This window comes from Saccopteryx leptura, chromosome 10 (genome assembly GCF_036850995.1).
Source record: "Saccopteryx leptura isolate mSacLep1 chromosome 10, mSacLep1_pri_phased_curated, whole genome shotgun sequence".
Classification (NCBI taxonomy): Eukaryota; Metazoa; Chordata; class Mammalia; order Chiroptera; family Emballonuridae; genus Saccopteryx; species Saccopteryx leptura.
Genome location: NC_089512.1, coordinates 56,317,575 through 56,388,036, shown reverse-complemented (window position 1 = coordinate 56,388,036; position 70,462 = coordinate 56,317,575). Strand labels below are relative to the sequence as shown.

Sequence of the window (70,462 nt, the reverse complement as noted above, 5' to 3'; positions counted from 1 at the left end):
ATCACCTGGGCAATGGCCTCACGTGTTATCTTTAACAAAGTGAGCATAATACATTTTATCTGCCCAACAACCCCACATCAAAAAGAGTGCAAAAGGCTTAGTCCTAAAACCAAGACCCAGGCCATAAGGATCCTGCCTGCCCACAGCCCGCCCCCAACACACATTAATATCACCTGGGCGATGGACTTCCATGTGGGCAGCGCCATCTTTAACAAAGTGAGCATAATATATTTTATCTGCCCAACAGTACTGTATCCCCAAATGTTGTAAAGTACCATACCTCACTTCCATGGGTTTACGTAGAGACATCAAGTCCAGATGGATTTTGAAGGGTTTTTTTATCAAAAGGAGATTTATTAATATCCCGGCTGCATATGATTGACATGGGGCATATCTGACCCAAATCATGCAGCCCCAAATATATCTCAGAGGCTGGTTATATACCCTTTGACCACATACAGGTGGAGGTGGCATTAACAAGATTATAACATTTGTCTAGGGGATTTAAAAAACGTTAAAACTTTCAAGGTAGCACAATGGTGATGTCATTCTACATATCCAAATACATTCATAAACCTTTTAGTGTCTACTCTCCTTCTTTGCCTAGAGGTACACGTTAATCTCAGGATTCCAGGAAAAGAAGGAGAGCCAAAATCAGTGTAGGGTGCTATGTAAATTTTGTCTCTTATTGAAAGGGAAAGGAAGTTCTTCAGATAACCTTAATCCTTTCAGAGAACTAAAACTAAATGACCCAGTTGTCCTTGTAAGTCAGGAGACTTCTATTTTCTTTTCCCTCCATTTTCCAAAGAAAGGATGGGACAGAAAGCCTGACTTTTCCTCTTTAAAATGGTGCTGCCAATACTAAGCTTTACAGTTTTCTGGCACCTTACCACATTCCTCACTGGTTTTATATCCTGGGTAAAATCCTTGACTCAATTTAATGAGGTGCATGAGGCAATTCTTAATTAAAAAAAAAAAAATTTTTTTTTTGGTATTTTTCTGAAACTGAAAATGGGGAGGCAGTCAGACAGACTCCCACATGCACCCAACCGGGATCCACCCAGCATGCCCACCAGGGGGCGATGCTCTGCCCATCTGGGGCATCGCTCTGTTGCAACCAGAGCCATTCTAGTGCCTGAGGCAGAGGCCACAGAGCCATCCTCAGCGCCTGGGCCAACTTTGCTCCAATGGAGCCTTGGCTGCAGGAGGGGAAGAGAGAGACAGAGAGGAAGGACAGGAAGGAGAGAGGGGAGAGGGGGAGGGGTGGAGAAGCAGATGGGTGCTTCTCCTGTGTGCCCTGGCCAGGAACCGAACCCGGGACTCCTGCACGCCAGGCCGAAGCTCTACCACTGAGCCAAGCAGCCAGGGCCTCTTAATTTTTATAAATTTTCTTAATTATTCAGAAATAACTGGCTTTTATTACAATTTATTTTCTTCCTTTCTCTTTCAAAAAGTATTGTTGTACCCTATACCTTTTATTACTATACAATTCCTTTTAGTCAGAACTCTTAAAAAAACTTATCCTTTACTGACAACCCAGCTGGCTTTTCTTTTACCCCAGTTTCCCTTTTTTCTCAAAGTCTAATTAAAAAGGAGTCCTTATTGAGTTTCTTCAGCTTAGCCCTGCGTATACCAACCAGCTTCCAGTTTGTGGCTGGAGCAGGGCATGCCGTCCTTTTTAGGGTTAACTTACAAGGGTTGGTGGGGTCAGTCTCCTCTGTCTATGAGGGTGTTTCTGCTGGGACTGCAGGTTTCAACTGGTTATGGTGGACCCAGGCAGGCATGCCTTCTAATTTGGCAGCTGTGGGAGTGGTCAGGATCATGGTGTGTGGGCCCGTCCACGTGGGAGTCAGTCCTTGGGTAATAAATATACTTCTTTACCCAGACTGAGTACCCAGGCTGAAAAGGATGTACTGGTGTAAAGCCAGGAGCCGCCATCGTGGCCATTCACATGCAGGTTCGCATTGGATTCGGACAGTCGGTAAAGAAACAAAGGAGCCAAAAGCAGATGGGCTGTCATCTTTAATTCTAGCTTGCACCCGGCGGGCAAGTAAAAATACACACTGGGCTTCCAAAACCCAATCACATTCAGTGCTCACAAAGCCACTGACTTATCTGAGTTTCCTAGAATCAAAGGTTTCTAGCTCACCAGACTTATTCAACTCTGTTCCCCATCTCCTTCCTTATCCCAGATACAAACTCTACACAAACTAGCATCTCACTCAGCACTCTGCCATCTTGGCTGCTTCTCCTGGCCTCCTCTCCACTTGGCCTTTCTCTGCTCTCCTCTGCTCTCTCTTCTAATGATAATCTCAGGAACCAAGAGCTGAGTCCCGTTCTGCCTCCCTTTTATAGTGTAGAAATCCAAACCCTTAATCCAATATACATAATAGGGAAGTCTCTTAATACAAAGTCACTTCTCTGAGGCATGATAGGATTGTACCACCTTACACCAAAAAGGGTGGGAAAGGCTTAATCCCAAAACCAAGCCCCAGGTTACAACGATCTCCAACACACATTAATATCACCTGGGCGATGGCCTCTTTAACAAAGTGAGCATAATACATTTTATCTGCCCAACAATCCACCCCTATGCTCACTTTACTACCCACAATTTACATCACCAGCATTCCTGTGCAAGGAAATTAGAACATTACACAGATTACAATAGCAAAAATCATACAGTTTCAACAATTACAAAGGTACACTTCACCAGTCTCTGAGCACTTTGCCCAAAGCGCAAAATGTCCTCGGCCTTCTTCCTAGCCATGGGAAAAGCTTCCCGGGGTAGAGGAGTGCTTCCAGCGAAGCCACCCCCCACCCCCATCAGGGTATTACACATTGTCCAAAATCCGTAATCCGTAAATCCATCCAACAAAGGAGCCAATGCCCACTCCGGTCGTAGTCCAGGAAACCAGTCCACGCACATGGGGCATCAGCCACCCCCTTCATCCCTGCCGTCCTGGCAGGTCTTACACTGTCCCAAAGAGGGGCACATGGCAATGGCAGTCAGCATTTCCATCTCTGCTCCGGAAAGCATGTCCAGCCCTATGTCCCCAAATCGCAGACCTACCAGGGCCGTAGTAGGTGCTCCTTCCAGCTGCGTTTTCACCTTCTGGAGACTGCGGGTTGCAACTCCAGTCCAATTCTCCTCATCTTCCAAAGAGGAACTGGAAACATCAGCTCCCACTGCCGGGCTCGAACCCTGGGCTGCCGCAGCCTTCTGCTCCACAGACCTTGCAGCTCCGGACCTGGCCTCAGCCTCAGCTTCAGCCCCAGCCCTGGCCTCCTGCTGCTGCTGGCTCTCCACAACATCCAGGGCAAGCTGCAACTCATGAACCTCTGAATCCTCCTCCAGCGTTTGCTCCATTTCCAGGCGAATCTCGAACACCTGGTTGGCCTCCTCCTCCAGCATTTCCTCCAGCTCCAGGGTCAGCATCGGTTTCTCCCACGTTTGCTCCATCTCCCTCTACTGCTTGGTTTGCAGGTCCCAGGCAGCCTCTTCCACAGAGCTCTCAGTTTCCTCACACATGGCTGTAAAAGTCAGCCAGCCTACAATCCCCAAAAGGACAGCCATGGGGAACCCTAACACTAGCCAGTCCTCTACTCCACCGCTCAAAGGCTCCTTGCCGATCTGTATCGAATCCTGCCGACTATGCCAAATGTAAAGGCAGTAATCAGGGCCAGGGCCACTATCAGAGCCGCCTGGCCCATGCAGGTTCACATTGGATTCGGACAGTCGGTAAAGAAACAAAGGAGCCAAAAGCAGATGGGCTGTCATCTTTAATTCTAGCTTGCACCCGGCGGGCAAGTAAAAATACACACTGGGCTTCCAAAACCCAATCACATTCAGTGCTCACAAAGCCACTGACTTATCCGAGTTTCCTAGAATCAAAGGTTTCTAGCTCACCAGACTTATTCAACTCTGTTCCCCATCTCCTTCCTTATCCCAGATACAAACTCTACACAAACTAGCATCTCACTCAGCACTCTGCCATCTTGGCTGCTTCTCCTGGCCTCCTCTCCACTTGGCCTTTCTCTGCTCTCCTCTGCTCTCTCTTCTAATGATAATCTCAGGAACCAAGAGCTGAGTCCCGTTCTGCCTCCCTTTTATAGTGTAGAAATCCAAACCCTTAATCCAATATACATAATAGGGAAGTCTCTTAATACAAAGTCACTTCTCTGAGGCATGATAGGATTGTACCACCTTACACCAAAAAGGGTGGGAAAGGCTTAATCCCAAAACCAAGCCCCAGGTTACAACGATCTCCAACACACATTAATATCACCTGGGCAATGGCCTCTTTAACAAAGTGAGCATAATACATTTTATCTGCCCAACAACTGGATCTCCTGGCAGTGCTGGAAGTGCCTCTGTAAAGCCAGAAGCCATGGCCAGGGCCACTATCAAAGCAGCCCAGCCCATGCAGGTTCGCACTGGATTCGGACAGTCGGGAAAGAAACAATGGAGCCAAAAACTGATAGGCCATTTTCTTTAATTCTAGCTTGCACCCGGCGGGCAAGTAAAAATACACACTGGGCTCCAAAAGCCACTCACATTCAGTGCTCACAAAGCTACTGACTTACCGAGTTTCCTAGAATCAAAGGTTTCTAGCTCACCAGCCTTATTCTCCTCAGTTCCCCATCTCCTTCCTTATCCAAGGTACAAACTCTGCACAAACTGGCCTCTCACTCAGCACTCCACCATCTTGGCTGCTTCTCCTGGCCTCCTCCACGTGGCCTCCTCCCGCTGCTGGCTCTATTCTCTCTGCTGTCTCATGCTAACTTCAGGAACCAAGAGTGACAAACTCCCGCTCCGTTCCCATTTTATAGTGTAGAAATCCAAACCCTTAATCCAATATACATAATAGGGAAGTCTCTAATACAAAGTCACTTCTCTGAGGCATGATAGGATTGTACCACCTCACACCAAAAAGGGTGGGACAGGCTTAATCCCAAAAGCAAGCCTCAGGCTACAACAATTCTTAACACACATTAATATCACCTGGGCAACGGCCTCTTTAACAAAGTGAGCATAATACATTTTATCTGCCCAACAGCCTCTCAGACAGTTTTTTGAACAGTCTGCTGAGTAACTTGCAGACCCTGCAAGTACTTAAGGAGGGAGTGGTTACTTAACTCAGCTTTTATCTCTTCTCTGAGTTTTGGTAGTAAGGGAGATCTTCCAAACATTATTTCAAAAGGCGTAAATCCTTCTCTATAGGGGGTACACCTTGCCCTAAGGAGGGCTAGTGGAAGTAAGATTGGACAGTTTTCACTGGTTTCAAAAACAAATTTAGTTAGAGTTTCTTTTAAGGTCTGATTCATACACTCTACCTGCCCTGAACTTTGGGACCTGTAGGCACAATGTAATTTCCACTTAATATTTTAAAATTTTGGCTAAGTTGTGGGATATCTGGGCAGTGAATTCCAGCCCATTGTCAGAACCCATGGCTATGGGGAGGTCGTATCATGAAATTATTTCATGAAGTAATTTCCTAAATACTGTGGTAGCAGTCTTGACCTAGTGGGGAAGGCTTCCACCCACTGGAGAAAGTGTCTATGCATACTAGGAGAAACCTGTACCCTGCATTGGGTGGTTTTATTTCACTGAAATCAATTTCCCAATGTTCCCCTGGCATGGTTCCCTTTTCTCTAACCCCTAAGAGTGTTCTCCTACCTTGTTTTGCATTTATTCGTACGCAGGCCTGGCAACGTTCTACAACACTACTTAGTATCTGGTCCAGGTGCAGTATGAAATACCTGGATCGGAGCAATTTAGTCATTTTGAATGTATTTGGAGGGCTATTGTCTGCCCTAATGTGTCTGGAATCAAGAATTTTTCATCTGGTAGGACCCACCAGCCATCGACATTTTCGGTAGCTTTTTTTCTCTTTAGCTAAGGTAGTTTCCTCCTGAGCGTAGTGAGGGGTGTTAGGCAACTCAGGCAAAGGCAAAGTCACTAAAACTTGGGGAGGCCCCACTGCTTTTATGGCTACTGCTCATGCCTGTAGGTCGGCTGCTCAGTTTCCTCGGGCTTCTTCTTTTTTTTTTTTTTTTTTAAACTTTATTCAGTTTTCATAGAGGAGAGAGAGAGAGACAAAGAGAGAAGGGGGAGGAGCAGGAAGCATCAACTCCCATATGTGCCTTGACTGGGCAAGCCCAGGGTTTCAAACCAGCGACCTCAGTGTTCCAGGTCGACACTTTATTCCACTGCGCCACCACAGGTCAGGCTCCTCAGGCTTCTCTCGAATCTCCTTTTTGGTGCCCTTTGCAGTGAATGATGGCTACAGCTGAGGGGAGTTGGATAGCTTCTAGTAATGCTAAGATTTCTTCTTTATTTTTGATATTCTTTCCAGCTGGGGTAAGTAGCCCTCTTTCTTTATAAATGGCACTATGTATGTGTGCTGTGGCAAAAAGCATACCTACTGTCCGTATAAATGGAAACTGCTTTTCCTTTTCCCCATCTGAGGGCCTGGATAAGGGCTATTAGTTCTGCCTTTTGTGCTGAAGTTCATTGGCTCAACGCCTGCGACCAGATAACCTGGTCCAGGGTCACTATTGCAGCCCCCGCGTACCTGATGCCGTCTTGTATGTAGCTGCTCCTGTCTGTGTACAGTACCTCATCGGCGTCAGGCAGCTCAGAGTCTTTCAAGTCTGGTCGGGCAGTCTGTATGATGTTGATTACCTCCGTGCAGTCATGTAATGGGATGTTCAGGTTGTCATCTGGGAGTAGGCTCGCGGAGTTAATGGCAGTTGCTTTCTGAAACCTTATCCTGGCCTGGGCTAGAAGTAAAGCTTGGAATTGGGTTACTCGAGTGTTAGACATGTATCTCTCTGGAGTTCCCCTTAGGAGCGCTTCTACTGTGTGTGGTGCTGTCAGAGTTAACTCTTGACCTATTGTGAGCTTGTCAGCTTCTTTAACTAGGATTACGGTTGCTGCTATGGCCCTTAGGCAGGCAGGTCATCCAGCTGCTACAGGGTCCAGTCATTTGGACAGATATGCAACCGGTCACTTCCATGGTCTTAAGGCCTGAGTTAAAACCCCTTTTGCGATTCCCCGAGCCTCATGAATGAATAGCCGGAAGGGCTTTGAGACGTCAGGTAGGGCAAGAGCGGGGCCGATCTAAGATCTAAGACTGTATAGACCTGATGCTCAGGGTGCAGGAGGCTGAGCAATGTGTAGGGGTTAGGGACTGTAGGGTGTATGGTTTCTATCAATGTGTAGGGGTCAGGGACTGTAGGGTGTATGGTCTCTATCAATGTGTAGGGGTCAGGGACTGTAGGGTGTATGGTCTCTATCAATGTGTAGGGGTCAGGGACTGTAGGGTGTATGGTCTCTATCAATGTGTAGGGGTCAGGGACTGTAGGGTGTATGGTCTCTATCAATGTGTAGGGGTTAGGGACTGTAGGGTGTATGGTTTCTATCAATGTGTAGGGGTCAGGGACTGTAGGGTGTATGGTTTCTATCAATGTGTAGGGGTTAGGGACTGTAGGGTGTATGGTCTCTATCAATGTGTACGGGTCAGGGACTGTAGGGTGTATGGTCTCTATCAATGTGTAGGGGTTAGGGACTGTAGGGTGTATGGTCTCTATCAATGTGTACGGGTCAGGGACTGTAGGGTGTATGGTCTCTACCCATTTGTTAACTTCCCAAAGGTCCTGGACCAATTGGTAATCTTTTGTTGCGGGCTTTGGGACTGGTAATAAGGGAGTGTTCCATGGGAATTGGAAAGGCACCAAGATTCCCATTTTCCAGAGATGCTGTATATGAACAGTTATTCCCTCCTTAGCTTCCGGACTCATTGGGTATTGTCTTACTGCTATTGGAGTCACAGTGGATAGCAACTGTATGACCACAGGCGGCTGGTGGGCTGCTAGGCCAGGAGGGTTGGTTTCAGCTCATATTTCTGGAAAACTCTCCTGAAGCTGCTGGAGTAGAGACGGGCTGCGGGCATCTTCTGGTTCAGTTGATTTCCTGAAAAAGGTATTCTTCAGAGAGGGAGCAGGTTAGGAGTAGCTGTAACCCAGTGTCTGAAATTCCCTTATCGTTTCCTATAGTTAAGGCGGTATTTTCCCCTTTAAAGGAGATTGTGGCCTGGAGTTTTTGTAACAAGTCCCACCCTATCAAAGAATAGGGGCACTCTGGAATGACCAAGAACGAATGGGTGACCATTCCTTGCCCTAGATTGTCCGCTGGGTGTTCTATGGGTAGTGTGCAGTTTTCCCAGTGGCCCCTTGTATTGGAGTCTTGTGAGTGGTGATGGGCCCCAGAGGCTTGGTTAAAACCGAATGTGTTGCTCCAATGTCTATTGGAAAGTCTACAGTTTCCCCCCCTATTTCTGCTGTTACCATAGGCTACCGGGAGTTCAATGAAAAGAGCCTTGGCTCCGTCAGTCCTCAAGGCCCAGGACCTTAGAACTTGCCTTGGCTGTTTGTAATATGGGACATCTAATTTTCCGATGCCCTTCTTCCTTACAATATGTGCATTGATTCTTTCCTAGCAGAGTCCTATTCCTCCTCGAATCGCTTCCTTCCCCCTCTTTCTTTATTTCACTCTTAAAAGAGCTTACTTTTCCTTAAAAGAGTTCATCTCTTGGAGCACTGCTAGTACTACTTTAGCTATCCTTTTATCCTGTTTTACCTCAATTGTCTACCTATTATAAAAACTTTCTGAGAGATTGAAATTAACTGGGATTTACTCATGCCCTCAAACCCTTCTAGCTTTTGAAGTTTCTTTTTTTTTTTTCTTCAGAGACAGAGAGAGTCAGAGAGAGGGATAAATAGGGACAGACAGACAGAAACGCAGATAGATGAGAAGCATCAATCATCAGTTTTTTGTTGGGGCACTTTAGTTGTTCATTGATTGCTTTCTCATACATGCCTTGACCGCGGGCCTTCAGCAGACTGAGTAACCCCTTGCTCGAGCCAGTGACCTTGGGTCCAAGCTGGTGAGCTTTTGCTCAAACCAGATGAGCCCGCGCTCAAGTTGGTGACCTCGGGGTCTTGAACCTGGGTCCTCAGAATCCCAGTCTGACGCTCTATCCACTGTGCCACTGCCTGGTCAGACAACCATCATGGTTCTTTTTTTTTTTTAAATTTTTAAATTTTTAAATTTTTTTTATTTTTTACAGAGACGGAGAGTGAGTCAGAGAGAGGGATAGACAGGGACAGACAGACAGGAATGGAGAGAGATGAGAAGCATCAATCATTAGTTTTTCATTGCGCGTTGCAACACCTTAGTTGTTCATTGATTGCTTTCTCATATGTGCCTTGACCGCGGGCCTTCAGCAGACTGAGTAACCCCTTGCTGGAGCCAGCGACCTTGGGTTCAGGCTTGTGGGCTTTTCCTCAAACCAGATGAGCCCGCACTGAAGCTGGCAACCTCGGGGTCTCGAACCTGGGTCCGACGCTCTATCCACTGCGCCACCGCCTGGTCAGGCAACCATCATGGTTCTTTATTTATTTATTTTTTTCTTTTTCTTTTTCTTTTTGCATTTTTCTGAAGCTGGAAACAGGGAGAGACAGTCAGACAGACTCCCGCATGCGCCCGACCGGGATCCACCCGGCACGCCCACCAGGGGCGACGCTCTGCCCACCAGGGGGTGATGCTCTGCCCATCCTGGGTGTCGCCATGTTGCGACCAGAGCCACTCTAGCGCCTGAGGCAGAGGTCAAAGAGCCATCCCCAGCGCCCGGGCCATCTTTGCTCCAATGGAGCCTTGGCTTCAGGAGGGGAAGAGAGAGACAGAGAGGAAGGCGCGGCGGAGGGGTGGAGAAGCAAATGGGCGCTTCTCCTGTGTGCCCTGGCCGGGAATCGAACCCGGGTCCTCCGCACACTAGGCCGATGCTCTACCGCTGAGCCAACCGGCCAGGGCCATCATGGTTCTTTAAAGGCAAACATCTTCTGTAGTTTCATGAGGTTTCTTATATGAAGTTTCATAGACCTTAGTGATTATTGCAAAAGATTGAGCAACTATTTTAAAAATGGTGTTTTTATAACATCAAACTATATAAAGCAAACAAAGATTTGTAATGCAAACATTTCTATAGTAACAAAGAAAATATTCATTCAAATTTGAAGAACAGGTCTGAACCAGGAGACAATATTCAAGGGCAACCTGACCAGGCAGTGGTGCAGTGGATAAGAGCATCACCCTGGAATGCTGAAGACCCAGGTTCAAAACCCCAGTTACCAGCTTGAGCGTGTGCTCATCTGGCTTGAGCATGAGATCACAGACACAACTTTCACAGTCCAGCTACGACGAGTCCATTACGGGGTCTTTGAATGGGAAAAGATATGGATTTGAAATAAATGATAGACAGGGACTTAAAGATACACACACACACACACACACACACACACACACACACACGGGTTCAGGAGGACGCCATGGCAAACAGTATCTACTGTTCCTTAGCTGTAATGTGCCTACTCCCAGAAACACATCCACTTTTATTCATAGAAAAAATGTGGTCCATCAGCAATTCAATTATGTTGCCAAGGCAACTCAAAGACAACCCCCACCATGCCATCCAAATCTACCTTACACTAATAAGAAACTAGCTTCCAGGCCCTGGCAGGTTGGCTCAGCGGTAGAGCGTCGGCCTTGTGTGCAGGGGACCTGGGTTCGATTCCTGGCCAGGGCACACAGGAGAAGTGCCCATCTACTTCTCCATCCCTCCCCCTCTCCTTCCTCTCTGTCTCTCTCTTCCCCTCCCGCAGCCAAGGCTCCATTGGAGCAAAGATGGCCTGGGCGCTGGGGATGGATCCTTGGCCTCTGCCCCAGGCGCTAGAGTGGCTCTGGTCACGGCAGAGCGACGCCCCGGAGGGGCAGAGCATCGCCCCCTGGTGGGCAGAGCGTCGCCCCTGGTGAGCGTGCCGGGTGGATCCCGGTCGGGCGCATGCGGGAGTCTGTCTGACTGTCTCTCCCCGTTTCCAGCTTCAGAAAAAAAAAAAAAAAAAGAAAAAAAGAAAAAAAAAGAAACTAGCTTCCAGCCTCCTCCGGAGAACACGGGTGAGACAAATGAGAATCAGCTGTAGCTCTTTGTTAACTAGGCAAATGAGGTGCGTTTGGGCCCAGCACCTCTGTCCAGATTGCAAAAATACCCTGTTTATTTATTCAGTCCCCAACACACAACACCATGGTTGCTGGCTTGAACCCAAAGGACATTGGCTTGAAGGTCAAGGTCACTTGTTTAAACAAGTGGTCACTGGCTCTACTGGAGCCCCCTGGTTAAGGCACATATGAGAAAGCAATCAATGAACAACTAAGGTGCAGCAACTATGAGTTGAGGCTTCTCATCTCTCTCCCTTCCTGTCTGTCTGTCTCTCTCTCTCTAAAAAAAGGGGGACAAACAAACAAAAAAAGAAATAAGTCTAACTATGTTAATATTTTTCTTTTATATAGAAAAAGCACCCTGGCCAGTGGTTCAGTGGATAGAGCATTGGCCTAGCATGTGGGTTCAAATTCTGGTCAGGGCACACAAGAGAAGTGACCATCTGCTTCTCTCTCCCTCCCTCTCCATTTCTCTCCCTCTTCTCCTCCTGCAGCCAGTGGCTTGATTGGTTTGAGCGTGGCCAGGACACTGAGGATAGATTGGTTGGTCCAAGCACTCAGCCTCAGGCACTAAATATAGCTCAGTACTTGAACATCGACTCCAGATGGTGTTGCCAGGAGGATCCTAGTCAGGGCACATGTGAGAGTCTGCCTCACTGTCTCCCCTCCTCTCACCTAAAAAGAAAAAGAACAAATCTTCTGTGGTATTTCAGGGGCCCTCTGAATACCCCAAAGTTATTCTTAGATCAGTAAGACTTTATTTAAAATCTGATTTGGGGAAGTTTGTTAAACATATTAAAAGTTTAAAGACATAACCTGAGGTGGTGCATTGCATAAAGCTTTGACCTAGAATGCTGAGGTTGCCAGTTCAAAATCCTGGGCTTGCCTGGTCAAGGCACATATGAGAATTGATGTTTCCTGCTCCCCTCCCTTCTTCTCTCTAAATAAAATTTAAAAAAAAGTTTAAAAATATTTGATCAAAAAGATCACAGATTATTAAGAAATATTTATTCTTTTTTTTTTTTTTTTTTTTTTTTTTTTTTAATTTTTATTTTATTTATTCATTTTAGAGAGGAGAGAGACAGAGAGAGAGAGAGGAGAGAGAGACAGGGGGGAGGAGCTGGAAGCATCAACTCCCATATGTGCCTTGACCAGGCAAGCCCAGGGTTTTGAACCGGCGACCTCAGCATTTCCAGGTGGACACTTTATCCACTGCGCCACCACAGGTCAGGCAAGAAATATTTAAATATCCATTTAAATGACAATGAAAAATTTAAAAACAAGTACAATTTACATAATTATAAACAAAATTTTAGTTCTTATTATTGAAAAAATTCCGTTTTCTGGAGGACCTGATTAAGACAACATAAAATACAGAACTTTGTTGTTGTTGTTTTTAGCTGAAAGAAACAGAGAGGGACAGATGGGGACAAACAGGAAAGGAGAGAGATAAGAAGCACCAATTCTTCATTGTATCACCTTAGTTGTTCATTGATTGCTTTCTCATTTGTGCCTTGATCTGGGGAGGGGGTGCTCCAGCCAAGCCAGCAACCTTGGGCTCAAGCCAGCAACCTTAGGCTTGTAGCCAGTGACCTTTGGGCTCAAGCCAGTGACCATGGGGTGATGTTCAGTGGCGGGATTCAAATAATTTAACAACTAGTTCTCTGACCTAATGACCATTTTAAGTACAAAAAAAGATATACTGAAAGGTAGTTTATTATTCATGCATTTAATACTTAAATAATAACAATTAAATAGGTACACAAAACTAGATTATGTTATAAGAAACAGTTTTAAAATAGTAATGAAGCCTGACCTGTGGTGGCACAGTGGATGAGGCATTGACCTGGAACACTGAGGTGTCTGGTTCGAAACCCTGGGTTTGCCAGGTCAAGGCACATATGGGAATTGATTCCTCCTGCTCCTTCCCCACTTCTCTCTCTCTGTCCTCTCTAAAAAAAAAAAGAAGAATAAAAAATGTTTAAAAAATAAATAAAATAGTAATGAAAAAATATTAAAGAAAACCTGACTAAAAACAATTCAATTTGTTATCCTCTTGTTTGGCACTTTTTCTTTTTACATTATATGTTTGTTTACTGAAGTAACAAACATGATGGAATTAAAATGTAGTATTTCATCAAAGGTATAATGAGTTTTATGAAATGAATAAGTAAATATTACAAACAGTTCCATCAAATTTTTTTTCGCCCTCGCCAGTTGGCTCAGTGGTATAGTGTCAGCCCAGAGTGTGAACAGCCTGGGTTTGATTCCCGGTCAGGGCACACAGGAGAAGCACCCATCTGCTTCTTCACTCGTCTCCCCCTTGCTTCTCTCTCTCTCTCCCTCTCTCTCTCTTCCTGCAGCCTTGGCTCAATTGGAGCGAGTTGGCCCCAGGCACTGAGGATGGCTCCTTGGCCTCCACCTCAGGGGCTAAGAAGAGCCCGGTTGCTGAGCAACAAAGCAACGCCCCAGATGAGAAGAGCATCAGCCCCTAGTGGGCTTGCCAGGTGGATCCCAGTTGGGGCGCATGTGGGAGTCTGTCACTCTGCTTCCCTTCCTCTCACTAAAAAACAAACAAACAAACATTTTTTTTCACCTATGGACAGATGAACATTACTATGGTTACTTAGAATACACTGTTGTGAAGATGAACATTAAAAAAGAGTGAGAAATGTAAATTTGTGATTTCCACATTGGGGAGCTGCCCAGGTGCCCACCTTAGAGAGAACCCTGATTGCAAGAGCTATTTTAACAAGTGGTTCGCCAAACTCAACAAAAAATTAGGTATCAGTTCTGCTGAACCGAATGAATCTCACCACTGATCATGTCTATGATCCCACGCTCAAGCCAGTGACAGTGCTCAAGCTGGCAAATTCAGGTTTTCAAACCTGGTTTTCATCCCAGGAATATGCTCTATCCACTGTGCCACTTCCTGGTCGGGCCAGAACTTTTTTTTTTTATGCAACAAACTTTATAAAGTCTTACCAGGAACAGACCAATGACACAGGAAAACTCTGTCTTTTTAGTAGAAGAAAGAACTCAAGTTATACCTTTATATAAATACGCCATTAGTAAAGATTAATTAATTTTTAAAAATCCTTATAACTTAATGTTAGCCAGCTTATTTATAAGGAATAACATTTCTCTTTCCTCTTCCCATTCTGAAATAACCAAGACAAAATTATTTTTATTTCCTTGAATGAAAACATATGTTCATACCTATACCAGTGGTTTTCAACCTTTTTACCCTTGAGACCAGTGAAAATAGGAGTATTTCAAAGACCACTAAAGCAGGAATCACCCTGAGTATAAGCAAATTCAACTAAGATCATTGGGTTTATAATCTTCATACAACGTCAGGGTCATACAACATGCCAGTCAACTCTTTTGCAGACTGGCATGAAATTTCTAGAGGACTGTTCCATGGATTGACATCTGAAAAACATTGCCTTATACCACCTTTTATTAAAAACATACATTAATTCTTCTATATTAACCATACTTTTTAACCCTTAGAAATCTTTAGTGATAAATAAAAAAAACAATTAACATTCTTTAGGTTGGCTAATTTATGAATACAATTCATTCAAAATAATTGTGTAAACCCCCCCCCCCAAAAAAAAACAAAAAAACCAAAATGATTGTGTAGCTCTGTATTATTGACTTGGTTGATGTTCACAGTATTATATGAAAAGGGTAGATTATAAATAATATTATATTATAAGCCCATTAAAATATAATTCAGGGGAGGCCCTGGCCAGTTGGCTCAGTGGTAGAGCATTGGCCTGGCATGCCAGAGTCCCGGGGTTTGATTCCCAGCAAGGGCACACAGGAGAGGTGCCCATCTGCTTCTCCACCTCTCCCCCTCTCCTTCCTCTCTGTCTCTCTCTTCCCCTCCCGCAGCCGAGGCTCCATTGGAGCAAAGATGACCCGGGCACTGAGGATGGCTCTGTGGCCTCTGCCTCGGGTGCTAGAGTGGCTCTGGATGCAACAGAGCGACGCCCCAGAAGGGCAGAGCATCGCCCCCTGGTGGGCATGCCAGGTGGATCCCGGTCGGGCACACGCAGGAGTCTATCTGACTGCCTCCCCGTTTCCAGCTTCGGGGGGGGGGGGGAGGGGAATATATATATATATATAATTCAGGGGAAAAATATCTGAAAAGTCTCACATCAAAATGGCAAAATTTATGTTATATATGTTTTACCATAATAAAAACAAATGTAACAGTAGTTACTTCTGGATGCTGTTTTTTCTTTTTTATTATTATTATTTTTTTCTTTTTTAAGTGAGAGGAGAGGAGATAGTAAGACAGACTTCCACATGCGCCCTGCCAGGATTTACCCAGCAACCCCTTCCTGGGGCCAATGCATGAATCAACAGAGCTATCCTTAGTGTCTAGGGGCAATGCCACTAGTCATGCCACTGGTTTCGAGAAGCATATGGTTGCTTCTCATGTGTGCTCTGACTGAGAATTGAACCTGGGAAGAGAATATGCTGGGCAGATGCTCTATTCACTGAGCTGCCAACCAGGGCCGGTATTTTTTTTTTTTTTTTTTAGTGACAGAGAGACAGACAGGCGGGACAGACAGACAAGAAAGAAAAGAGTGCCACATCAACTCGTTGTGGCACTTTAGTTGTTGGTTGATTGCTTTTTCATATGTGCCTTGATTAAGGAGCTCCAGCAGAGCCAGTGACCCCTTGCTTAAGCCAGTGACCTTGGGCTCAAGCCAGCAACCATGGGGTCATGTCTATGCTGGATGAACCTGCAGTCAAGCCAGTGACCTCAGGGTTTTGAACCTGGGTCCTCAGCATACCAAGTTGACGACCTATCCACTGTGCCACCACCTGGTCAGGCCAGCACCTGTTATTTATTTATTTATTTATTTATTGACAGAGACAGAGAGAGTCAGAGAGAGGGACAGATAGGGACAGACGGACAGAAAGGGAAAGAGATGAGAAGCATCAATTCTTTGTTGTGGCACCTTAGTTGTTCATTGATTGCTTTCTCATATGTGTCTTGATGGGGGGGTGGGGACTACAGCAGAGCTAGTGACCCCTTGCTCAAGCCAGTGACCTTGGGCTCAAGCCAGTGACCTTTGGGCTGAAGTCAGTGACTGTGGGGTCATGTCTATGATCCCATGCTCAAGCCAGCATCCCCTGCGCTCAAGCTGGTGAGTCTGTGCTCATGCTGGATGAGCCTATGCTCAAGCTGGTGACCTTGGGGTTTCAAACCTGAGTCCTCTGTGTCCTAGTCTGATACTCTATCCACTGCACCACTGCCTGGTCAGGTCCAGCACCTATATATATATTTTAATTTATTGATTGATTTTAGGGAGAGAGGAAGGGGAGAGAGAGGGAGGGAGAGAGAGAGGAACAGCGATCTGTTCCTGTATGTGCCCTGACCAGGAATAAAACTTATTTGTATTTTTTGTTTTCTGCAATGGATGGATGTGTATTTAGTTGTGTGAAAACTAAGTAAATAAATGAAGAAAAAAAAAATAAGTCTGATGCTCTGTAAGGCAATCTGATCCACTTCTTTTTATATACAGTGTGTCCGTAAAGTCATGGTGCACTTTTGACCGGTCACAGGAAAGCAACAAAAGAAGATAGAAATGTGAAATCACCAAATAAAAGGAAAATCCTCCCAGTGTCTGTAGGATGATGTGGCAGTATGTGTGCATGTGCAGATGATGCCGAAACACCGTGTATATACAGCGGAGCAGTCCCTGGCCATGCCAGTTGAGATGTGGATGGTACAGAGGAAAGTTCAGTGTGTTCTGTGGCTCGCTAAATTCGAATCCGTGACCAAAGTGCAACGTGAATATCGGTATGTTTATAACAAAGCGCCACCACATAGGAATAACATTACTCAGTGGAATAAGCAGTTGAAGGAAACCGGCAGTTTGGTGGAGAAACCCCGTTCTGGTAGGCCATCAGTCAGTGATGAGTCTGTAGACACTACATGGGATAGCTACCTAAGGAGCCCTAAAAAATCTGTGCGTGAGCCCACATCAAACTGCACTGAATAGGTATGAAACTGGGAGAGTTTTCCTTTTATTTTGTGCAGTTTTACATTTCTATCATCTTTTGTTGCTTTCCTGTGACTGGTCAAAAGTGCACCATGACTTTACGGACACACTGTATTTATTTATTGAGAGGTGGGTAGGCAGAGAGTTAGACTTTCACATATACCTTGACCAGAATCCACCCAGAAAGCCCACTGGGGGTGATTCTCTACCCATCTGGGGCTGTTACTCTGCTGCTTGGCAATCAAGATATTTTATAGCACCTGAGGCGAGGCCATGGTGCCATCCTTAGTACCTGGGGCCAACTTGCTAGAATAAGCCATGGCTGTGGGAGGGGTAGAGGAGGAGGGAGAGAGAGAGAAGATGGAGGGCTAGACAAGCAGATGGTTGCTTCCCCTGTGTGCCCTGACCAGGAATAGAATCTGGGACTTCCACATGTTGGGCAGTTGCTCTATCACTGAGCCAGCCGGCCAGGGCCTCTGATCCACTTTTTTTTTTTTTTTTTTTTTTTTTTTTTTTTTTTTTTTACAGAGACAGAGAGAGTCAGAGAGAGGGATAGACAGGAACGGAGAGATGAGAAGCATCAATCATTAGTTTTTTGTTGCGCACTGCGACACCTTAGTTGTTCATTGATTGCTTCCTCATATGCGCCTTGACCATGGGCCTTCAGCAGACCGAGTAACCCCTCGCTTGAGCCAGGGACCTTGGGTCCAACCTGGTGAGCATTTTGCTCAAACCAGATGGCGACCTCGGGGTCTTTAACCTGGGTCCTAGGCACCCCAGTCCAATGCTCTAGCCACTGTGCCACCGCCTGCTCAGGCTCTGATCCACTTTTGATTGCAAGCCTTCCCCTCTGTCCACACCCCCACTGGAGCCCACCCAACTTTCTGGGTCACTTTTGATTTCTTTTCAATTTTTATTTTTATTTTTTAGTGGGACGAGGACAGACAGACAAGGACAGACAGACAGGAAGGGAGAGAGATGAGAAACATCAAATCATAGTTGCGGCACCTTAGTTGTTCATTGATTGCTTTCTCATTATGTGCCTTGACGGGGGGGGGGGGTATAGGTTGGAGTGGGGGGCTCCATCTGAGCCAGTGACACCAGCCTCAAGCCAGCGACCTTGGGCTCAAGCCAGTGACCACTGGATCATGTGTATGATCTTACTCTCAAGCTGGTGACCCGCGCTCTCTAGTTGGATAAGCCCACACTCAAGCTGGCAACCTCAGGGCTTCAAACCTGGATCCTTAGCATCCCAGGCCAACACTTTATCCACTGTGCCACCACCTGGTCAGACTCAATTTTTATTTATTGATTGATTTTTAGAGAGAGAGGAAGGGAGAAAGAGAGAGAAAGAGAAAGACATCAATTTATTGTTCTACCTATTCATGCATTCATTGGTTGATTCTTTTATGTGCCCTGACTAGTGATCAAACCTGCAACCTTGTCATGAGAGGTGATCAACTAAGCTACCTGGCCAGGGCCTCTGGGTCACTTTTTAAAGTCCAGCCTTTAAGGCACTTTTGAACTGGAAGTCAGGTGAGACCAATTTTAATAGGGTTGGGTGCCAGATTAGGAATGTGAAACAGGCTGAACCATTTCAGGATACTCTTAAAATATGAAAAAATGACCTTTTCCATTCCAAAAATAATTCAGGAAGTCAAATCTTGGAAGAAAGCTTCTATTTTTTTGTTTGTTTGTTTGTTTTTATTTATTTATTTTTAAGATTTTATTTATTTATTTTAGAGAAGGGGGGAGAAAGAGAGAGAGAGAGAGAGAAAGAGAGAGAGAAGGGGGAGGAGCAGGAAGCATCAACTCCCATATGTGCCTTGACTGGGCAAGCCCAGGGTTTCGAACCGGTGACCTCAGCATTCCAGGTCGATGCTTTATCCACTGAGCCACCACAGGTCAGGCCGAAAGCTTCTATTTTAATAGTGAAATCTGGAAAAGGTACAGGAAGTACAAAACTTGAAAGATGCCCTGAAAAGATTGCTTTGGGCTGAAAACATTCAGTAGATTACAGCTGTTTCTATGTGTGTGTTTTTATAGGTTAAGATGAACTAAAAAATGGTATTTCAGTGGGTGTGTTCACTTCCCAACCATTCCAGGACTTGGCACCAGATTTGTCCCTGTTGTCACCCATTCAAAGTCCACTCTACATCAGCCTTTCTAGCCTGTGAAATAAAGAAGCAGGGATTGCAGGGAACTGAGTGCTCTGGGGCACTGAGGGCTTTTCTCCCATTGCTTTGCAGTTTGGAAAGTTGCCATCCATTCACGTTTCACTCAGACAGCCTTTTTCCAGACCCCAGAACAAATTGTAGCCAGAAGCTCTGCTCTTTGTCAGGAGGGAAAATTGCACTCCAGATCTTGCCTTCTCCCCTCAGAGAACAACGTTTCCTTATGTTTGGGAACCCTAGCTCTTCTTTACTCTGGAGATGGACACAGCTTCTAGTTCTTTCCAGGACAACCTCAGTTGTCCCAAGGTTTCTGTATTGTTTTTTATCATTGTCCAGGTTGTATTTGGATCTCTGAATATCACATCTTTTTAATATCAGTGTTTTAAACATTTCAGTTTTCCCCTTTAGCCACTGTAGTTAGTGAAGTAAAATAAATAGGCTCCATTTCTATTGTTGTAGACCCCAGGCAATTAATCATTTGAGGAGCTGTCCATGAGTTGGACATCTATGAACCCTCATAGACTGCACTGAGTTTAACCCCTTGCACAGAACGTTCAAGTCGGGTTTTGTGGTACTTATTTTGTGATTAGATACACTTTTCTTTGTTAGAAATCGACTTTCCCTCCTTTTAAGGCAAAGAATCCCTTATAGGAACCCTTGAAACAATTTTGTTCTCTACACAGAGGGTAATGCAACTGATATACATCTTCAATGTGGTGATGGTTGCACAATGTATATGAGTGTTAAAACTATTGATTAAAAAGTCCAATTTTTTTTTTTTTTATATTTTTCTGAAGTTGGAAACGGGAAGGCAGTCAGACAGACTCCCACATGTGCCTGACCGGGATCCACCCAGCATGCCCACCAGGGGGCGATGCTCTGCCAATCTGGGGCATTGCTCTGTTGCAACCAGAGCCATTCTAGCACCTGGGGCAGAGGCCACAGAGCCATCCTCAGTGCCCGGGCCAACTCTGCTCCAATGGAGCCTTGGCTGTGGGAGGGGAAGAGAGAGACAGAGAGGAAGGACAGGAAGGAGAGGGGGAGGGGTGGAGAAGCAGAAGGGTGCTTCTCCTGTGTGCCCTGGCTGGGAATTGAACCCAGGACTTCTGCACGCCAGGCCAACGCTCTACCACTGAGCCAACCGGCCAGGGAAAAAAGTCCAATTTTTACTGTTCATAAATTATACCTTGATTAACAACACCAACAACAATTGGTTTAGTAACATGAAAAACCAATGAAACATAAAAACGGAAGCAGGGGAAAATGATTGCATCTATAAAGTTAATGTATATACATAAATAAGGATTAGGAGCCTGACCAGGCAGTGGCACAGTGGATAGAGCGTCGGACTGGGATGCAGAGGACCCAGGTTCGAGACCCCCCAGGTCGCCAGCTTGAGTGTGGGCTCATCTGGTTTGAGCAAAAGATCACCAGCTTGGACCCAAGGTTGCTGGCTCGGTCTGCTGAAGGCCCGCGGTCAAGGCACATATGAGAAAGCAATCAATGAACAACTAAGGTGTCGCAAGGAATAATTGATGCTTCTCATCTCTCTCCGTTCCTGTCTGTTTGTCCCTGTCTATCCCTCTGTCTGACTCTCTGTCCCTGTAAAAAATAAAATAAAATAATTATTAAAAAAAAAATAAGGAGGAGGAAATCAGAATTTAAAACTGCATTTTGTTGTATGAGGAGATAATTTTCCCTTTAAAAATTTTCTTTGTAATTGATGCTAAATTTTGGAGTTGTAAATATATTTATTTTTATTTTTTCCTACATATTAAAAATTCATTGAATTGGGGTGATATTAGTAGATAAAATTGTATAAGTTTCAGGTGTACAATTCTATAATACACTATATTGTATTGTGTGTTCACCACCCCAAGTCAAGACTCTTTCCATCACCATTTATCTCCACTTTACCCTCTTTTATTCCTCCCTCCTCCCTTTCCTTCTGGTAATCACCATACTGTTGTCTGTGTCTGTGAGTTTTTGTGTTTTTTTTTTGTTGTTTTTTTTTTGTGTGTGTGTGTGTATGTGTTTTCCCTTCACCTTTTTCACCCAGCTCTCTAGCCTCCCTCCCTCTCACAGCTGTAAGTCTGTCCTCTGTATCTATGAGTCTGTTTCTATTTTGTTTGTTTATATTATTCATTATATTCCACATATAAGTCATATGATACTTGTTTTTGTTTTTTTAGAGACACAGAGAGAGAGAGTCAGAGAGAGGGATAGACAGGGACAGACAGACTGGAACAGAGAGATGAGAAGCATCAATCATTAGTTTTTTATTGCACGTTGCAACACCTTAGTTGTTCATTGATTGCTTTCTCATATGTGCCTTGACCGTGGGCCTTCAGCAGACTGAGTAACCTCTTGCTGGAGCCAGGGACCTTGGGTTCAGGCTTGTGGGCTTTTCCTCAAACCAGATGAGCCCGCACTGAAGCTGGCGACCTTGGGGTCTCGAACCTGGGTCCTCTGCATCCCAGTCCGACGCTCTATCCACTGCGCCACCACCTGGTCAGGCAGGAAGCTCCATTTTTAATTTTTTGAAGTAACTCCATATGTTTTCCATAGTGGCTACACCAATCTGCTTTCCCACCAACAGTGTATGAGGGTGCCTTTCAAACCTGTGGCAACACTTGCCATTTGTTGATTTATTGATGATAATCATTCTGACTGGTGTGAGGTGATATCTCATTGTGGTTTGAATTTGCATTTCTCTGATGATTAGTGATGTTGAGCATCTTTTCCTATGTCTATTGGCCATCTGTATCTCCTCTTTGGAGAAGTGTTGACTCAGGTCTTTTGCCCATTTTTTAATGGGATTGTTTGTTCTTTTGTGTTGAGTTGTATAAGTTCTTTATAAATTTTGGATATTAACCCCTTATCAGATGTATCATTGTCAAATATATTCTCTCATTAAGTGGGTTGTCTTCTCATTTGGTGATGGTTTATTTTGCTATGCAAAAATTTTTTAGTTTGATGTAGTCCCATTTGTTTAATTTTTCCTTTGTTTCCCTTGCCCAAGGAGACATATCAGAAAAATATTGCTACAAGAAGTGTCTGAGATTTTACTGTCTATGTTTTTTTGTAGGATTTTTATGGCTTCAAGTCTTACATTTAAGTCTTTAATTCATTTTGAGTTTATTCTTATGTGTGGTGTAAGAAGGTAGTATAATTTCATTTTTTTGCATGTTTCTAATTTCCCCAATACGATTTATTGAATAGAATGTCTTTACCCGATTTTATGTTCTTGCCTCCTTTGTCAAATATTAATTGCTTATAAAGCTGTGGGTTTATTTCTTGGCTCTTTCTTCTGTTCCATTGATCTATATGTCTGTTTTTATGCCAGAACGATGCTGTTTTGATTACTATGGCTTGTATGTAGTATAGTTTGATATCAGGTAGCGAGACTCCTTCAACTTTGTTTTTCTTTCTCAAGATTGCTATGGCTGTTTGGGGTCTTTTGCAGTTCTATGTAAAGTTTTGGAATATTTGTTCTACTTCTGTGAATATGCCATTGGTATTTTGATAGGAATTGTGTTGAATCTATAGACTGCTCTGGGCAGTATGGATATTTTATTGATGTTAGTTCTTCCCATCCATGAACTCAGTATATACTTCTACTTGTTTATATCTTCTTCTATTTCTTTCTTCAGTGTCTTATACTTTTCCAAGTACAGGTCTTCTACATCCTCTTTTTTTTTTTTTTTTTTTTTTTTTTACAGGGACAGAGAGAGAGTCAGAGAGAGGGATAGACAGGGATAGACAGACAGGAACGGAGAGAGATGAGAAGCATCAATCATCAGTTTTTCGTTATGAGACCTTAGTTGTTCATTGATTGCTTTCTCATATGTGCCTTGACCATGGGCCTTCAGCAGACAGAATAACCCCTTGCTCCAGCCAGTGACCTTTGGTCCAAGCTGGTGAGCTTTTGCTCAAACCAGATGAGCCTGCGCTAAGCTGGCGACCTCGGGGTCTTGAACCTGGGTCCTCAGCATCCCAGTCCAACACTCTATCCATTGCACCACCGCCTGGTCAGGCTACATCCTTGGTTAAATTTTTTCCTAGCATTTATAAATAAGATTGTTTTCTTAGTCCCACCCCTTTTTTTTTTTATTAAGTGGGAGGCAGGGAGGATGCTCTGCCCATTTGGGGCCACTGTTCTGTTGTTCTGGCAATGGAGTTATTTTAGTGACTAAGGTGAGGCCATGTAGCCATCCTCAGCACCTGGGGCCAACTTGCTCAAACCATTTGAGCCATGTCTGTAGGAGAGAGAGAGAAGGAGGAGAGGGAAGGGGAGTGGGAGAGAGAGAGAGAGAAGAGGGGAGGGGTGGAGAAGCAGATGGTCGCTTCTCCTGTGTGCCCTCACTGGGTATCGAACGTGGTACTTCCCCACAATGGGCCTGTTTCCCTTTTCTGCTAGTTTACTATTGGTGCATAAAAATGCAACTGATTTCTGGATATTTTGGACCCTGCCACTTTACTGAATTCATTTATCAACCCAGTAGTTTTTTGGTGGAATCTTTACAGTTCTATACATACTGTCATGTCATCTGCTGTTAATATTTTAAAACTTAGATTTGAGTGTTTACAAAAATGTGTGGAGGTGTGCACTTAAAATTAGTTCATTTATTGCACTTTGTTATACAACAGTGGTTAAAAAATATGTATTTTCCGATGGCTTTAGGTGACCCCTGTGTTTTGGTCGTTCGACCCCGCCAGGGTCGCGACCCACAGGTTGAGAACCGCTGTTATACAATAATTACAAAGTTTTATAAGAAGGCTTAAAGTTCTGGTGCTAGTCACAAGGGTGTATATCCAAATTTAAAAAATATTCATCCAGTAAGAATCTGTGTGGTCTACCTGTAAAGCCAGTAGCCACGGCCACCATCACAGCCGCCTGGCCCATGCAGGTTCTCATTGGATTGGGACAGAAGGTAATGAAACAACGGAGCCACAAACTGGTGGGCCATTACGTCTAACCCTAGCTTGCACCTGGCGGGCAAGTAAAAACACACCCTGGGCTCCAAAACCCACTCATCCAGTGCTCACAAAGCTATTGATTTATCCGAGTTTCCTAGAATGAAAGGTTTCTAACCTCACCAGTCTCATTCAGCTCTGTTCCTCATCTCCTCTCTGCACAAACTGGCTTCTCCTTCAACACTCTGCCATCTTGGCTGCTTCTCCTGGCCTCCTCCACGTGGCCTTTCTCTGTTCTCCTCTCTAATGCTAATCTCAGGAACCAGAGAGCAAGCTCTCGGTCTGTCCCACTTTATAGTGAAGAAATCAAAATCTTTAATCCTATATACAAAATAGGGAAGTCTCTAATACAAAGTCACTTATCTGAGGCATGATGGGATTACACCACCCCACATCAAAAAGGGTGGGAAAGGCTTAGTCCTAAAACAAGCCCCAGGCTACAAGGATCCTGCCTGCCCACAGCCCGCTCCCAACACACATTAATATCACCTGGGTGACGGGCTTCCATGTGGGCAGCGCCATCTTTAACAAAGTGAGCATAATATATTTTATCTGCCCAACACTACCTTATATTCTACCTCAGAAAGAGAAGCACAGAAATTGAACTCTGCTGGCTCTATTCTGGACTACTGGTCAAAGCCAGCCAGAGATAGTTTCACTGGCTGATCCTAGAACACTCCTACTAGGGCTTAGAGGATCTCTGCAGGATCTCCTTCCGCGTGGCCTGAGGTCAGAGCGCCTGCAGGGGGCAACCGAGATACTGCGCAATCAGACGTTCCGTCACACGTCACACCCGCCCCCCCCCCCCCCCAACACGCCCGGACTTTAAAGGTCATGGCTGTCCCTTCTTCTCCCGCACACAGAGGGCAGGGAGATCGCTGCCTGGGGCCATCCCCCCAGTTCTACTCCTCATGGGCCGTACTGACGTCACCGCCCCGCCTCCGGTTCTCGCGGTGCCGTCGTCGCCCCGCCTCTTTTCCCGGCGTGCATAGTGGTGAGGTTCCTCTCCCTCGACTTCAGCTAGTCGCCCCAAGATGGCGGACACAATGAGAGGATGCCGCGCCGGCTTCCTTTGAGCCTACTCTGAGGAGGAGCAGTCGGCGAGACCTCACAGTCTAGGTAGAAGAGCGTCGAACGAGCAGTAGGAGGGAGAGGAGGAGGCACCCCGATCGTCGGCCGCCAGCGCGGCGCCCGCCCCGCCTGGGTCGGCCCCTCGGCAGCCCGCCCGCTCGCCCGCCCGCTCGCCGCGGGGCCCCACCCCGGCCCTGCTCCGCCACTGCCGCCTCTAGCAGCCGCCGCCATGAAGCTGACCGACGGCGTGCTGCGGAGTTTCCGCGTCGCCAAGGTGTTCCGTGAGAACTCGGACAAGATTAACTGCTTCGACTTCAGCCCCAATGGTGAGACAGTCATCTCGAGCAGCGACGACGACTCCATCGTGCTCTATGACTGCCAGGAGGGCAAGTGAGTGCGGCAGGGGTCCTGGGTCCGGGTCCCTCCCTCCCTGTCGTGGTTCGCCCCGCTGCCAGCTCCCCATCCCGACTCCGGCCCCCCCGCCTATTTTGCACTGGCTTCTGCCAGGGCCATTTCCACTCCAAAGCCGTCCAGACCTTTCCTTTAAAAGAAAAAAAAAGGAAGAGTAAGGATAGTGTTATTGTTTTGTTGTCTTCGGTCTCTTCAGAGAGCGCTTCTGCATCTCTTGTCAAATCCCACCTTGACCTTGACCTTTGAGCGCGGGGTCTGCCCACCTCGGTCTCAGCAGGTAGCTTTTCCCGCTCCTCGTACCCTGTCGAAGGTGCGGTCGGCTCTGCACCCGCGCAGAACCGCGGAGGCTGCTGTCCTGCTCCGCAGCAGCTCTGTGCCCTCTCCTAGGTGACCTCGGTTCATCCCTGCACTCCGCGCATCCCCTGCCCCGAGCTTTCCGCGGCCTTTCTCTCGGAAGGCCGCGTGGGTTGCAGTTCTTAGCGGTTGGGGTGTATTTGTTCTGCCTCTTCGGGCCCCGTGTCCTTTCCTTTCTGTTCCCAATAGCATGCTCTTTTTCTGTGAGACCCGATGCCCACGCTTCTGAGCGAAGTTGTTGGCAACATCTGAAACTTTTACTTTTTGCCAGGCACAAACGAACTTAGCCTTCCCATCCCGACCTGAATGTGAACCTCCCGTTAGAACAAAGAAAGCATCATATAACCATTTCGTGTTTCCTGTTACGCTGTTTTCTTTTTTAAATAACACTATGTAGTCCACTTGAAATTGTCAAAATTCCGAGTCTAGTCTGATCATGAAATTTCTACCTTGTCCCAAGTCTCTGGAGACCCACTACACCAGCATCTCTGCAAAATCTTGTAAGGACAGCATTTTTTGCCTTTTCCCCTGGGAACCTTGTCAACTTCACCTCACCCCTGTACTTGTTTTTAAGTCCCTGCTAAATTGTGCTTCTTTGGAGCAAAAAATTGGTTTAGGCTAAATTTGATTTCCCTTCAGCCACCTTCCCCAAGCAGACTTGATGCAGATACTTGGTTTAATTTGTGGCTACTGGTTTTGTCAGATTTCATTTTGTTGCCTAGTTCCAGATCTTATTTTTTGTATCTTTGGGTTATTGTCCGTCTTCTCCAGCTGTTCCTTTTGCGTTTCTAAAAAACTGATGTCTTCTGTAAACTTTCTTTGGAACTTGTGTCTTGGTTTGTGAGTTTAGTTCTGTTTTGGTCTGAACCATAACGTTCTCTCCAGTTTTTTCCCACTGGGGCTATGAAAGAGTATTATGTAACTGGCTTTGGATCTGCCTGCTGTGTGTGGAAGGGTGGCCTGTAGTGGTGGTCCTGGGGAGGAGAATTTTTTAGTTGGACCAATGCTGAGTTATTTGAGTCAATTTATTTCTGTCCACAACTGGTCACTCGAATAAGAGTAACATATAGCCTGACGAGGCCATGACGCAGTGGATAGAGCGTTAGTCAGACTGGGATGCGAAAGACCCAGGTTCGAGACCCTCAGGTCGCCATCTTGAGCACGGGCTCATCTGGTTTGAGCAAAAAAAGTTCACCAGCTTGAGCCCAAGGTCGCTGGCTCGAGCAAGGAGTTACTTGGTCTGCTAAAGGCCCGCGGTCAAGGCACATATGAGAAAGCAATCAATGAACAACTAAGCTGTCGCAATGTACAACGAAAAACTGATGATTGATGCTTCTCATCTCTCTGTTCCTGTCTGTCTGTCCCTCTCTCTGACTCTTTCTCTGTCTCTGTAAAAAAAAAAACAACCCATAAAACTGGGGTGGGAGTCAGTTGTGGGGTTCTGGACTAGAAGTAATTTGAAGCTGGCTTACTTGAAATGTGTAGTGCTTGGACACAGAATCTCTCTGGAACTTGAGGATGGAGATCTATATCCACATTCAAAGAAAATAAAGGTTGTGATACTATTTTATAGTTTGTCTTGTAATTTCCATTTGTTAGGAGGGATGACAGTGACTTGAAGTCCTGTCGTGTTAAAAATAAAATGTTAATTTTGTGAGGTACTATAGTTTATTCACTAGAAGCATTTTTTCATAATTACAAACTTACAGAAAAGTTACAGCAATGTTCCAGAGAGTTCCCATATGATCCATAATTGGCTACATTTTGCCCCACTTGCTGTATTCTCTGTACATATTTATACCTATGCATTTTTTCTCCAGTAGTTGGAGGTATGAAGCCCCTTTATCCCTAAACACATCCCTACAAATGGTTTTCTTAAGCACAAGCACATTTTCTTCTATAACCAGAGAACAATTTATCCAAATTAGTAAATTTAATATTGATGCAACAGTAGAGGGTATACTTTTAAAAATTTTATTAAATAATGGTGACCTATTTCATTGTGATCTGTGGCAGGAGAGTGACCTGGTAGTAAGAATACTGGGTTCTAGATTAGTTTTGTGGCCAGGTATGCACAGTGGTTAGATCATTTTTTGTTGTTGTTGTTGTTTTAATTTTATTTATTTATTTTAGAGAGAGGAGACAGAGAGAAGGGAGGGAGGAGCAGAAAATATCAACTCCCATATGTGCCTTGACTAGGGAAACTTGGGGTTTCAAACCAGCGACCTCAGCGTTTCAGGTCGGCACTTTTACCCACTGCGCCACCACAGGTCAGGCCTATATCAGTGTTTTTCAAGCTGATTAGTCTGCCAGAAATTTTGTGCCAGTCTGCAAAAGAGTTTATACCCTGATGTATGAAGAGTATAGATCCAGTGACCTTAGTCCAGTTTACTTATGCTCAGGATGATTTCTGCTTTAGTAGTCTCCAAAATAATTCTCCTGTTTTCACCAGTCTCCTGTGTAAAAAGGTTGAAAACTACTGGGTCAGATCACTTCTCTGGATATTAGATGACTTCTTTAGCCTCTAGGAATCCATGATGTTAGGTGATAATGTGAAGAAAAAATTTGCCAGTAGTGTGGATCAAACCAACATTGGAAGAAAAGTAAAGTTTCCTTGTAATGCATAGTATCTTTGTTAGATGGTGCTAATGTTAGAATTTGGGAGTTTGAAAATGGCTAAAACAATATATATATATATTTTTTTGTTGTTGTTGTTGTTTTTTTAGCACGGACAATAAAGAGAGCGACACACAGAGACAGGAAGGGAGAGAGATGAGAATTATCAACTCATAGTTGTAGCACTTTAGTTGTTTATCGATTGCTTTCTCATATGTGCCTTGACCAGGGGGCTCCAGCCAGTGATCTCTGGCCTCAAGCCAGCGACCTTGGGGTCATGTCTATGATCCTGCACTCAAGCTGGATGAGCCCACACTCAAGCTGGTGACCTCAGGATTTTGACCCTGGCTCCTCGGCATTCCAGGCTGATGTGCTATTGACTGCGCCACTGCCTGGTCAGTCTAAAATAATATTCCTTATACTTACTGTTTTCTAGTTTATTTTATTTTATTTTTTGTGAGAGAGGCTGACGAGAGACAGGAACATCTAGTTCCTGTATGTCCTCTGACTGGGGAATTGAACCAGCAGCCTCTATGCTCTGGAACGAAGCTCCAACAGCTATCTGGCCAGAGCTTAATCTTCTAAAAGATATTGATTCTTTAGAGAGACAGAGAAAGGAAGGGAGAGAGAGGGGCAGGGAAAGGAAGCATTCATTTGTTGTTCCACTCAATTGTGCACTTGTTGGTTGCTTCCCATGTGTGCCCTGACTGGGGATTGAACCCTCAATCTTGTCATTTTGGAACGATGCTCTTAACTGACTGAGCTAACTAGCCAGGGCCTGATTTACTGTTCATTTAAACTTTCTTTTTAATGGAGTTCATCTATTGAATGATTTTTTTCAACTTGAAAGAATATGAAGGGGATGTTACCTGTGGTAGGTGATGCAAATTATTCAAAGGAATAATTTAATATTATTATTTATACTTGGTCACCAGAATCATAGTTGGTAGAGAGAAGCTTATCAAAATATTTGTGAGAGGCCCTGGCCGGTTGGCTCAGCGGTGGAGCGTCAGCCTGGCGTGTGGGGGACCTGGGTTCGATTCCTGGCCAGGGCACATAGGAGAGGCGCCCATTTGCTTCTCCACGCCCCCCCTCCTTCCTCTCTGTCTCTCTCTTCCCCTCCCGCAGCCGGGGCTCCATTGGAGCAGGGATGTCCTGGGTGCTGGGGATGGTTCCTTGGCCTCTGCCCCAGGCGCTGGAGTGGCTCTGGTAGTGGCAGAGCATCGCCCCCTGGTGGGCAGAGTGTCGCCGGGGCGTGCCGGGTGGATCCCGGTCAGGCTCATGCGGGAGTCTGTCTGGCTGTCTCTCCCCGTTTCCAGCTTCAGAAAAATACAAAAAAAAAAAATATTTGTGAGAAAAAGATTTGACATGGGTTTGATACAGTAGAATCTTGCTTTCAAAGTAGGAAATGATATGTAGTAAAAGATTTCTGCTAACAAATCTCAGGTTAGTGTTATTGATAAATTTATAAGTGGAACTGAAAAATTTCCTTACATCACACACTTTAACATTGGCTCTTTAGGCCCTACTGTTGTAGGTAGACTGAAATAATGAGATAGGTAAGCTTCTCCTTTCACTGGTAGAGGCCAAGTCAGCTATCTTTTGAGAGCAATCAACATGCGCTCGTTTACTTATTCACTGGTCACCACCATCCAGTAAGTAACCCCAGTGCACAATACAACCCTGGATGGTGGATTAGACTACGTAGCCTCTGAGTTGATCTTTTTAGCTGATCTTTCAGTAATGGTAAGAGTGGAAAATTCAGTGCATTTAAAGTGAGAAGTCTTTGGAAATGATTTATGTATTTATATATTCATTTTAGACAGAGGAGAGAGAGAGAGAAGGGGAGAAGGGGAAGGAGCAGGAAGCATCAACTCCCATATGTGCCTTGACCAGGCAAGCTTGGGGTTTTGAACCAGTGACCTCAGCATGCCAGGTCGACCTTTATCCACTTAGCCACCACAGGTCAGGCTCTGGAAATGTTTTACATAGGGAAACCCTTATCCTCACTGACATTAACAAAAATTGAAAGTGCTAGTTGACTTTTTTTTTTTTCCTGTATTTTCCTGAAGTTGGAAATGGGGAGGCAGTCAGACAGACTCCCACATGCACCCGACCGGGATCCACCAGGCATGCCCACCAGGGGTGATGCTCTGCCCATCTGGGGCATTGCTCTGTTGCAACCAGAGCCATTCTATCGCCTGAGACAGAGGCCATGGAGCCATCCTCAGCGCCCGGGCCAACTTTGCTCCAATGGAGTCTTGGCTGCGGGAGGGGAAGAGAGAGACAGAGAGGAAGGAGAGGGGGAAGGGTGGAGAAGCAGATGGGCGCTTCTCCTGTGTGCCCTGGCTGGGAATCGAACCTGGGACTCCTACATGCCAGGCCAATGCTCTACCACTGAGCCAACCGGCCAGGGCCGCTAGTTGACTTCTTAAAGTTGACTGTGTCATCTGATTTTTTTACCATCTATGTGCCAAGATGATTTTGCATTGATGACAGGGTGAACTTTTATATAAATTGGGACTGTTGGTAAACATTGGTACAGGGTTTATGAAATTCTTCTACACCTAAACATAGAATGTTAGAAATTTGGGGAAATGATTTTGCTGAGTTTGATTTCGACTTGATTTTCAAGCTTTTCTGTAGAGAAGACATTGAAGGAACTTAAATGGATTGGTATCCTCTAGCTTGAAAATAAGTGGTTTAATATTAAAATGAAAACAAAACAACCAATGACTAGTTTTGCTAGGGAGAGTTAGGCTTGTCTTCTGAAAGCCTCAGTAAGTGCTTTGGACCTTTAAGATAGGGCAGGGGTCCCCAAACTACGGCCTGCGGGCCACATGCGGCCCCCTGAGGCCATTTATCCGGCCCCCACCGCACTTCTGGAATGGGCACCTGTTTCATTGGTGGTCAGTGAGAGGAGCATAGTTCCCATTGAAATACTGGTCAGTTTGTTGATTTAAATTTACTTGTTCTTTATTTAAATATTGTATTTGTTCCTGTTTTGTTTTTTTACTTAAAAATAAGATGTGCAGTGTGCATAGGGATTTGTTCATAGTTTTTTTTATACTCCGGCCCTCCAACGGTCTGAGGGACAGAGAACTGGCCCCCTATGTAAAAAGTTTGGGGACCCCTGGGATAGGGAGAATGGATAGCTTCTATAACAGCAGGTTTATATTAGGGAGGGTAAACAGTAATTTCTGGCTTTACTGGTTTGATGTATTTCCATATTCCTCTTTGTTATCAGGATGACTTGTATCGTTCTGTATGCCTTTCTTCCCTGATAGATGTACTTTTGAACATTACAGTAAAGACTGAATTGAGCCCTCAGATCTATTCCCATATCCTAACCTTGGCATTTGGTGTTCAGAGGTGAAAGGCTGTTGCACTTGATTGATTTTATTTGTTTCTTCCCTTTTGGAAGAAATTCTGTCTCTTTCCAGTGTTAGAGTTTACCAAGAATACTCACCCTTTCCGTATCATTCAAGTGCTTTTTTTTTTTTTTAAATGAAGATCTCAGATTTTGGTGATGGAGGATTTTGATAGTTTTCTTTTTCTGTCCTTTCCTTTATCAGACCAAAGAGAACCCTGTACAGTAAGAAATATGGTGTGGACCTCATCAGATATACTCATGCAGCAAACACAGTCGTTTACAGCTCTAACAAAATAGACGGTAAGCAAGCCTTCTTTTTAGGAGTTATGATCATGGTTTCCTTTGTTAATTAGTTCACAGAATCTTTGTGACTTCAGATTTGGTTATAGTTACTTAAAATATTTTCCTATGTTAGCAGTGCTAACATTTTTATGACTGAACAGATGCTGGAGGCAAGCTGCTAGTGCTTTTGAAGGACTTGTAATTGAGTGTGCAAAGTCTTCAGTTTAGAGTGGAATGTGGGAATAGGAAGCATCAAATTGTATTTATGGTTTGTACTTCTTGAACCTTTAAAGAATACTTTAGAACAAGTAAAGGTAAAGAAGACTTGACAGCACAACAAATGGTAAACAATAGTACCTCCTGTTCAAAATATAGATTTGAGAAAAGTTTACAAGTGCTTGAGCTGTGATAGTTTAGGGGAGCTTAGAAGAGTTTTGGGGTATGCCCAGCCTTTTATGGTCTGTCATAAAGGACAGTGTACTGTCCTTGGTTATCTTTGATTCTGGGGACATTTTTTTATCTGAATTTTATCCTTTGCCCTTTTAATTTTTAAATAAAGCTGAGGTCTGAAAAGTAATATTATTTTTAGAAATTAAATTTGTAAATTTCTTTCTCTAATAAACGGTCTCTTTTTACCTGAATTTTGCCTGGACTAAGTTGTTGTTAGTTGACAGATAGATAGATGGTCTTGGTAATTGAGCAAAAACAATTTTAACTTACCTCATTGATTTATTAATTGTTTCAGTTTTTGTGGTAAGATTTTCCTAATGTCATTTAACGAAGATTGCTTAGACTACTATTTTGGTTATACCTGTCTCAGAGCTGATGGGCAGAATTATGTTTTTAAAAATTTTTTTTCCTGAGATTTTTCTGCCTGTTCTTGACTTTAAATAAATATTATTACTTTTACTTTTTATACCTCTATTTCAGAAGTGGTTTTCTAAGTAAGCATGCATTTGATGCTTTTGGACAAGAATATAAAACATTAGGATCCTGAGGAAACATATCTATGTGATCATCTATATGACTGGTATATTTCTTCTGTTGGGGTGTTTTTCTGGGTGATTAAATGAGGATTGTCTAAATACGGTGCAAGATAAGGCACATGTGTGGCACTTGCAGCTTTGCTGCCAGGCCTCTGCTGTGAGGATGTTGCCTTTCCTGTCTCAAAGAGTGCATCCTGAAGAGTTCCTCCAACGCTTCGTTTCCTTTTGCCTGATTCCAGGCTGAGGTAGTAGTTTGTACAGTTTGAGGGTCTATGATACCACCCGGTACAGGAGATAACTGTACAGGCCACTGCCTTGCCAGGAACAGTGCGCCAGCTACCGAGTGGGGCGGAGAGGATGGCGACGCCCTGCTTATCTCTGGGAAACCAGGTAATGGGGAGGAAGCCTTTTTCTGCTTAGGGCAGGTGAGTAGCTCCTAGCAGTAGAAAACCAGGAAGACTTTATAGTTGTTATTTGAGAACTTTGAAGATGTATTCAAGGAAAATCATGTAGAGTTCACTTTTGGGACATACAGAGTACCCTGTTTTCCTCTCCTAGGTTAAACGCCCTCTTATTAGAAAGTTCCCCTCTGAACCACTGGAGTGACTTGGAGCTTTCAGCGTCTTTGTTCCTATGTTCTGTTTGCCTCTAGAGTGTTCTTTCTGTGCTTTCCTTTCTGCATTTTGGCATCATTTCCTATTACCCCTTTCTCAACAATTGCTCCTTATTTTTCATAGTATTTTTATGGGTATAGTACTTCTCCAGTTTTTTTTTTTTAATAGGCATTTCATGTCCTTCCCACCACCATCTTCTTTATTTTTTCAGATAGACTCATTTGATTTTTAAAAGTATCTTATTTTACCCAAGCACAAGTTTCTCTGATTATTCTTTTCTTTGATATTGTCAAAATCTCCCTATTCTGACTTGGTATAGTTTATGAGTTTTGTTTTGAAATGTCTTGAGATCTTTTAAACCCAAATTTTCTCACTTCTTTTGGCCACTTTATTCTCTCTCTCTCTCTTTTTTTTTTAAATTTGGTGAGAGGAGGGGAGGCAGAGACAGACTCCTGCATGTGCCCTGACCAGGATCCACCTGGAAAACCCAATAGGGGGTGATGCTCTGCTCATCTGGGGCTGCTGCTCTGTTGCAACCAGAGCCATTTTTTAGCACCTGAAGTGGAGGCCATGGAGCCATCCTCAGCACTTGGGGCCAACTCGCTCCAATCATGCCATACCTGCACTAGAGGAGGAGAAGATAGAGAAAAGCAAGAGAGGGTGGGGTGGAGAAGCAGATGGGCATTTCTCCTGTGTGCCCTGACTGGGAATTGAACCTGGGACTTCCACACACTGGGCTGATGCTCTACTGCTGAGCCAACCAGCCAGAGTCACTTTATTATTTTTAACTAATTTCTCTGATACACAAAGGGCCAGTAGATATTTGGTTAATTCAGTGGTTCTCAACCTTTCTAATGCCGTGACCCCGCAATACAGTTCCTCATGTTGCGGTGACCCCAAACCAAAAAATAATTTTGGTGGCTACTTTATAACTGTAATTTTGCTACAGTTATGATTTGGAATGTAAATACCTGATATGCATTATGTATTTTCCGACGGCTTTAGGCGACTCCGCTGGGGTCCGACCCACAGGTTGAGAACCACCGTTGGGTTAATTAGAATAGAAATAGAAGACTGTTACTTCTCTTTCCAATGTTTAGTTTTAATGTAAATTGTATATCTAGTTAACATTCAGGTCAGTTTAAGAACTCTGCTTTTCGAATTAGGTCAGATTTATAGTGCCTCTCTTCAGCCCACACCTTGCTTGGGTTATGGAGAACAATGAATTCTTTGACCTTATCTTTTCAAGATCAAAATACAAAGCAAAGTTCTTTAAAAATAGGAGAATATCATCATGCCTTCTTTGTCTTCTTGCAGATACTATTCGATACCTGTCCTTACATGACAACAAATACATCAGATACTTCCCTGGACATAGCAAAAGGTAAGACACAAGTGTTAACAGAAGTAGATAGTGCTCTTATCCTGGGGTTCCAGACAATAGAAGAATGGAGAGATTTTATCAGTGAACTAAAGCTTGTTCCTCACTGCCATTGGCATTCCTTTAGTCTTTTGTTAAACCTCTACCCAGTTAACTCTTGATTAACTGAAGTTGTGGAGGCAGGGGTAGGACTTCATACATAAATTGAAATCTCAGTTAAAATGTAATTAGGGTAAAAAGTAGATTCAAGATATTCAGGGGAAACCTGTGGAGTAAAAACACAGTTTGTACTTAGAAACCTCAAATATCAGTTGTCTCTTAATGAAAGGATCTTGTACATATTGTATGTGAGGCCTTCCAGTGTAGGTAGCCCCCATATCAGCAGGCTTCTGCTCTACGCAAACATATTCTGTGAGGATCTTAATGAGGATGCAAAAAAAAAAGTAGTAATTATCCTTTGTTACTTTTGAAAGCTACGAAGCTTGTTTTCTTATTCTATTTTGTAATGTAGGTTGCTTCTCTCTCCTGCCTCAATTTTCCCAGTATTTTTTCTTTAGTTTTTCAAGTTTTGATTGAGTGTGTGTGTGTGTATGTGTGTGTGTTGTGTGTGAGACTGAGAGAGTCAGAGAGAGGGACAGATAGGGACAGACAGATAGGAAGGGAGAGAGATGGGAAGCATCAGTTCTTCGTTGCAGCACCTTAGTTGTTCATTGATTGCTTTTTCATATGTGCCTTGACGGGGCTACAGCAGACTGAGTGACCCCTTGCTCAAACCAGATGTGCCTGCATTTAAGCTGGCGACCTCGGGGTCTCGAACCTGGTCAGGCTGATTGAATGTTAAACACTTATTTTCCCTGGTATATTTTAATCACTGGGAGGGGTATTTCCTTCTGTTTTCATTTGCAAGTGTGCAGAAACCAAGTAAGTTTTGTAGTGGTAGAGAACCCTGACAGAAGGCGGATCAAGAGCCAGGCTGCACTTCTGATTGGGCAGGCATTTCCATGTTGGTGGAGGTAAGGAGGTGGCAGCTGTTGGTTACCATAGTTCCAGACAAAGAATGGCTTATGACAGGTAGATGTTTTTGCTAGTTTGTAATCAAATTAATGTTCACAAATGTACTGTCTGTAATTAAGAGTTGATTGTAGCCTGACCAGGCGGTGGTGCAATGGATAGAGCATCGGACTGGGACGCAGAGGACCCAGGTTCGAAACCCCGAGGTGGCTGGCTTGAGCTCGGGCTTACCAGCTTGAGTGCAGGGTTGCCGCTTGAATGTGGGATGATAGACATGACCCCATGATCTCTGGCTTGAGCTCAAAGGTCGCTGGCTTCAGCAAGGCGTCACTTGCTTTATTTTAGTTGCTGATTGATTGCTTGTCATATGTGCCTTGACGGGGCAAGCCCAGGGTTTCTAACTGGCGACCTCAGCGTTCCAGGTCGATGCTTTATCCACTTGGCAACCACAACCATAGGCCAGGCAAATACTAATGTTTTAGCTTTAATTTTAATTTTTTTAATTTTTGAGAGAGAGAGAAGTAGAGAGACAGGGAGAGAGATGAGAATCATCAACTTGTCGTTGTGGCACTTTAATTGTTCATTGATTGCTCCTTATATGTGCTTTGACCTGGGGGCTCCTGCCAAGCCAGTGACCTCTTGCTCAAGACAGCAACCTTGGGCTTCAAGCCAGCAACCATGGGATCATGTCTGTGATCCCGTGCTCAAGACAGCAATTCCATGCTCAAGCTGGTGAGCTTGGAAGCCAGATGAGCCTGCACTCAAGCTGGTAATCTCGGTGTTTTGAACCTGGTACCTCAACATCCCGGGTTGATTTTCTATCCACTGCTCCACCATTGGTCAGGCAATATAATAATTTTTTTATTTTTTATTTTTATATTCAGTGAGAGGAGGGGAAGCAGAGACTGATTCCCACATGGGCATTGACTAGGATCCACCTGTAAAGCCCAGTAGGGGGTGATGCTCTGCCCATTTGGGGCATTGCTCTGTTGCTCAGCAACTGAGCCCTTCTTAGCACCTGAGGCGGCCATGAAGCCATCCTCAGTGCCTGAGGCCAGCTCGCTCTAATCAAGCTATGGCATGAGGGGGAGAGAGAAGGAGAGGGAGAAGCAGATGGACGCCTCCCCTGTGTGCTCTGACCGGGAATCAAACTTGGGATATCCACACACCAGGCTGACGCTCTACCACTGAGCCAACTGGCCAGGGGATAGTAATTTTTTAAAAAATAATTTTTTAAAGGTTTTATGTATTCAGTTTTGAGAGAGAAGTTAAAGAGACAGAGAGAGAAAGAAGGAGAGAGAAGCAGAAAGCACCAACTCCCATATGTGTTTTGACCAGGCAAGCCCAGGGTTTTAAACTGGTGACCTCAGTGTTCCACACTGACACTTAATCCACTGCGCCACCACAGGCCAGGCAGCATAATAATTTTTTTAAAGAATTTTTTTTTTTTTTTCTCAGAGAGATAGACAGGAATGGAAAGAGAGGAGAAGCATCAATCATCAGTTTTTCCGTTGCGACACTTTAGTAGTTCATTGGGTCCTCTGCATCCTAGTCTGATGCTCCACTGCGCCACCGCCTGGTCAGGCTAAAGAAAAAAAATTTTTTTTTTTTAACAAACAGAGAGAGAGGGATAGACAAGGATGGAGAGATGAGAAGCATCAGTCATTAGTTTTTCGTTGCGCATTGTGACACTTTAGTTGTTCATTGATTGCTTTCTCATATGTGCCTTGACCGTGGGCCATAGCAGACTGAGTAACCCCTTGCTCAAGCCAGTGACCTTGGGTCCAAGCTGGTGAGCTTTCGCTCAAACCAGATGAGCCCATACTCAAACTGGCGACCTCGGGGTCTCGAACCTGGGTCCTCCGCATCCCAGTCTGACACTCTATCCACTGCACCACCGCCTGGTCAGGCCTAAAGAAATTTTTTAAGAAAAATTTTTAGAAAAGAAATTTAAGGCAAAGTAAATTTTCTCATTTTTTATTTATGGCATACATTTTAATTCTTTCTAGTGGAACCAAAACCTCCTGAACTCCTTTCAGTATCATTCAAAACTTGAACTTCCTCTATTTCTAGATATAAAAAATTCATTCACAAATGAGCTGTGTCATTCAATCACTTTTTTTACTTAAAACTTTTCTTTGTCAGAATGAAACAGTACAACATGCACATCTTCTCTATGATCTTGATCTGTGTTTATGAAGTGTTTTGCAGCCAAGCCAGAATGTGGAACTACTCGTTTATAACACCCAGAAAGAGGAGCCATCTGAGTGTCCCTTTTCCTATGGGCTTTCCCCATAGGTGGTACTGTCGAGTCACAGGCACTGGACAGGTCATAGCTTGTGCCTCAAGGATTCCGTGGTCAGGGTCATGGTGTGCTCTAGAGACAGGTAAAGTGGAGACACATGTGGTCCTTCTCTGTAGGCAAAGGCTCAAATGCTAGGTGATGGAGGGTGTCTCTTCAGAGCAGGGTATGGCAGAGCGAGAATACCAGCAGACGGGACAAGAGAGGTCAGGATGAGCCCTGGGAAGAAATATTTTTTAGTGAGTGATTTTTACAGGTATAACCATAAAAAGGGACCATATCAGAAATATAGTTGCTTTGGCACAGGCCTGTGGCTGTGTCAGTGTAATGTTCAAACCAGCAGTCTCACTGTCACTCAGGAGTTTATTAGAAACGTAGATCTCAGACCTCATCCCAGACCTATTGGATAGGTTCTGGGTGTGAATCCCAGCAATCTGTTTTAACCCACCCTCCGGGTGATGCAGATGCTACTCAGATTTAGAATATTTAGTATAGCCCACAAGCCTAGTTAAGGGATCATGCTTTAAAAAAAATTTTTTGAGGTAAATTTCAGTACTATGCATTCACCCTTTTAAAGTATACAGTTCGGTGGTTTTTAGTATATTTACAAAGTTGGGCAACCATCACCACTGTCTAATTCTGGAACATTTTCATTACCCCAAAGAGAAACCTTGTACTCGTTAGCAGTCACTTCCTAGTCCCTGGCAACCACTAATCAACCTTCTGTCTCCATAACTTTCTCATTTATAAAATTCTATTTGCATAAGTAGAATCAGACAATAGGTGGCCTTTATATTTATCACCATGTTTCCAAGGTTCACAGGAACTGTAACATGAATCAGTACTTCATTTATTACTACTAAATAATATTTCATTGGATGGAAATATACCACATTTTGTGTATCCATTCATTAGGTGATGGATATTTGGGTTTCCAGTTTGGGGCCATTGTGAGTAATGCCATTATAAGGTATACATGTATGTTTTTGTGTGAACATATATTTTTCTTGTTATTTCTGGGTCACATGGCAAGTCTATCTTTAATTTTTTGAGGAACTAAAAACTTTTCCAAAGGAACTGTACCGTTTTACACCAGCAGTGTATGGAGGTTTCAACTTCTCTGCATCCTCACTAACACTTGTTACCTCTCTTTTTTTTTTCAGATTTTAGTTATGGATTTGAGAAAGAGAAAGGCTGTGTGTGTGGGGAGAGTAGGAAGCATCAACTCGTAGTTGGTTCTTGTATGTGCTTTCACTGGGCAAGCCCGGGGGTTTTAACTGGTGACCTCAGCATTCTAGGTCAGCGCTTCATTCCCGGTGCCACCATAGGCCAGGCGCTCGCACGTGCGCGTGCGCGCACTCTCTCTCTCTCTCTTTTTATCTTTTACACTATAGGTATGCTAGTGGTTGTGAAGTGGTATCTCATTGTTTGATTTGCATTGGAATCGTACATTTTTATGCTATAGCTTTAAGGTTTTTTTTCATTATACTAGTTGCCTTTGATTATTCCACATTGCTTGTGTAGTGTGTTCCTTAAAATAGCAATTTGAGGTATATATAAATGGGCCGATAGAGTGGTTTAGAGTTCATATCCAATTTTTGTAATATTTTGTTTCAACTCCTATTTATCTTGCTCTGTTTCAGGGTGGTGGCCTTGTCCATGTCACCTGTGGATGACACTTTCATTTCTGGGTCTCTTGATAAAACCATTCGACTCTGGGATCTCCGATCTCCTAACTGCCAGGTAATGGTACCTCACAGTTATACTTTGAGTGTTTTCTATGGTAGGAACTATTATCAACTCTCCCTTTCAAGGAAGGGGGAAAGCAATAGTTTTATTCTGGGATCCCAAGTCTTTTTAAACTTTGGAGAGAATTCTGATTTCTTGGTAGGTAGCTGGTAATTAAGCAAATGCCCTGTTCCCGTGCATATTGCAGTATGCTTTGTGCTTTGTTGTTTTAAAAACAGTTTTTCTGGAGCCTTTTAACCTCAAGGGACTTTTTATTTGAATTTAGTGTCCATAAAATTATACGGTGAAGTTGATCTGAAATCAATGTATGGAGACCTGTTTTTTTAAAAACCTGTTTTAGTTTTACTTTTTCAGTTCTGTATGGGTAGGTTATCTATCAGTGTCTCTTTTTTAATTTTCTCTGGGAAAAGTAAATATTATAGAGATAGGTTTGTTACAACTTTTCTCTTATTTTTTTTCTTAGGGCCTCATGCATCTACAGGGCAAGCCAGTTTGTTCTTTTGATCCAGAAGGGTTAATTTTTGCTGCAGGTGTCAATTCTGAAATGGTCAAACTTTATGACCTTCGCTCTTTTGATAAGGTAAATCTTTGATTCTTTTCATCTACTTTGATACGGAAATTATGAAGGGTGAGATGGACATTTAAGAACTCTTCTATAGTAGGAGAGAATATGATAGATACTGGAGAGTGTCATAGCTGTAGTCTTTCCCTAGTCCAGGGGTCTCAAACTTGCGGCCCGCCGAACAATTTTGTACTGATTTTTTTTTGTTTTCAACTGCAGTGAGAAAAGTGTTGCGTAACAGTTGCCTTTTGTAGACCTAGTGCGGCCCGCCGAACGGCTGTGATCTTGCTCTGTGGCCCACATGCTGAGTTGAGTTTGAGACCCCTGCCCTAGTCAGAAAGGAATCTAAAAGGATAGAATAAGAGGTGGCTTTGGTGGAAGGAATTATTAAAGTGCCTTGGGCCTGGGGCTGCTACTTTTATCTGTTTCAGGGGCCATTTGCAACATTTAAGATGCAGTACGATCGGACTTGTGAATGGACAGGACTTAAGTTCAGCAATGATGGCAAACTCATCCTTATCTCCACCAATGGCAGCTTTATCCGTCTCATTGACGCATTCAAGGGAGTGGTGATGCACACGTTTGGGGTGAGCTGACAACATTTGAGTGTGGCTGTTTCCATGTTCCTACCTCCTAGGCTAAGAATTGTGTTAGCTGGCTAGTGGAGATGAGCAGTTATCCATAACTTACTGATTGAGGCATGGGCTTGCAGAGAGGCAGAGACAGATTCCCGCATGTGCCCTGATTTGATCTATCTGGCAAGCCCCCTATAGGGCAATGCTCTGCCCATCTGGGGCCGCAGCTCCATTGCTTGGCAACCGACCTCTTTAGCTCCTGAGGTGAGGCCATGGAGCCATCCTCAGCACCCAGGGCCAAATTGCTCAAACCATTTGAGCCATGGCTGTGGGAGGAGAGGAGAGAGAGAAAAGGGGGTGGGTGGGGGGGGAGAAGCAGATCGTCACTTCTACTGTGTGCCCTGACCAGGAATCAAACCCAGGACTTCCACACACCTTGTTGATGCTCTTGGCTCAGTGGTAAAATAATTCTTGACCATAAACATTTTCTTGCTCTCTTAAAGATGGAGTTCAGTGTAGAGGGTGAAGTGTAACGAGTGGTGGCAAAGTTTGGAACCCTGCGTGGTACTGTGTGCATGAGGAGGAGAGGGTTTCATAGAAATGAAGGTGATGAGTCTGCTGGGTCAATGTTTCTAGGCAGTTATATTTTGTTAATGACACTTGAACAAGAGTACTGTTCTGCCTTTTTTAGGGTTATGCCAACAGTAAAGCTGTCACACTGGAGGCTTCGTTTACCCCAGACTCTCAGTTTATTATGATTGGTAAGTGTCCTTTATTCCTCTTGGGGGGGTTATTTTTCTGGTACTGAGATTTTTTTGTTACTTTTTTTTGTTGTTGTTACTTTTGACTAAGATACAGTGGTACCTTGAGATGCGAACAGACCAACATACAAATTTTTTAAAGTATGAGCTGCGACTCAGTCCGTGTTTTTGTTCGAGATCAGAGCAAAATTCTGAGATGGGAGTAGTGATTCGGGAAGCTGCCGCTAGTTGGCATGTTGGCGCACGGGTCCAGTATCGGCAGTTTGATATCCGAGTTGGCTGACTTACAAGCTTAGTTACAGAACGAAATAAATTCATATCTCAAGGTACCACTGTATTTATTATCCTTTTGTTAGATGTTCTCAGGTATCTGTGTAGTACAATGTGCCAAAGGTATAATGCCTTTAAACTATTCTGACTTTGCAGTTCTTCACTGGGAACTGGCAATAAGGCTGGTCTTCCCTGGACTAGTATTTGAGTTAAACTCTGTAAGCATTATCTTACTAGTAATACTCACTTTCTGATATAATTTTGCTTTCAGTCATCTTACATGGCTAGATGTTGGTAGTGTAATGATATTCGGCCCCTGTTTTTAATGAAAAAACTGAAGTCAGAGGGGAAGTGACTTGCCCAGGAACAAATAACTAGGGTCAAGATCAATGCCCAAAGTGTCCTTTCTTTACTGCTTTTCCTTTCTCTCAATTTCTGCTGAGGGCTGGGTCCTGAAACACGGCCTCTTTCTAGATGTCAGTCTGTGTCTCTTTCCCACTTGTCTTCGTATTGTGCCTTGAGCTGTTGTGTGTTCCTTGATCATTCTCTTTAGGTTCAGAGGATGGCAAGATCCATGTATGGAATGGAGAGAGCGGTATAAAAGTAGCTGTGTTGGATGGCAAACATACAGGCCCCATTACCTGTTTGCAGTTCAACCCCAAGTTCATGACTTTTGCCAGCGCATGTTCCAACATGGTATGTGCACAATGGGAGATGTCCTTCAGCTGGGTTGTGGGTATTCAACAAGCATAGCAAGCTATGTTCTAAGTAGGTACATTATAAGCACCCAAGTTCGTGTTTCTCAACTGGGTGCTTCCCTGTTTTACCTCTTATTTTCTGATCTCTGCTTAGGCCAATCTCTTTCACTTTTACTTTTTTTTCCTGTAATCTGGGATCACTCTTGAGCTCCTTGGAGGTCTTAGGCAGGTTTTAGCTCTGGCTCCTGGTTTTATGCCCAGACTACCTGAGCTATGCTAGACAGCTTCTTGGCTTCTTAAATACTTTGGACAGGACTTCTGTGGCTACAACCTTTCAGTTTTCCATTTCTCTCAGTTTATGCTGAAGTCCTCAGAATTCTTAGAGTTGGTCATCACTTAACCACTTAGAATTTTCTTGCCTGATCAGGCAATAGATGTGCATTGGATATTGTCGGCCTGGAATGCTTAGGACTCAGGTTCGAAACCCCAAGGTCGATGACGTGAGTGTGGGATCATAGACATGACCCCATGGGTGCTGGCTTGAGCAAGGGGTTGCTGGCTTGGCTGGAGCCTCCCAGTCAAGGCACATTTGAGAAAGCAACCAATGAACGGCTAATGGTGCTGCAACTGTTGAGTTGATGCTTCTCACCTTTCTCCCTTTCTGTCTGTCTCTATCTCGCTAAAAAAAATTTTTTTCTCTAGATCCTATGTTTTCTTAGATAACACTGGCAGGACAAAGCATCATGAGTCTCAGCTGCCAGTTTCCTCTTGGCATCTTCTAAACCTGCTTGGGTATTTGGGGATGTGGTACTTCACTACTAGCCTACCCAGAACATGTTGCCTCCTTCTTTTATCTAAGAAGACGGTCAGAAAATAAAGCAGCAAAACCATCCAGTCTAATCCCCCCCCCCCCCCTTTAGATAGGGACAGACTGACAGGAAAAGAGAGATGAGAAGCATCAACTCATAGTTGTGGCACCTTAGTTATTCAATGATTGCTTTCTCATAAGTGCCTTGTTTGGGGGCTCTAGCTGAGCCAGTGACCCCTGGGCTCAAGCCAGTGACATTGAGGTTTCTAACTTGGTCCTCAGCATCCCAGACCAATGCTCTATCCATTGCGCCACCGCCTGGTCAGGCAATCCCTCTCATTTTTTACAGCTCAGGAAGGTGAGGGCCTATCTAAGGTCACCTGGTATATTAGCAGTGAGGCCAGGTTATCCAGGACCCCCCCCCCCCCCCCCCCCCGGCCCACCTCTTGTACAGCTCTCCTTTTATTCCTTACCACTAGGGGAAAACACAACCAGCTTGCTTTCATGGAAAGCAAAGAGTGTTTCTTCATAGATTGTCAGCGTCATAACTCCTCCACCTTTGGGGTAGGGCAGCTTGATGCTGTGGGAAGGGAGGGGTGGGTAAAAGAAACCTTGGCAGTTGGGAGGCTTGGCTTTTTAAAGTTGACTTATGTTCTTTTTCCAGGCTTTCTGGTTGCCTACCATTGATGACTGACCCTGTTGCTGTTCGGCTATTTCTGTGTAGCGAGGGTGGCCAACAGAAAAAAACTCAGATAGGACTGAGATAATAGTGGGATTGGATCATTTGACTGGGCTGGAGAGCATCCTTCCACATGGCCTTCCCAAGGATGTGCTGTACATCTGTTCAAAAGAAGAAAAATTTCTTTGCCAAGTTTCTTCAAAAGGACTCTCAGTGCGGCAGATTTGATCGGGACTCAGATTTTCTAACAACTGCACCGACCACCTTGAGAGGAGTGACCAGACTCATGATTAGGGTATAGTGGGGCCCTTAAGGCGCCTTCAATTTTGAATGTATTTGCTGCTGAGGAGCCGGTGAAGTTATTAATTCTGCACATCCCTTCTCCCACCCCCATAAATGCATGGGAAGCCACAGTTCTGGTTTTGGGATGCTAGAGCAGCTCAGTGCCCCTTGCCCTCACCCTGCATGTCTTGTTACTGGGTCTCCCTGTGTCATTGTGGTATAATCCACAACCATCATGTTACTTAGGTGCCAAACATTTACAGAAATAAGTCTTCTTAGATCTTGGGGTCAGAAAGGGACAGATACAGAAAGACCTTGCCAAGAAACCTTGCAAGTTAGCCATTTGAGGGTTGGTGATACAGACATGCTTTAGGGCCATGGGTTTTGGGTGGGGAAAAGCTCAAGAGCCTGAGAAGGAGGGAAGGGTAGCAGATGAGTTCCTAGGGCTGGGAGGTTTAGCATTAGCCTAGTGTGGTCCTTTGTCATCAAGCCAAATCTGTGGTCCTGGGTGCTTACCCAGCATGGCTGTGTACAAAAGCAAGGTGAGACTCTATTTTTGTACATGAGATACATCACACTTTCCTGTGGGTCAGTATTGTGGAGTGAGTCTGAGTTGTTTACACTGATGCCTTCCCTGCCCACCACAAATTGTGTACATAGTCTCCTGATGATACTACCCATTTCCCAGCTCCCAACCACGAGCTGGCTCTAGGCCTGTGTTATATGTTATATTTAGCCTTTTTATATATGACCTAGGATTTCTGTCGTTTGGATTTTAGCACAGTGTGTATACCTTCATTTAAATATATGTGTATATGCATACATATATATGTATGTGTGCATATATATAAAATATCTGTCATTTCTCAGTTTAGCTGAAGGACATCCCGGGGGAAAGACCGCATTCTTGCTAATAGTGTTTGCCACAAGTGTTAGTGAGTATTCCCTATTAACGTTTTTCCCTTTAGGCGACTGAACGAAGCAAAGCTTCAAGTGTTTGCTATTCCCATGGCAGCTAAGTGAGGGTCTTTGGATGACTCTTGTGTTTCTCAAGCCACAGTTTGGGGCCCTCTCTGCAGTATTAGCCCCTTTTTGCCTGGTGATGCTCTCTGCACCTATACATGTGACAGTCACTTTTGCATGCCTTTTGTGTCTGTGGCTTACAGTGTTTGGGGACAGGATGCTGGAACCCAGAGCATTTTCAGCTTGAGGCTTCTTTACCAATTACAGGTCCCTTCTGTTTATCCATTATGTCGCTTTCTTGTTTCTTTTCCTGCTTTCTCTGGGGAGAGGGAGGGTTCCTGATCAGGGATGAGATGAGCTGCCGCTGGCTTATGGCCATTTCCTCCCCTGCATGGCCTTAGAGCAGGATGAATGGCATATTATTTCACTAAATTCCCAAATGTTTAAGCAGGTGACACATTCCCTGCACATAGAGAAACAGACTCAACAAAGTTATGACTTGTCCAAGAAGATTTGCCTAAGAGTAGTAGATAGCTGCTAGGGTGAAAGCAAGCCATTAACTGCAGCAGGAATAGACTATGAATTGCAAGCAATTACTGTTTTGTTTTTTAGCAATTACTTTTTGACTATTTTCTCAGACTTGGACGTCAAGGGGCATGCACTTTCCCAATGCAGACTAGAAACTGCAGTTTCTTTGATTCCACCTATTGTGTATATCTCTGCCATTTCAGAGTGAAGGGACTTTTAGAAACCAAATAATCCAAGCTGTTACTGCCTACTCCTGGCTTTCCAGGGTAGAAAACTCATGGTAGGAATAACTGTTGAGAGAGAGTGCTTAGAACTGGGTTAACAAGATTACCTGCATAATTAACATACTGCTCACAGAAATTAGGGGATCAGGGAACACGCAGATACTCCAGAACTTTAAGCCATTTGTATAGTGCATTTTTACCAATGAAATAAAAAGTTGGTTTTGCATTCATTTGCAAAATTGAACAACTTTCTTTGACTTGTTTGCTTTTCCTGATGTTCTTGTTTAATCAAAAAAATCAAGTGCTTCTTTTTTTATCGCTTCATACTCATTTTGAAATATCCCGTAATTTTTGTGAGCAGCATATCTGTAAATAGGCAGCCACCAAGCATGAGTTACATGTCAGCAGGAAAACGATTTGTATTGAGTTCATGTGTGTCCAAAGGTGAGGTACCATGTTCTTTGAAAATAAGCACTGTATGGCTTCTCTATGGGGCTCTTTGGCTGCAGAGCTGGCTCCTGAGTTGGGAAGGAAAGGTTAAAAATGCAGCTGGAAGTGACTGGAGGTGGTGTGGTGGGAATAAGGCAGAATAAAAGAAAGAACAGCTATGGGCTAGAGAGGCTGCTGGCTAGAACTGCAGGGATGCCGAGTAGGAGTCAGAGGCTTGAGTTCTCAATGGGGAGAGCTGCTCACAACTCAAGTCGGGGTCAAAACCACCAATTTGTATGTGATGGTAATATTGCACTGCTTAACCACCAGCCAGTAAGTTTTTTATTTAAAGAAAAACTTCCCCTGACCAGGCACTGGACTGGGACGTGAAGGACCCAGTTTTGAAACCCTGAGGTCACTCACTGGCTTGAGCGTGGGCTCATCAGCTTGAGCACAAGGTCGCTGGCTTAAGGAAGGGGTCACTCGGTCTGCTGTAGGCTCCCCCCCTTAAGGCACATATGAGAAGGCAATGAACAACTAAGGAGGCACAAGGAAGAATTGATGCTTCTCATCCGTCTCCCTTCCTGTCTGTCCCTATCTGTCCCTCTCTCTGTCTCTTTCTGTCTCTGTCACAAAAAAAAGAAAAACTTCCCCATTGGCAATCATAATGCTTATTAAAGAATATTTGAGAATTTTAAAAATCAAGTTTGCCACCCAAATTCTACCACTTAATCTTTTGGTGTTAAATGTTCCTTTAGACATTTGTGTAGATTTTTGGTGTCTACATAGTTGTTACTTCTACTGTATATACAATTTATGTCCCTTTTGTATTAACAAACATTTTCCATGTTATCTGTCTTAAACAGAATTTTATGACTGTAGCCTCTTCCAATGAGTTTCTGTAGCATTATTTGCTTGGTTCCTCGAGTTGGAGGGAAAGATGGGTTGTCTCCTGGCTCATACTGGGACTCACTGTAATGCTGTGTGGATGGATTGTTGGGCTCCCTTAGATTGTCCCTGACTGTCCCTGGTGACTAAGGCCTATGGGCTGGTGGCAGGAACCCTTACACCCACCCCTCGATGCATAGCAGCCTGGGTCTTCTCAGCTCCAGCCTGTCATAAGCAACTGTATGGCCAGAAATGAGTGGCTGGGAAATGGCAACCTGAGCCAACCTTGACCTTCAAACACTGCATCTGGCATGTACTTAAGGCCACCTTTCATCCCCACTGCTAGCAGCATCTATAGTTGGAATAAGGTTCACACTGCTGGGCCCTGGCTTTTGGGGTGGCAAGGATAGTGGGACCCCTTTGAAGCTCCTGTGCCAGTTCTGGCAGAAGGCCTGGCCAATTGCTTGGTAACCCATTGCCTGGCTTATGAGTTTATAACTCCTAGAGCTTGTGCTCCAGCTGTCCTCAGCTATAAGGACCTGTCAACCTTATTCCTGGCCCTCTCCAAACCAGAGAAGACGGCCTTGGGCCTGTCACTTTGCTCATGGTTATTGTAGGTTGGGCAAGGGCTCTGAAGGACAGCAGGAATATCCGAATTTGTGAGTGACAGGTCATGTGTAGGCTCTCCTGCCAGATTGCTCACGGAGGAAGAGACCTCACGGCCTGATGGGAGGGCTGCTGCAGTGTTTGGCTCTGCCGAAACACATGAGCAGTGTAGCTGCCTCTGCCACAGTCACTCTTGTCAGTTTGACTTGCTTGCAGTTAAAAGAAATGCACTGCACCCACTCCCTGGGCCTCACCCTTTGGTGTGAGGAGCAAGAACAGGCAGTGGCTGGATCAGAAGCAAAACAGGTGGATTGTGGGGACAAACTAGCTCCGCTGTTCATGTGGGTAAGAGGCAGGCATAGGATGCTGCCCATGGTTGTCTTTTTTTTTTAGGTGGGTGAGGAGACTGCTGGGGACAGGAAGTAAAACTGCAGACTATTTGGGCACACTTCTGCATTTGCCAGCTGCCTACTAGAGGGGTTCTAGAGAGGCTGCCCAGGGCTGCTGGGACCAAACACAACTTGTCAGGACCCAGCTACGGACAGATGTAGGTCCAGAAGGGCTGGGCGTGGAATATAATTGAAAAATGAGAAATTTTGTAGTTTTCCCTATCTCTTCCCTAAAGAATGTATAAGAAATTGAGTCTAAAATGAGTTCATGGGCAGGAAAGGTTCTGAGAGCCTCCTCAATCAGTAAAATGTGAGTTTTACCATCAATTCCTGGGGCCTATTAACCTTTGTGTATTACTTCCTTGCTCCCGTCTAGGACTGTGAGTTGCCTGGTAAGAAGTCATCTCAACTATTGAGTAGTGGATCAGGAACATGTTGAGTAAGGCTGAGGTCATGAAGGTGATAGCCTTGTAACTGAACAAATACTTTCCTAGCACCTGAGCCTTGGCAAGTGCTAGATGGTAAAATAAGTCTTGTAAGGGAATGTGAGGAACTAAGCTGCTACTCATCAAAATGCAAGCCCTGGAGCTTTGCATTCAAAAACAAATTCAAGGGCAGCCCTCTGGTACTTCAAGCCCAGAACTCATAGATGGTGGAGACCTTTCTGTTCCCCAGGGAACAATCCCCTCACCCGGGCCTACCCCAACCTGAGAACTAGGGAGGCCACAGAAAACTAATGACTGTATGCAAGCTTGCAAGGCAGAGTGAAGGATTCTTTGGAAGGTACAAGAGCAAAAGATACACTATAGTGCCAAGCTGTACAGCAATTCACGATTCACAACGGCTTTTCTATATAAACATTTAATCAGGGAGGTGATGGGGAGCAACAAAACAAAGGCATTATTGGGGCATCAGCCTAGGGTGGCTGGGGCCTAGAAGGAGCAATTGAGATGCAAGGCCAGAGGCAGGAGCACCAACTGGAGAGAATTCCTTGCTTAGCCAACGGGCTCCTCTTGCCCCTTTCTGTTCTCCAACTTTAGCCCAAGGGCCGCTTCAAGATGGCTGTTCAGCAGATAGGAGGCTGCCCACAACTTCCCATAAAGCAACCTGCATGGGTTTTGGGGGTGGTCAAGCAGATACCCTGACATTCATGGATTGGAGACTTGGCTCCAAACAGGCTGTCTGTCCCTTCTAGCATCCTTGGCCAGTTCCCTTAGTCCAGCTGTCCCCACCTGGGAATAATATAATTGGGCTGTTCAGGTTCCCGGAGCCTCCTATGGGTGTCCTAAGTTGTAAAATGCCTACCATAGGGATGTTACTGACATTAGTACTCTTTCCCTGCTAATGTCCCCCAAAAGGGGGACCTGGGTTCTCTGCACTCTTCAGTTCTTGACTGCCTGGTATAAATGTTCCCCTTGATACGGGTTGGGGTGGAGGGGCCAGGGCTCTGGGTTGTGTCTAGGGGCAGGGTAAGCAGGCCTGCTATGGACCACAGTAGACGGCTGCCCAGACTGCACCTGGGATGTGATGTCTGAATTGTCAGTGGTTATTGCGTCTTTGGCCCTGGCTGTACAAGGGAATCACGAACACAGAGACGTCATCATAGGACACTTGCTCTTCCCCTGTGGGACCATCGTCCTTCCCCTGTGTGCTGTGTATCAGCATTTGGGCCAGCTCCGAGAACCTGTGGGGAACATCCTGCAGATGTACTGTGGGGTCAGAGAAAAGAGGTAAGGCCAGCCATCAGGGAGAACTCGCTGTACTACTGAGCTAGACACTGGGAGACCCACGCAATGCAGTCTGTCTTGTGGGGCCAGATGAGCTACAAGCCTGGAAGGGCCACAGGTTGAACCACAGGAATCTGGACCTAGACATTTATGGAACCCACTGTCATCCCCTTCTCTTGGAATCTTGAGACCGCACTGATCCTCACCACCTGCCCTCAGCAGGCATATCATCTATGGCACTATCATCTCAGTCATAACTACTTGGTGTTGCTGCTGGCACCCAGGCCCAGGCAGGTTCCTAGCAGTTACAGTACCTATGTGGGTCCTCTTGATTGCCAGGGAGGAAGCTCCGCACTAGTTGTGCCACCTGCTCATTGGACAGGACATCCCAGAGCCCATCAGTTGCCATGACAATGATGTCGTCTTCCTGCAGCTCTAACTGGTCCACATCCAGCACTGTTACCTGCAAGTTAAGCCTGAGGATCCCTCCTTGTTCCCTTCCTGGCTCCCATAAGCCTTACAACCTGCCTCTCCAGGCAGATAGAAACTAGAGTGGGCTGTTGCCCTCTCACCTGTGGGACAGAGAGCAAGAAGGGCTTGAGCTGAATGTCTGTGTCCAGGACTCTGAGCTGATGGTCTCCAAGGCCCCGGGAGACAGCCAGTGTTCCCATTAACCGAGCCTGCGGACAAGGGAGATGTGAGGTGACAGCAAACAGCACCAGCAAATGTACAAGCAGAGGTGGATTGTGGCCCACAGGCACTCTGGGCTGATGAAGAAACTTCCTGTGTCCTTGGAGCAGACCCCAAGACACCAGCCACAGCCACAAGACACAAAAGAAATTCTGTAGGGGGCAACTAAAAGGGGATTTTTGAGGGAGCCAGTCACTGACCTGCCTACCCTGTCCATGGATCAGTGGGTACTTGAGATCCGACTTCTCCACACACTTGTAGCTCCTACCAGGAGCAGACCCAACATCAACCCAGGCCACAAAACTGGGCTTGGATCCCATGGTTCTCCCCATGATGTCCCCCCCCTACCACCTTGCTCACCAGCCGCTCATGTGGTGGTCCCTGAACAACACCTTCTGCCCCAAGTCATCCCCCTTCAGTCGCCGAGGGAACTCCAGTCGGGTGAACTCACCAGCCAGAAGCTCAGGGTAGACAAAGGCCTGGGATAGGGGGGCCATGCTCAGATCAGGCTCTCTCTGGTGGCCCTGGACCCAGGAGTTGGGGCTACACAGCCTCCCTCTGCCGAGGGCACCTACCAGCTGCTGGATACGCTGTCGCTCAGTTTCTGGGGTGAACTCAGAACTCAGAGGCCGTACCTCATCTCTCCGCACCAGGATGGCCCTGGATGCGATTGGGGAAGAGAGGGAGAGGTCTGGTGAAGACTTCAACCTCACCCATGGCCTCCATCCTACTGGCCCCTCCTCCAGCCACCAGGGGTCGGCTCTGCCCATGCCAGCCCCTTGTTCAAAGCCCTCCATGACTGCTTGAGGGTAAAAGCTCAGCCACTTCGGCCTGTGCTATCCCTGGTATCTGCTGTCCACTCATACTCCATACACGTCAGGTATACAAATAGCCAGTCAAACCTCTACATTTCCATCTCCTCACTTCCAGCCCCCTTTCACTATCCCCACCGCCTCTGGTGCCTGCCTGTGACCTGCCCCTATCCAAAGCTCACTTACCTGCTATCTCCGGCATTGGCCACATACAGCTTTCCCTGCAGGGACACAGCTACCAGGGCTGTGCAGCCGCTCCATTGTCCTGAGGCCTCCAGCTCCCGCCCGATCATCTCATCCTGGAGCAAACCGAGGCCACTTGAGCTGCTGCTTGTACTGCCACCATATCACTCTGTTCCTGATCCCCATCCTGCAGTTCACTTCCCCACCAATAAGCCTGACAGTCCTTGCTCAAAGTCTAGCTCTGAACCCAGGATCCTTGTGGTCAGATCTGGATGTATCCCTTGTGAGGGAGGGAAATCTTACTCAAAACAGTGAGGAAGGGAACCAGCCCCTGCACCAGGGACCAACAGGTATGCAATGAGGTGACGCAGGTAAAAGCACATAGCACATAGTAGGCACTGGATAAATGGGAGGGGTTATGACCATGATGGCTGTTAGGAACAAACCAACTCAATTTTGTCTTCCCAATTCAAACATCAGGGGTGACCACCATTGTGTGCAGGGATACCCCATAATTCTGAGACCCTCAGATCCCTGGGGACAAAATCTTCACTTCTCCAAAGGCCACACTTAACTTACACATTCCTGGAAGGCACTCTCCAGAGCCCCGACCACCAAGTCTTCTGTCTTAATGCCCTTTTCCTCCACAAACTGGGGATCACTGGGGCAGACACAGTGACCACTGAGATGCATGGGGGGCTGAGTGGCCACCATGCCCTCTACTATGTCTTCCAGCTGCTGGCGCAGGCAGGAGTGCAGGGTGTTGGCAGCCAGGATGGCTGCAGCTGGTCCACCATGCCCATCAAACAGTGCCCAGTAATGACCTGTTAGGAACTGTACAGGAAAGGGCTGGTGTCAGGTTCTTCCTGGCTTCCTCACTTGACCCCTGGCCTAGCAGAGGGCAGTAGGGCAAGAACTTCAGCCTGAAGTCCTAGCCTCAATCCTGGCCCCAGCCTGTAAGAAGGGCTCAGACCCAGTTGCATTTACCTCCTCTGGGCACAGGGTCAGCCACTCCTGGTCCTCTTCAGCCCCAAACTCACACCTCCGGATGCACAGCTTCCCACAGGCAGCTTGATCCTCATTGAACTCAGATTTCTCTGCATTGATGATTCTGGGGACAGGAAAGTGATCAGTGACTCTTCAGGGACACAGCCATGTCCCTGTGTGCACAGAGACCAGACGGAGCTGGTACACAGAGGAGGGGATCTCCTTCTGGAGCAGTAGCCTCAACGCTGTCCCTTACATCTGGACAAAGATGCTGTACGTTTCCTAACTGTTCAGTGATCTCCTGGCTAAGGCAAAACTTAGGGGCCAGCGCCTCTGGAGGCTGCCGCTGACCTGGGCTGGAAGGTAAGGGCGGGGCTGCTTGGGGAGATCTTGGGTGGCCTTGCAGATCCCTCTTGCCCCATCTCAGAGAGATTCCCTGTCCCACACTGCACAGGCCATAACCCAGACGGAGGTGGGGTGTGTGAGTGTACTGGGGTGGGGTATATCCAAAAGCCTAGAATGCTGGCACTTTACCCAATGTCCCTGTCCCATGTTGGAAGCCTCAGGGGTGCTGGTCCTTCCCAACTTGCAACCCTCTCTCAAGGAGGCTGGAATCCCAAAGAAAAGGCAGAGATGGGATAGGGAGAAGGCTGTCAAGAGTTCAGAGGTGAAGACAAGAAGGAGTTACCCACAAATTTGGGGAGGCGGGTCACTCACTCAGTTTAGCCTGTTTTCTAACCGACCAAAGGCCCCCAGGCTCGATCAGCAGGGTTCCGGGGTAGGGAGGAGTCCGGGGACAATAGTCGCCGGAGTGGGGAATGTCGGATGGGGGTCGCTCAGGGGTGAGACACTCACTCTGCATAGCCTGCGTTCCAGGGCAGCGCGCGGCCTCTCGCAGGACAGCGCACGGGCCGAGCTTCCGGGCGGCGCGGGGCGTCGGTTGTGCTGGAGCAGGAGCCGGAGCCGCGCAGGAAGCGGGGCCGCCGGTAAGGCACTGGGCTGGCGCGCGGCCTGGGGGGCCGCAGGGCGGGGAGCGGACCTCCCTGCAGGAAGCGGCGCCGGAACCAGCCGGCGGACATGGCGCGGCGGCAGGGGACTGCCGGCGGAGCGCTGGGGGCGAGGGCTAGACTCGACACCACCGGCCGCCCGCCCCTGGGAGGAGGAAGCGCGGGATGGACGGGGCCGAGGGGCGGGGCGCGCCGAGGCGGGGCGGTGACCTCCCCAAATACTGGCCTCGCGGCGGAGTGCGTGCGCGGCCTGGTGTCGTCGGGCTTGTCAAGCCTCGTATCAACCCTGAGAAGCAAACACTGTTACCAACCCCGCTTTACACGCCAGAGAACTGTGGCCTAGAGAGGGAAGTCGGTTGCCCCTTGTCACACAGTCACCCGAGTAGAGCGACTGTTCACCCACACGTGTGGGGCACTAGCCTTGGAGAGGGACACGTCCCTCCTCCCCTCCAAGGAGGCCTGGTAGGGGTTCAGAATACACCCTGTTCCTCCAGGCTGACTGAGTCCATGTCCAGGCAGAGCCTCAGGCCTCCTCCTGCTGGGCCCCGACCTTATGCAAGGGTCCGATGGAAAGAGGATGCCTTGAGAGGTGTGGGGCTAACACATTGAGTAAGTCTCAGAACACAGTGTTCCCCTCAGGCGGCCTCCATTCCTCCCCCGCCCAGCTGGCACCCCCGCCCCGCGCCTCCCCAGGGATGGCTTTACTCATCCTGAGAATCTGCTCCTACCCTCAGATCAGTCTCCCAAACGGCCCTCCCAGCCAGTATCTTCTCTCTGGAAAGAGAATCCTCACTAGAGAGTGAGTGGCTGGGAAAATAGGAATCCAATGTCCCCAAAAGGCTCCAACTGGTCAGAGTTCAGAGCTGGAACTAAAAAAAGTGAAAGACTTTTATCTGGGCTGGAGGCAACATGTAGTCTTTGAGTCCCTGGCTAGCTGTCACTGTAGGGTCAGCTGCAGTGTACCTCTTCAACATCAGCATGCTAACAGAGTGCTTTGTCATCGTCTGTCTCTTCAGCCAGACTCCCTGTGCAGGACTGTTATTTCCACCTCATAACGAAGATTCTGAGGCCCACCCACACAGGGGAAGTATTCTGATGCCCAACACTGTGCTGTTTCCATTATGACAGTGCCACTGATTGAAAACCCACCCCCCCAGAGTATTTCTCTTCCCCTTTCCTCCTCCAGGAAGGCAGGCTAGTCAACTCAAAGCCCCTGAGGCCCATAGCCCAGGGCTCCCAACGAGATTACAGGAAGAGTCCTTACCATCGCCTCTGCTTCTAAACCCAGCACATGCTCACTAGGCCGTACTTCCTCCGGGTTAGCCAGCCCAGCCCCATTGAGAATCCCCCCAACCCAAAAAGGAAGATTCTTGGGGCAGGATGTTGTGCCCAACATACCCTCCTTCAGATTATTCAGTTCCAGAGAGCCTGGGGGCTAATTTACTGATCCCACTGTGTGTGCCAGGCCTCATGCTGGGTGCAGCAGCACAGCACTGATGGACATGTGCTTCCCTGCAGTGATGGTGGGAGTCCTAGTGGATGGTGCTTGATCCAGCTGACAAGGGGTGTTGGCAAAGTCAGAGAAAACTTCCCAAAGAGCATTTGAGCTCTAACCTGTTCTTGGACAGAACTGGATCAGATCCAGGCTATGGCAGACCTAATTCAGTCTATGGGCTTATCTCATCTCCACCAACCAATGGCTAAGAAGCTGTGTGTGTGTGTGTGTGTGTGTGTGTGTGAGAGAGAGAGAGAGAGAGAGAGAGAGAGAGAGAGAGAGAGAGAGAGAGATAGGAAGAAAGATGAGAAGCATCAATTCTTCGTTGCGGCACCTTAGTTGGTGATTGCTTTCTCATATGTGCCTTGACCCAGGAGCTACAGTGGAGTGAGTGACCCCTGGCTCAAGCTAGCGACCATGAGGTCATGTCTATGATCCCACACTCAAGCCAGCAACCTTGGGGTTTTGAACCTGAGTCCTCTGCATCCCAGTCCAATGCTTTACCCACTGCATCACCACCTGGTCAGGCCTTAGTTATTAAGTGATTGCTTTCTCATACATGCCTTGACCAGGGGGCTCCAGCTGAGCCAGTGACCTCTCGCTCAAGCCAGCAACCTTTGAGCTCAAGCCAGCAAGCATGGGGTCATGTCTACGATCCCACACGCTCAAGCCAGTGACCCTGTGCTCAAGCTGGTGAGCCTGCGTTCAAGCCGACAACCTTGGGGTTTCAAATCTGGGTCCTCAATGTTCCAGGCCAGTGCTCTATCCACTGTGCCACTGCCTGGTCAGAGCCAAGCAGCTTTTTTTTTTTTAATTTATTTTTATTTATTGACTTTTTTTAGAAATAGAGGAAGGGGAGGGAGAGAGAGAAAAAACATCAACTTGCCCTGGCCGGTTGGCTCAGTGGTAGAGCGTCGGCCTGGAGTGCAGAAGTCCCGGGTTCGATTCCCGGCCAGGGCACACAGGATAAGCGCCCATCTGCTTCTCCACCCCTCCCCTCTCCTTCCTCTCTGTCTCTCTCTTCCCCTCCTACAGCTGAGGCTCCATTGGAGCAAAGATGGCCTGGGCCCTGGGGATGGTTCTGTGGGCCTCTGCCTCAGGCGCTAGAGTGGCTCTGGTCCAGGCAGAGCGACGCCCCCTGGTGGGCAGAGCGTTGCCCCCTGGTGGGCGTGTCGGGCGCATGCGGGAGTCTGTCTCCCCGTTTCCAGCTTCAGAAAAATACAAAAACAAACAAACAAACAAACAAAAAAAACCACATCAACTTGTTTTTACACTTTATGCACTCATTAGTTGATTCTTGTATGTTCCCTGACCAGGGATTAAACCCACAACTTTGGCTCATCGGGAACAAGGCTCTAACCAACTGCGCTACCCAGCCAGGAACTACTCCCTTATTTTGATGAAGCATATCCTCTTAACAACTTTCCAAGGAAGGATGACTGAGAGGTAATTTCCTGCGTTCTTACAAGTCTGAAAAAAGTTTGTATTCTGCTTTTGTGTTTGATATTTTGGCTCAGAATTCTGACTGCTCTGTTTATTGTCTTTTGCCTGTTGCTACTGCTGCAATTTAGTGTCCCTCTTATTCCCAGACTTTTGAATTGGTTTTTCTTCGCTTTTTCTCTCTATAGAAGCATTCTGATTCTTCTGTCTCTGGTGTCTGAAATTGCAGGTGAAGGGCCTTGGGGCATAGGTCTGTCTTCATTCCTGGGCTCGCCCTCCCTGGAGGCCATGCAACTCCTCAACCCTCAGGGACACCCTTTCCCAGCTGCTTGAATGAACTCAAGTGTGCCCTCTCCTGGCAGAAGGCCTCTCCTCATCTAAATCAGCATGTGAGGGGTGGAGGATGCAAGAGCAGCAAGCTTAGAAAAAAAGAAAAAGCTTAGAAAAAACATGTTTTGCTACTTTTTTTTGAGAGGAAGAGAGAGAGAGACAGACAGACAGACAGACAAGAAGGGAGAGAGATGAGAAGCATCAATTCATAGTTGTGGCACCTTAGTTGTTCATTGATTGCTTTCTCATATGTGCCTTGACCTGGGGTGGGAGTGCTCCAGCCAAGCCACTGACCCCTTGCTTAAGCCAGCAACCTTGGGTTTCAAGCCAACGACTTTTGGGCTGAAGCCAATGGCCATGGGGTCATGTCTACGATCCCACACTCAAGCTGGAGACCCTGTGCTTAAGCTGGTGAGCCCATGTTCAAGCTGGTGACCTCAGGGTCTCAAACCTGGGTTCTCAGCATCCCAGGCCAATGCTATATTCACTGTGTCACCTCCTGGTCAGGCTATACTATAGTTTTTTTTTGTTTGTTTGTTTTTAATGTTTTGTTTTGTTTTTTTTGTATTTTTCTGAAGCTGGAAACGGGGAGAGACAGTCAGACAAACTCCCGCATGCACCCGACCGGGATACACCCGGCACGCCCACCAGGGGGCGATGCTCTGCCCCTCCGGGGCGTTGCTCTGCCGCGACCTAGAGCCACTCTAGCGCCTGGGGCAGAGGCCAAGGAGCCATCCCCAGTGCCCGGGCCATCTTTGCTCCAATGGAGCCTCCGCTGCGGGAGGGGAAGAGAGAGACAGAGAGGAAGGAGGGGGGGTGGTGGAGAAGCAAATGGGCGCTTCTCCTATGTGCCCTGGCCGGGAATCGAACCCGGGTCCCCCGCACGCCAGGCCGATGCTCTACCGCTGAGCCAACCGGCCAGGGCCTATACTATAGTTTTAATTTTACCTTTTACAGCATAAACCAGGGGTCAGGAACCTTTTTGGCTGAGAGAGAGCCATGAATGCCACTTTTTTTTTTAATTAATTAATTTTTTTACAGAGACAGGGAGTGAGTCAGAGAGAGGGATAGACAGGAACGGAGAGAGATGAGAAGCATCAATTATTAGTTTTTCCTTGCGCGTTGCAACACCTTAGTTGTTCATTGATTGCTTTCTCATATGTGCCTTGACTGCGGGCCTTCAGCAGACCCAGTAACCCCTTGCTGGGGCCAGCGACCTTGTGTTCAAGCTGGTGGGCTTTTGCTCAAACCAGATGATCCCGCGCTCAAGCTGGTGACCTCAGGGTCTCGAACCTGGGTGTTCTGCATCCCAGTCCGACGCTCTACCTACTGCGCCACTGCCTGGTCAGGCAAATGCCACATATTTTAAAATGTAATTCCATGAGAGCCATACAATATGTTTAACACTAAATACAAGTAAATGTGTGCATTTTATGTAAGACCAACACTTTTAAAGTACAATAAGTCTCTGAATTCTTTTTAATAACATTGATATGCTATTGCTAACCAATGATGAATAAAGTACTTCTTACCATTAATGCGACTTCTGGTGCTGCATGGTTTTGCTGATGGCTTTGTAGTCTGGTTGATACGTGGTGAGGTTAAGCTTCATGCAGGTGTTGAGACTTCCATCCGTTAAATGTGATCATAGGGTGGTCTTAACATTCTTTAGATGTGAGAAAGACTGCTCACATGCATATGTAGAGCCAAACATTGTCAGTACAGCAATACTCACATGCTGTAGTGTGTGGTATGTGATGGGAAGTGCGTTCCAAGTTTTGACAATTAGCTGGTTTGAGGGTTGAAGTTTTTTCATTTATCCCCACTTGTGTTTGCACGCCAACTCTGCTTGCTGTCGTGTAAGTCTTTCCAAATCTTCATTCAGTGACTTGAACTTATTCACCACATGTCTGAGGCCTTCAGGTCAGCAGCTTGTAGCTCAAATCTCTGACAGAGACACCGGGGATGTAACTCAGGTCGGCGCTGACCACTGCACACTTGTGTGGATGGGTGATGAACTTAAAAAGACGAGTGCGTTCACGAAAGTCTCCAAAGTGCGCTTTGAACGACTGCAGGAGATTAGATGTGAAGCCCGCTAGCTGCTGGAGATCAAGATGTTGAGCAGGGTCACTTGCTGTTGCTGCATCTTTAAACTCTCCCAGTTTTTCAAAGTGTAGTAAACAACCTGTTTCAATGTCAGCGATGAAGAGTTCCAGCTTGTTTTCAAATGCAAACACTGCTTGTTGAAGGGATAAGATTGTATTTCCAATGCCTTGCATGTTCACACTGAGCTGGTTCAGATGTTCAGTCATGTCCACGAGATAGTAGAACTTCAGGAGCCACTCAGTGTTAACTAACTCAGGATGCTTGACTTTTTTCATTTCAAGAAAAGTTCAGATTTCGCTCAGACAAGCCGCAAAATGGCTGAGCACCTCTCTTGACAACCAATGCACACTGCTGCGCAGAAGCAGAGCAGGATAATTATTCCAACTTCATCCAGCAGTGTTTTAAACTGGCGATCATTTAAAGCTCAGTAGTCAATAAAGTTGACTACTCGAATGACCAGCGACATCAACTCACCAAGCTGCTCGCCACACATCTGAGCACAAAGCGCTTCCTGATGTAGGATGCAGTGAAAACTTAGGATGGGTCTCTTTTCATGTTCATGAAGAAGCACTACGAATCCTCTGTGTCTCCCCACCATGCATGGAGCACCATCAGTACACACCGAAAATAAGTTTATCCATCGGTAGATTTTTTTCTTTAGTGAACTCAGTGAAAGACTTGAATAAATCCTCCCCTCTTGTTGTCTCTTTCATAGGCAAAATAGCAAGACTTTCCTCAGGTAGTGTGTCACCAACAGCATACCTAGCAATCACGCTGAACTGGGATAAATGGCTATGTCTGTTGACTCATCCAAAGCGAGAGAAAAGAATGGTGCTGCATTTATGTCCTTCACTTGTGTTGCCTCAATTTGATTTGCCATCATGATGGTATGATCATGAACAGTTCTTGCTGACAGAGGCATGTCTTTTATTTGTTTGGTTATCTTGTCATTATCCAAAAAGTCGTCAAAAAGTTCATTGGCAACATCAAGCATGAATGTTTTGGCATACTCCCCATCTGTGAATGGCTTTCTGTTTCTCACAATTGCTAAAGCACCAGCAAAGCTAGCCGAATTCCAGTCACCTTGTTGGGTCCAAACACAGAGTTGCTGCTGACTAGCTTGCATTCTGTACAGTAGCTCTTGACATGCTTTCTTCCTGCTGTCCTCCGCTGGATATTTGGATGCAAATGTAGTATGGTGTGTGTCGAAGTGCCGCTTTATATTTGACCATTTCATTGATGCAATTTTATCATTGCATATTAAATTTATTTATTTATTTTAATTTTATTTATTCATTTTTAGAGAGGAGAGAGAGGGAGAGAGAGAAACAGAGAGAGAGAAGAGGGAAGGAGCTGGAAGCATCAACTCCCATATGTGCCTTGACCAGGCAAGCCCAGGGTTTCGAACCGGCAACCTCAGCATTTCCAGGTCAACCTCAGCATTTCCAGGTCGATGCTTTATCCATTGTGCCACCACAGGTCAGGCTCATTGCATATTAGACACACTGCAGAACCTGCTCTCTCCACAAAGGCGAATTCCTCTGTCCATTCCTGCTGAAAAGTACGATACTCCTCATCTTTTTTTCTTTTAGCCATCTTCTTCGTCAAAAGGGTTTCTGCAATTAGCTAGCTGACTACTTGATTAAAAGGAGGGAGGTTTACTTCCTGACCTCACAACAACCCGTGTACCTTACGCATTATCCAATAAAAATTTAGTGTTGTCCCGGAGGACAGCTGTGGTTGGCTCCAGCTACCCGCAACTATGAACATGAGCGGTAGGAAATGAATGGATTGTAATACATGAGAATGTTTTATATTTTTAATGTTATTATTATTTTTATTAAAGATTTATCTGTGAGCCAGATGCAGCCATCAAGAGTCAATTCTGGCTCGCAAGCCATAGGCTCCCGACCTCTGTCCTAGAGTATTGTCTTAATCCTTTGAGATTTTTCTTCTGGGACTAACCCCCAAAATCCCTGGCTCAAAAAAACTCTTTAAACCTTTCTTTTTTTTTTTTTTTTTTTTTTAAAGAACTGTTGAGTTGACACATATGAATATTTTATTTATTTATTTATTATTTTTATAGGAACAGAGAGAGAGTCGGAGGGATAGATAGGGACAGACAGACAGGAATGGAGAGAAATGAGAAGCATCAATCATCAGTTTTTTGTTGCGACACCTTAGTTGTTCATTGATTGCTTTCTCATATGTGCCTTGACCGCGGGCCTTCAGCAGACTGAGTAACCCCTTACTCGAGCTAGTGACCTTGGGTCCAAGCTGGTAAGCTTTTTGTTCAAGCCAGATGAGCCTGTGCTCAAACTGGCGACCTCGGGGTCTCTAATCTGGGTCCTTCCGCATCCCAGTCTGACGCTCTGTCCACTGCGCCACCACCTGGTCAGGCTCTTTAAACCTTTCTTTAGGCTTGAAATTTTTTTCCTGCACATTTATTGTGGCAGCTATGAAGGTATTCCAGAGAAGCCCATCCAGGACGACCCTGCTAGGTACCAGCAGGGCCCTTGTTCCCCAATGACTCTCTGCTTTGCATCAGGTGAATTGGGTGAGTTCTTGCTTGGAATTCCAGACCTCCATGTTTTGTTGAATGTCTTGGCTTTATTTTGAGCGGTTCTTACAAAATCCTTGAGATGGCACTAAAGGATAAGGAAAAGGAGAAAAGGAGAAGAGAAAAGGATGGCTTTTTTTCCCTTTTCAATAATTTGATTTTTTTTGTTTGTTTGTTTTTACAGAGACAGAGAGAGAGTCAGAAAGAGAGATAGACAGGGACAGACAGACAGGAACGGAGAGATGAGAAACATCAATCATTAATTTTTCATTGCACATTGCGACACGTTAGACGTTAGTTGTTCATTGATTGCTTTCTCATATGTGCCTTGACCGTGGGGCTACAGCAGACCGAGTAACCCCTTGTTCGAGCCAGCGACTTTGGGTCCAAGCTGGTGAGCTTTTGCTCAAACCAGATGAGCCCGCGCTCAAGTTGGTGACCTTGGGGTCTCAAACCTGGGTCCTCTGCATCCCAGTCCAATGCTCTATCCACTGCGCCACTGCCTGGTCAGGCCAATAATTTGATTTTTGAATTGCAATTGTGCTCCAACCTTTGCTTAAGGCACAAAACACCACTGGTTCCCAGGTCTCTGCAGACATCACTCAGTAAGATTGATTCTCTTTCCACAGCTCTACAAGGTGATAAGAGAAGATGTACAATAAGTGCTAACTTGTTGGAACAACTATCATTTTTGAACTTTAAGGAGGTACCTGACAATAAAGGCAGTAAATTTCTACCTAATGATCTGATGTGGTCCTTGGAGTCATGCTATGGGGTGTATTGCTTTTATTGAACAAGACTCTCAGTACTGACTGACTATGTACCTAGTGGAATGCCACTGATTTGATTCTGGGCTGCAGAAAGCTGTGGTTATGTAGTCATTTTATAGCATTCAATTTCTTTTGGAAGAAAATAGAAAAAAATACCACAATGATTTATTTAACAGGAGAAAAATCAAAATTTTAATATGTATGCTCAGAGAATTCACATAAGTATGATGATTCCCCAATGTTTTATTTTTAAAAAGAAATCCAATTAGGTGAACCAATTCTATGGAGCTTGGATATGAACAAGAAATATATAAAAGCATGTTGTGAATTTCTTACATAGTTGTTTAGGGGAAAAGTTCTAGATCACTTTTCTTTTATTTATTAATTAATTAATTAATTAATTTATTTATTTTTTCCTGAAGCTGGAAATGGGGAGAGACAGACAGACTCCCGCATGCGCCCGACCAGGATCCACCCGGCACGCCCACCAGGGGTGACGCTCCGCCCACCAGGGGGCGATGCTCTGCCCCTCCGGGGTGTCGCTCTGCCGTGACCAGAGCCACTCTAGCGCCTGGGGCAGAGGCCAAGAAGCCATCCCCAGCGCCCGGGCCATCTTCGCTCCAATGGAGCCTCGGCTGTGGGAGGGGAAGAGAGAGACAGAGAGGAAGGAGAGGGGGAGGGGTGGAGAAGCAAATGGGCGCCTCTCCTATGTGCCCCGGCCGGGAATCGAACCCTGGTCCCCCGCACGCCAGGCCGACGCTCTACTGCCGAGCCAACCGGCCAGGGCCTAGATCACTTTTCTGATAGTGGTCCATTATGGAGAGACACTAAGATCTACTGTAATTTCTTTAATGCCATTAGTTATGCTGGGCATCAAAAGATACTTTTTTATTGGTCATATATAATAAAACATACTGGATAACTCTAGATCCATAAACTTTTACATAACTGGGACATTAGGAAGAACAAAGCCAGAGTGGCACTGAGGCTGCTGCTCCTAACTGTATAACTAAGCAGACATTACTAATCGACTGCACACATTTCCCATTATCTCTGGACATGACCTCAAAATTGTTCTTAACACTGTGCTTCAGGCAGAATTACCATTTGACTGAAGTTGTCATGTGAGGTGAAACCCTTTGCTATCTTTGATGTATATCCTAAGAAAAAGTTCTCTTTCTTGTGTCTCCTTGCTGAGTTTTTTTTTTTTTTTTTAACTTTATGGAAAGGTTTATGGATAAATAGCCTGGGCTTTATATTTCCAGCTAAATCACTAAATGGCTCATTGATTGTTATGTCACTTTGAAAAGTGGGCCATTTTAGAAGTTCCAGTGGAAAATTTGACAGGATTGCTGAGGCAAGGCTTTGTTTGATTTTTTGAGTTTTTTATTCCACGCCAGACATTGATGGGAGCTGACTCCTGGAAAGATGGAAAATTGTGTATTTCAGGAGGGAAACCAAATGGGTTGTACCAAGTGCAAGTCCAATCTTTTAGGGTGAGAAAGTTTTCTCTGATGGCAAGTCAATACCAAATGACTCTGAATGTTCACGTCTATGTACTTAACTTCTTTCTTCCCTGTATCTTGAAGGTGTCAGCAAAGGCAGGCAAAGGACTACCTCAAACAAAATAATGTGATAGAGATGAAAACTTAGGCTATTGTTTTTCAAACATGAGAAGTGAAATAGTTTCATTAAAAATTAAGGTGACCACCTGACCAGGCAGTGGCACAGTGGATAGAGTGTCAGACTGGGATGCAGACGACCCAGGTTCGAGACCCCGAGGTTGCCAGCTTGAGCGTGAGCTCATCTGGTTTGAGCAAAGCTCACCAGCTTGGACCCAAGGTCTCTGGCTAGAGCAAGGGGTTACTCAGTCTGCTGTAGCCCCACAGTCAAGGGACATATGAGGAAGCAATCAATGAACAACTAAAGTGCCACAACTAAAAACTGATGATTGAAATGCTTCTCATCTCTCTCTGTTCCTGTCAGTCTGTCCCTGTCTATCCCTCTCTGACGCTCTCTGTCTCTGTAAAAAAAAAAAAAAAATTAAGGTGACCAAATTTTTTACAATGAAAAGGAGGACAAAAATAAGTTGAAGAAAACAATACCGTAAATAAAAGAAACATTTTATTCATTGCAACAATAATACAGTATAATATGATAAATGCATAATAAAAACATTTGTAATATTTTATATTGTAATTATGCTTACATGCCTATTAATTTTTAATAATAATTGTAAGAAAAAAGTACTCATTTAAATACAAATACATCACATCACATGCAATGTATTGACTCTACATAGATCGAATACGGACATTTACAGATTAGTCTTCTAATATCAAAAGGAGGACATGTAGGAGGACACTTTTTGAAGGAGGACGAAACTTACAAAAGAAGGACTGTCCTCCCTAAAGGAGGACAATTGGTCACCTTATTAAAAAACGCATGAGACATTGAATGAAAAAACACAGCCCTCATCTTTGGTTGGCACATAATTATTAGACTTTTTAGGATTACTTGAATGTGTATTGCAACTGACACAACACAAATGATATCAGCAATTTCAAATTTTAGTATTTCAGGAAAAGGATGACAAATAGGCTTTGCCTCTTTGTCTGTTAGTATACAATGGTGATTTTTGGCTGACCTATGCTGTAATTCATTCCTGGTGGTTCACTTACTGAAATTTTAATTCTTGGCACACTACATTTGACCAAAAATGATTGAGATGTGAAAAACATGACACAGCCCTTTATAGTAAGGAAAAGTAGGACAAGCCGATGGGCATAACTTTAATTTTTTTATTTTTTTTATTTTTTACAGAGACAGAGAGAGAGTTAGAGAGAGGGATAGACAGGAACAGACAGACAGGAACGGAGAGATGAGAAGCATCAATCATTAGTTTCTCATTGTGCATTGCGACACCTTAGTTGTTCATTGATTGCTTTCTCATATGTGCCTTGACCACGCGCCTTCACCAGATTGAGTAACTCCTTGCTGGAGCCAGCGACCTTGGGTCTAAGCTGGTGAGCTTTTGCTCAAACCAGATGAGCCCGCACTCAAGCTGGCAAGCTCGGGGTCTCGAACCTGGGTTCTTCCGCATCCCAGTCCGACACTCTATCCACTGTGCCACCGCCTGGTCAGGCCATAACTTTAATTTTTATGGTATCCCTCAGGAGAGAAGTGTAGAGGCCCTGAATAGGAATTTAGAACAGGGACAGAGTCCAATGCCCTGAGGCAAAGGCCACAGTGGCTTTACTGACAAAAATACTGAACCACAGCACAATAGGGATAGAATTAGTAATTCTGATTAATCAATACTGGGGACATTGAGCTACTTCGGCTTGCCCTTTAATCTGTTCTAAAGAAGTTCCCCTTTCTGATTTCCTCATTCTCTTTCCCCCATTCTCTTCTCTGCTTTCTGACTTCCCCATTCTTGTCCCTGCTTCTATTTTGTGTATATCAATAAATACTATAAGGACTGGGAGTCAGGGCTGTCTCATGAAACCTGCATAGGGGATTGTGAGGCGGACTCCCCTAAGGCCCTTGGTGCACGTCTTGTGGTCTCCGAGTAGTTCTTGTCTCCACAACAGAGAAGAGGTTCTACAGCAGTGGTCCCCAACCTTTTCTGGGCCACGGACCGATTTAATGTCAGAAAATATTTTCACGGGCCTGCCTTTAGGGTGGGACGGATAAATGTATCACGTGACCGAGACAAGCATCAAGAGTGAGTCTTAGACGGATGTAACAAAGGGAATCTGGTCATTTTTAAAAAACAAAACATCGTTCAGACTTAAATATAAATAAAATGGAAATAATGTAAGTTATTTATTCTTTCTCTGTGGACTGGTACTAAATGGCCCATGGACTGGTACCGCTCCGCGGCCCGGGGGTTGGGGACCACTGTTCTAGAATGCCTGGCTATGTAGCCTTGAGCAAGTTATCAAACTTCTTTGACCTTTAGTTTCTTCATCTATAACTGGAGTAATCATACATGTCTTGCACTTGTCAGGAGAAAGGCTGAATTAGTGTGTATGAAGCATTTGACACAGGTACCGGTACATTGCAAGGGCTCAGTATGTTTTATTTGTTATTTTTTTATTGCTTGGAATGGCAGTGTTCTTTCTGGTTTATATAGTATTTAGAAAACGTAATCTTGGGTCTGTGGAATGGAAAAGCTTCTAAAATAATTTTCCTGTTTGGATTTTAAGCTTCTACCTGTAGCGTTTCTTTTTCATACTTCTTATGGTAGATTATAAAAATGGCCAATTCTTTCCCCCTCCTTCCCTCCCTTTATCCATAACCTTTGCCATGGGACTTTGCAACTGTTGGGCAGATAAAATATATTATGCTCACTTTGTTAAAGATGGCGCTGCCCATGTGAAAGCCTGTCGCCCTGGTGATGGTATTGGTTGCCCTTCTTGCTTGGGATGGGTGTGTGTTGGGGGCAGGCTGTGGGCAGGCAGGATCCTTGTAGCTTGGGGCTTGGTTTTGGGACTAAGTCTTTCCCACCCTTTTTGATGTGGGGTGGTGCAATCCCATCATGCCTCAAATAACTGACTTTGTATTAGAGACTTCCTTGTTTGTATATTGGATTAAAGGTTTTGGTTTCTACACTATAAAGTGGGGCAGACCTGGAGCTTACTCTCTCTTGGTTCCTAAGATTAGCATTAGAGAGCAGAGAGCAGAGAGAGGTCACGTGGAGGACGGGAGAAGCAGCCAAGATGGCAGAGTGCTGAAGGAGAAGCCAGTTTGTGCAAGGAGAAGGAAGGAGATGGGGAACAGAGGTGAATAAGTCTGGTGAGCTAGAAACCTTTGATTCTAGGAAACTCGGATAAGTCAGTAGCTTTGTGAGCACTGAATGTGAGTGGGTTTTGGAGTCGAGTGTGTGTTCTTACTTGCCCGCTGGGTGCAAGCTAGGATTAAAGATGATGGCCCACCAGTTTTTGGCTCCTTTGTTTCTTTACCGACTGTCCAAATCCCATGCAAACCTGCATGGGCCAGGCGGTTGTGATGGTGGCCACGGCTACTGGCTTTACAGCAACTCTTGCCATCTAGGAGTTTTATTTGCTTGCCCCTTGTTTCTGAATTTGTCATGTGACTTTTATTGGCCAATAATGTTAGCAGTGATGATACTAAGAAAGGTTTGACATTGTCATTCAGTGTTACGTTGTTTCTGAGTTTTTTCACACCAAAATTTCAAGATTCTTTACATTATGATTGGGATTCTGTATGGCCAGTAGCTGCCGCCATCGTGGCCATTCACATGCAGATTCTTATTGGATTTGGGCAGACAGTAAAGAAACAGTGTAGCCAAAAAATGGTGGGCCATTCCTTTATTGTAGCCTCACACTGGCTGGCAAGTAAACACACACAGGACTCCAAAACCCTGACACATTCTCCGGTTCCACAACCAGGAGAATCTTTTCCAGCTTTTCCTAGAATCAAAGGCCTTCACCAGTCTCAGTCACCTCTGGTTCCCCATTTGTACACCTTCTCCCTTCTCCTCTCTGCACAAACTGGCTTCTCCTTTCCTGCCATCATGGTTTCCTTCTTCCTTCTTCTCTTTTTCTTTTTAAAATTTTATGGCACGAATCCCCTCCTTCCAGCAAACGTTAACATAACAATGGCTCTTCCCAAGCAGGAAGGTAATCTGAATTTGTAATCAACTGCCCTGCTCTGAGGGCAAGCTCACACGTGGCTGCCCAGCGCCATTTTTAACAATAAAAGTAAGCAAATTCAAAAAACACAAATTTTGCCCTGGCCAGTTGGCTCAGTGGTGGAGCGTCGGCCTGGCGTGCGGAAGTCCCGGGTTTGATTCCTGGCTGGGGCACACAGGAGAAGCGCCCATCTGCTTCTCGACCCCTCCCCCTCTCCTTCCTCTCTGTCTCTCTCTTCCCCTCCCGCAGCCAAGGCTCCATTGGAGCAAAGTTGGCCCGGGCGCTGGGGATGGCTCTGTGGCCTCTGCCTCAGGTGCTTGAATGGCTCTGGTCGCAACAGAGCGACGCCCTGGATGGGCAGAGTATCACCCCCTAGTGGGCATGCCAGGTGGATCCTGGTCGGGCACATGCGGGAGTCTGTCTGACTGCCTCCCCGTTTCCAGCTTCAGAAAAATACAAAAAAAAAAAAAACCCCAACAAAACCCCCCCCACAAATTTTACAAACTCATTTGCCCAACAGATTTCTTCGAAGGTTAGTTCCAGTTGGTGTAAGTTTCATGAAGTCCAGCATAGCAGTGAGTTGATTATTTAAAATTGTCTCATGCCCTATCTGCAGCCTGCTCTGGGGTTCAAAGCTAAGGTCATCACCAAGAAGTGCTGCCAAGTAAACAGGCAGGGGATGGCAGTTCATATCTTGTAAAATAAACCTGAATCATAGGACAGATAGTTCCTTTAGTCTTTGTGAAAAATAGTATTATTTCCCTGGGGAAATGGTTTTACCTATCAAAAAATATAAATTTAAATATTCTGTAGTGTAAGGCCAGGGGCCGCGGCCACCATCGTCATGGCCAGGCAGGTGCAGGTTCCCATTAGATTCGGGCCAACAGTAAAGAAACAGTGGAGCCAAAAAATGGTGAGCTATTCCTTTATTCTAGCCTCGCAACCGGCTGATGAGTAAAACACACACAGAGAAAAAACACTTCCCTTTCTTTCCATTCAGGGCTCCCAAAACCACTGACTCATCTGTTTTTTTCTAGAATCAAAGGCCCCCACCAGCTGCCAACATGGCTTCTTATTCTGCAAAACTGGCTTCTCTCTCCTTCCCTTCCATTTTGACTTCTTCTTCGTCTCCTTCTTCCTCCTTCTAAAAAACTACCTGGGCCCTGGCTGGTTGGCTCAGTGGTAGAGTGTCAGCCTGGCATGCAGGAGTCCCGGGTTCGATTTCCGGCCAGGGCACACAGGAGAAGCACCCATCTGCTTCTCCACCCCTCCTCCTCTCCTTCCTCTCTGTCTCTCTCTTCCCCTCCCGCAGCCAAGGCTCTATTGGAAGAAAGTTGGCCCGGGCGCTGAGGATGGCTCCTTGGCCTTTGCCTCAGGTGCTAGAATGGCCCTGGTTGCAATAGAGCAATGCCCCAGATGGGCAGAGCATCGCCCCCTGGTGGGCATGCCAGGTGGATCCCACTCGGGCTCATGCGGGAGTCTGTCTGACTGCCTCCCCGTTTCCAACTTCAGAAAAAACAAACAAACAAACAAACAAAAAAAAACTACCTGGGCCCACAAAGATCCTTCCTCCAGCACACATTAGCATAACAATGACTCTTCCCAAGCAGGAATGCAATCCACAATCAACTGCCCTGCTCTGAG

General features: G+C 45.6%; 2 protein-coding genes and 2 non-coding genes across 5 annotated transcripts; 3 read left to right on the top strand and 1 right to left on the bottom strand.

The window, feature by feature from the left end:
* The first annotated feature begins 10,573 nt into the window (after positions 1-10,573).
* Positions 10,574-10,649, top strand: TRNAT-UGU (transfer RNA threonine (anticodon UGU)). Its single transcript has one exon. It is a non-coding gene; the product is annotated as a tRNA-Thr (tRNA).
* Positions 10,650-25,219: 14,570 nt separating this feature from the next.
* Positions 25,220-47,793, top strand: WDR82 (WD repeat domain 82). Its single transcript, XM_066351923.1, has 9 exons — positions 25,220-25,700; positions 32,267-32,364; positions 35,264-35,330; positions 40,284-40,383; positions 40,853-40,969; positions 41,383-41,538; positions 42,218-42,287; positions 43,111-43,253; positions 44,728-47,793. Exons 1-9 carry the CDS (start codon positions 25,540-25,542, stop codon positions 44,755-44,757), a joined length of 942 nt encoding a protein of 313 aa, XP_066208020.1. The 5' UTR covers positions 25,220-25,539; the 3' UTR covers positions 44,758-47,793.
* Positions 47,794-49,896: 2,103 nt separating this feature from the next.
* Positions 49,897-54,633, bottom strand: PPM1M (protein phosphatase, Mg2+/Mn2+ dependent 1M). 2 transcript variants are annotated; one of them, XM_066351922.1, is made up of 11 exons: positions 54,306-54,633; positions 53,451-53,574; positions 53,043-53,297; positions 52,467-52,579; positions 52,044-52,128; positions 51,829-51,947; positions 51,669-51,732; positions 51,351-51,458; positions 51,093-51,241; positions 50,569-50,735; positions 49,897-50,283 (listed from the first exon to the last, which is right to left on the bottom strand). In XM_066351922.1, exons 1-10 carry the CDS (start codon positions 54,527-54,529, stop codon positions 50,591-50,593), a joined length of 1,386 nt encoding a protein of 461 aa, XP_066208019.1. In that variant the 5' UTR covers positions 54,530-54,633; the 3' UTR covers positions 49,897-50,283; positions 50,569-50,590. The 2 variants fall into 2 exon arrangements, with proteins under 2 accessions (XP_066208019.1, XP_066208018.1); XM_066351921.1 differs by having other exon boundaries at positions 49,897-50,735.
* Positions 54,634-56,836: 2,203 nt separating this feature from the next.
* TRNAS-GGA (transfer RNA serine (anticodon GGA)) lies at positions 56,837-56,912 on the top strand. Its single transcript has one exon. It is a non-coding gene; the product is annotated as a tRNA-Ser (tRNA).
* The last annotated feature ends 13,550 nt before the right edge of the window (positions 56,913-70,462 follow it).

Excerpts from the sequence above, each read along its gene's own strand:
- PPM1M (XM_066351921.1), bottom strand. The coding sequence starts at position 54,529 with ATGTCCGCCGGCTGGTTCCGGCGCCGCTTCCTGCAGGGAGGTCCGCTC. Across the intron at positions 53,575-54,305 it reads TGGAACGCAGGCTATGCAGA|AATCATCAATGCAGAGAAAT; the intron begins GTGAGTGTCTCA and ends TCCTGTCCCCAG. Across the intron at positions 50,736-51,092 it reads AATCAAGAGGACCCACATAG|GTTCTCGGAGCTGGCCCAAA; the intron begins GTACTGTAACTG and ends TGTTCCCCACAG.
- WDR82 (XM_066351923.1), top strand. The coding sequence starts at position 25,540 with ATGAAGCTGACCGACGGCGTGCTGCGGAGTTTCCGCGTCGCCAAGGTG. Across the intron at positions 40,970-41,382 it reads ACCTTCGCTCTTTTGATAAG|GGGCCATTTGCAACATTTAA; the intron begins GTAAATCTTTGA and ends TATCTGTTTCAG. Across the intron at positions 43,254-44,727 it reads CCAGCGCATGTTCCAACATG|GCTTTCTGGTTGCCTACCAT; the intron begins GTATGTGCACAA and ends TTCTTTTTCCAG.